This window comes from Miscanthus floridulus, chromosome 4 (genome assembly GCF_019320115.1).
Source record: "Miscanthus floridulus cultivar M001 chromosome 4, ASM1932011v1, whole genome shotgun sequence".
NCBI lineage: Eukaryota > Viridiplantae > Streptophyta > Magnoliopsida > Poales > Poaceae > Miscanthus > Miscanthus floridulus.
Window position 1 is genome coordinate 86,016,182 of NC_089583.1, and position 72,089 is coordinate 86,088,270.

The 72,089-nt window shown below is 45.3% G+C and overlaps 3 protein-coding genes and 1 non-coding gene across 5 annotated transcripts; 2 read left to right on the forward strand and 2 right to left on the reverse strand.

Annotated features, from left to right (window-relative positions):
* Nucleotides 1–45: 45 nt before the first annotated feature.
* Nucleotides 46–612, forward strand: LOC136548744 (hyphally-regulated protein-like). Its single transcript, XM_066540162.1, has one exon. It carries the CDS (start codon nucleotides 46–48, stop codon nucleotides 610–612), a length of 567 nt encoding a protein of 188 aa, XP_066396259.1.
* A 12,525-nt stretch (nucleotides 613–13,137) lies between these two features.
* Nucleotides 13,138–22,813, forward strand: LOC136548745 (vegetative cell wall protein gp1-like). Its single transcript, XM_066540163.1, has 3 exons — nucleotides 13,138–13,144; nucleotides 13,521–13,655; nucleotides 22,215–22,813. The coding sequence occupies exons 1-3, from the start codon at nucleotides 13,138–13,140 to the stop codon at nucleotides 22,811–22,813; spliced, it is 741 nt and encodes a 246-aa protein (XP_066396260.1).
* A 19,415-nt stretch (nucleotides 22,814–42,228) lies between these two features.
* Nucleotides 42,229–42,335, reverse strand: LOC136553160 (small nucleolar RNA R71). Its single transcript, XR_010783066.1, has one exon. It is a non-coding gene; the product is annotated as a small nucleolar RNA R71 (small nucleolar RNA).
* An 18,772-nt stretch (nucleotides 42,336–61,107) lies between these two features.
* Nucleotides 61,108–65,229, reverse strand: LOC136549917 (serine/threonine-protein kinase PEPKR2-like). Of its 2 annotated transcripts, none has more exons than XM_066541350.1 (3): nucleotides 64,242–65,227; nucleotides 61,878–62,174; nucleotides 61,108–61,788 (listed from the first exon to the last, which is right to left on the reverse strand). In XM_066541350.1, exons 1-3 carry the CDS (start codon nucleotides 64,996–64,998, stop codon nucleotides 61,481–61,483), a joined length of 1,362 nt encoding a protein of 453 aa, XP_066397447.1. In that variant the 5' UTR covers nucleotides 64,999–65,227; the 3' UTR covers nucleotides 61,108–61,480. The 2 variants fall into 2 exon arrangements, with proteins under 2 accessions (XP_066397447.1, XP_066397448.1); XM_066541351.1 differs by having other exon boundaries at nucleotides 61,599–61,788; nucleotides 61,874–62,174; nucleotides 64,242–65,229.
* Between the last annotated feature and the right edge of the window lie 6,860 nt (nucleotides 65,230–72,089).

Sequence of the window (72,089 nt, forward strand, 5' to 3'; positions counted from 1 at the left end):
TAGGCAGGGCGGTGCCCTCCCTCTTCCCCGTGTGTCACGCTCCCCATGTGGCGCTCCATCTCTTCCCCGTGCAACACTGACCCTCCCTCTCTCTCTCCACATCTTGCAAGTAGGGCGGTGCCTCTCTCTATCCATCTCTTGGCACGGATCCGACGAGGAGGAGTCTGTGGTGGTGGATCCGGCGAGCACGAACCCGCTGGCGGTGGATCCGGCAGGGAGGAGCTCTCTAATGGTGGATCTAGCGAGGTGGAGCTCTCCGGTGGCGGATCCGACGAGGAGTCTGCTGGTGGTGGATCCAGCAAGCATGAGCCCTCCGGTGGGGAGGAGCTCTCTAGTGGCGGATCCAGTGAGAAGGAGTCCGATGGTGGTAGATGCGGCAAGCATGAGCCCGCCGGTGGTGGATCCGGTGGGGAGGAGCTCTCCGGTGGCGGATCCAGCGAGGAGTCCACTGGTGGCGGATCCGGCAAGCATGAACCCATCGCCGATGGATCCGGTGCGGAGCAGCCTATTGGTGGCAGATCTGGTGCGAAGAAGTCCACTGACGGTGGATCCAGCGAGCATGAGCACGCCGACGGATCTGGCGGGGAGGACACGGGCTCAACGTGGCTCTAGTGCGTGAGCGGATGCACGTGACACAGCGGCGCAACCCTAGCATGTGGCGGCGGATCTAGGCCTAGATCTAGGCCCGGTTTGGGCTGCTAGCTTTTTTATTTGATTAACTGAGGCGGGCATTTGGACCGCCTCGGATAAGGCGGTTGGCTTGCCCGCCTCGGTTAAGCTCTTTTGCCTGCCACAGTTAAGTTTCCTGTAGTAGTGCCTGATCCACCGATCCTAAGTCTTCTTCTTTGCTTGGGACGAGCAAAAGACAAGCTTGAGGGAGCTTGTTGATGATCACTAAATGACCAATCTGGCCATCAATATATCAGTAAAGTGAAGGTAAAATCAACTTCATAGTAGTGTTTCGAGTTTCAAATAATGTGGTTCCACTTTGTATTTGGAGATTATGTGTGTGTAGGAGCAATTAAGAAAATATGTTAAGGGAAGACCACTAGAAGCCTATGAAACAATGGTGGAGTACCAGAGGACCAAAGGCCAGTTCACCCAAACCCCCTTTGGTTTGGCCGAATGTAACACCCTCGTTGTTACACCATAAATCATTTACTAAAATATATCATGAGCATCATGTTTATGTATTAATGCATGTGATAGAATGCGTAGATAAATTTCTTATAACTAAAAATGATCAATAAAAATATTAAATGAAAGTTGATTCAATAGCTCATGTATATCAAGTAGGGTTGAAAACCAATTTTTATTAAGCAAAAATACTATAGAACATGTGTGTGATACTTAAATAAAGTTTAAAGTACAAACTTTGTAGATGACAGTAAAATACTTGCTGTTGAAAAATGATATTACTAGCTAGTATTTCTTCTAGCCTAGAAATTGCAAATTAAAATCAAGTTCAGCTCAAAAACTTAGAAAATTTACAAGTTTGTCAACAGCTAGACATTGCTATGTTTAGCAAATTATTTTGAGAGATTGGGTTAAAGGGTGGTGTAGTGTTATAGCTCGATGTGGTAGTCTTATATGCCATCTTGAGCATGGTAAAGATGGTTTGGCTCATGAAGCAACCGTTTAGTTGTTTTGCGCGCTTTAAAATTCATGCACGACTTGGTCTCGGGCTGGTTGGCTGCGTGGGCGCAGTCACCATGCTTGGGCGCTCGACGTCGCCGCATTGGTCATGCGTGCACGCGCTACCACGCGCGGCCGACCGTGGCTGCCTCTAGCCTAGCTGTGGCCCGGTTGCCGCTGGCCCCGCCGCGCAGAGCTGCTGCCGCCCGCCCCATGCCACGACGAAGCCATTGCCAGCACTATCACCTCGCCGTCGTATCCGCGCACTACTGCCTCGCACCACGATGCTGCCGTTGCCGTCGCATCATTGTCACATCTACGCCTGTCCGCTGTACCCTCTATGCCGCTGTCGGCCTAGTTCGAGCCCAACACTACCGCACGCTCATGGCCGGGCTCATCGTCGCCTTGTCATTTAAGACACTACGGCCACATGCTCCATGCCGGTCGGGGACGCACGCGCTTGTCCATAGCGTCTGCGCGCATGCCTCAACACTCACGCCGACTGCATCCCACCAAGGCGAGCACGAGCCAAGCCCACCTACCACGCCCCATCTCTCTCTTTCTCCCTCTACTATTGTCGCCACGAGCCATGCCATCCAATTTACCCAGCGAACGATCACTTCCATTCAATTCATTGTATCCACAACTTCACCATCAGGTCCTCTCATTGCCTGACCCTACCCAGCCTTGAACCGTGCCCGACCAAGCCCCAATTTGGAGTTTCTTCCATCGCCGTGCCGATAAGGCCACGTCCAGCCGTGGATGTGGGCAGCCCTCCTACCGTCCCTCCCAAGCCAATTCACTTGCACCACTAGCTTCACCTTGCCTCCTTTTCCACCCTGCGCACCTTAGCCAAACCGCTACCGCCTCCCCATCGCCCCTGACACGACCGTGCCATCGCGGTGTGCCATCACACGGCTCAGCCACACATGGCCTGCCCTCCTTTGCCATCCTCCACCCCAACCGTCACCTTGGCTTGGTCCACGGTAGTCTACTGAGGCTCCCTCATAGGCCAGTAAGGTTCTTAGGTGCTCTAGATCGTTGAGGCAGCTATGCCGTCGTAGCGGATGGTCGCACGTCGCTGTAGCTCGCTCTAGCGCATCCCACCACCCCTCGTCGTCGCTTAGCGTAGCCGCTCGGGTCAGAGATGGTGATTGACCCGTTAGGTGGGCCCACATAGGTCCTAGGTGGTCGGCGTAGGTGCTTAGTGTCGCCGCTTGCCGCGCCGCCGTGCACTGGGTTGTCGAGGGTGTGCGCAGGTGAATTAGGGAAAAATTAGGGGGTAAGTGGGAAGGTTTGAGAGAGGGAAAATAGTGTTAGTACTTAGATATAATTTAGGAGAAGTGTGAGGTCTTTTTTCATAAGGAATTAAAAATAGTTCTCTAATTTAATTTTTGAGCTGATCTTTGGTAAATCATATAAAATCATATATGTGTCCAAAAATTGTGAAACAAATTTTGTTAGGTTCCTAAAATTGTGCTTTATCTGTTAGTGTATTTAGTTCATATATATACATGTTGATACCAGGAGCTGTTAAATTATTTGGGAGTGCTTAATATTATTAGGTTAAATATTGTAGGAATTTTTGTGGTAAATTGGTGATAGCTTTACTCCTAAAAATTTTATGGTAGCTTCATTGTATTATTATGTGCTCATTGTAATTTTGGTAGCTTTAGGATGTTAAATGCTCTTTGTTTCAATATACATTAAATCATTAGTAGAAATAAAGATATATCCTTCATTTGTAAAGCTAGGTGTTTGTTAGTTGAACCCAACACTTTGCTTGAAGAAGATGATAGTTAGCTTAGCATCTTAGACATTAGAGCTAGCTTGTAAGGAAAATGACCCTAGGCCCATTTACTTTGGATTTTGGTGTTTGATGACCAACACAACTAAATTGGACTAATGAATTTGCAAGTGATTGTTTTGTAGTTCAATAGAATGCAAGATGTGACTTGGACAAAGGTGACGTGATGATCCGATGATCAACACCTCAAGGAAGACCTTAGGAGCACAAGAGAAGACCTAAGATATCAAGCAAATTCTAAGCACAAAGATAGGAACCAAGCCTCACGCAAGATCATAAAGAAACGAGCTCACAGAGGTGACCTAACGCTGGACCGGACGCTGGAGAAAAGCGACCGAACGCTCCGATCAGGAGGCTCGGCAACGACAGCAGCGACCGGATGCTGGCGGCAAACCGACCGGACGTAGGACAGTAGCATCCAATCAAGTATAGAGAGGTTCTAGAGCGACGGATTTACGACCGGACATGTCCAGTGGCATGTGACCGGACGGTGGCATGTGACCGGACGCTGGCAGCGTCCTATCAGTGGATCATGGCTCCAACGGTTGGGACGACCGGACGCGTCTGGTCAGTAGCAGAAAAGCAGGATTTCGTCCCCAATGGCTACTTTCTCAGTGAGGCTTATAAATAGACCCCCAATCGGCCATTTGAGAGGTGTGGAGTTGAGGAAACATATCTAGGGTGTTGATACACCATTTTAGTGATCTCCACTTGCATAGTGCTTAGTGTTTTATTAGGTGATTAGCGTAGGTGCTTTACGAATTGCTTAGGTTGATTAGACCACCGCTTATGCGCTTGCTTTAGGTTTAGGCCTAGTGTTTAGTGAGGTTTGCATACCTCTTACCACTCGGTGCTTGCGCGCACCATTATTGTACATCGGAGGGGCTTGTAGTCTTGTGAGATCACACCAACCACGGTTGTGGTGTGGTAGCCATCGTGTACCAGAGGGAACAAGGCCCGCGGCGTTTCAGCCAGAAGCTTGATAGTGAAGATGGCGGAGAGCATCCGGGAGAGGCTTGCCAGAAGGCACGTCAGAGACCCACTTGTGCATGGGGAAGGCCCAAGGCTATCCACGGAGTTACCCAATCAGGAGCTTGGCCCTTGCGAGGGATTCCTTGTGAGGGGCTCCAACAAGGACTAGGGAGAAGCTTGCGTGCTTCTCGATACCTCGGTAAAAATACCAGAGTCGTCGATGGGAGTTTGCATATCTCTACCTTGCTCTTTAGCTTTCATATTTACATTGATTGTATTACTCCTTTTGTGGTAGAGATAGCAACACACTAGCAAAATTGTAGTTGCACATTTAGATAATTTATCTTTTGCATAGGTTTTGCTAAGGTTAGAAAAAGAGGCCATAGTTTAGAATTAGAATTTTAAGTTTCCTAATTCACCCCCCTCTTAGGCGTCATGGTCCCCTTCAATTGGTATCAGAGCCAGGTTGGCTCAATTTGGACCTTTGGCTTAACTGTCGTTGAGCCAACGCTATTTAGAGTGGTTGGGATTGATACCTTTAGGCCTCCACACTTTGACGGCACTAACTTCTCTTACTATAAGGCTAGAATGGCTTGCCATCTTGAGGCGGTTGATTTGGGTATATGGAGAGTCACTTGTGACGGGATGAAACCCATCAAGAATCACAAAAAACCCATAACGAGTGATGAAAAAGAAATGTATTTTAATGCTAGAGCTAAAAATTGCTTGTTTGAATCATTTAGCATGGATGTGTTTAACCAAGTGTTTACTTTAAATACGGCACATGAAATTTGGTTAAAACTCCAAGAGCTCCATGATGGCACAAGTAATGTCCGTGAGCAAAAACATTGTCTAGCTAAGCAAAATTATGATTCCTTTACAATGAATGATGATGAGCTTGTTCGTGATATGTATTCTCGTTTGAATCTAATTATCAATGAGCTCAATTCAATAGGATTAATAAAGCTAGATGATGCGGACATTGTGAGGAAGATCATCTTCGTGCTACCACAGAAGAAATATGCAAGTATTATCACCATCCTTCACAATATGGAGGACTTGAGCACTATGACCCCAGGCATAGTCATTGGCAAGATAGTGGCATTTGAAATGTCACGTAAGATGGGTCAAGAAGAAGCTTCTTCATCAAGCAAAGGCAAAGCTCTCGTATGTAGCGAGAAAAAGAAGATGAAGGGCAAGCAAGTTGAGACAAGCTCAAGCTCAAGCTCCTCAAGTGAAGATGAAGAAGAAGATGAGGACGATGATGATGATGATGAAGATTCAAGTGATGATGATCAATCTTTCTCCTCCACCTCTGACCTTGATGAAGAATCAATCAAATTAATCAATAAGGTGGAGAAGATGATCCAAAGGCTTAATGTCAAGGGTGTGCCCATCCAAATTCAAGATCTCATTTGTACCAATCAAAGAAATGAGCAAAGAAAGAAAGGATGCTATGGATGCGGCGAGTTGGGGCACTTTGTGGAAGTTTGTCCAAACAAGCCCACACCCAAGACAAAGAAGAATGCGTACAAGAACCAAGCCCTCATATCAATAAGATCATGGGATGATTCTTCAAGTGAAGAAGAACACTATCACAAGAGGCGAGGTCGCAAGCACTCATCATCAAGCTCTTCTCGTGTGAGGATTATGGCACGAGGTAATGAAAGTTCATCCTCTAGTGAGAGTGATAGTGATGATGATATGCCTTCTTATGATAAAATTGTGCAATAAAATCTTAATTATGCTAAAATTTGCACTAGTCAATAAAAGAAGCTCAAAATTTTAAAAGAAAAGCTAGATAGTTCACAAGAAGCTTATAAAACTTTGTTTGAACAATATGAGAATTTTGCTAATCTCAATGTTAAACTATCTACTAAAATTGAGCAACTTAAGGCTAGTGCAACAACAAATGCATGCACAATCAATGATGAGCAACCTGTAAAGAAAAATGAAAAATTAAAAGAGAAGTTAGCTAGCTCACAAGATGGCTATAAAAGTTTGCTTGCAAAAATGGAAACCATGTGCAAACATTGTGATGAGCTAACTAATAAAGTTGCTAATCTTAAAGCTGTTAATACAACTCCCACCAAGGCATCTAAAAAGAAAAGTTCTATCTTTAACATGTCTAAAAAGGATGCCTCTACTTCTTATAATGATTTATGTTTAGACTCATCTTTGTGCAACCAAGTTTGTGTTGAGAAAGTTATTGTAGATACATGCACACAAGAGGTTGCAAAGAAGAATGAGCAACTCAAGCAAGAAGTAGCTCGCCTCACTAAAGACTTGACTCAAGTGAAAGGCAAGACGAAGCAAGCCCAACTTCATCAAGATAACACTGTCAAGGGAGTGAAGAAGCTTGATGAAGGACAAACCGTGGTTTGCTACATGTGCCACAAGGAAGGTCACAAGTCCTATGAGTGCAAGGTGAAGAATGGGGGAGGAGCAAAGAAGAAAGAGAAGAAACAAGCAAGCAAGCTCTCCAACACCTACACCAACAAGGTGGACAAGAAGGCCTCCACACCATACTTACTAAAGAAGAAGAAAAATGACAAGGTGGTGGCCATCAAGGTAAACAAGCAAGCCAACAATGGGGTCAAACGCTTTTGGGTGCCAAAGGAAATCATCTCCAACATGAAGAGCACCAAAAAAGTTTGGATCCCAAAAGGGAAGTGAGAAGTCCTATGGACTTCGGGGAATTTGGAGACTTGGCAAAGTTTGGATGCATTTCATGGGGTGCATCATGATGAACAAAATCATTGCCAAGTGGGTTAGTGAATACTATGGACCCAAATTCCCCTTCCCATGTTAGGTAACTAGATTCAATTTATTTCAATTGGTATTAGATTTAAATTTTCCTATAATTGGTATCCTTAAGCATCTAGTTACTCTTCAAGCCTAGGTTTGCATTTATATGCTTATATCTTTTGTCATGCATACTCTAGGTATATCTTATGGTAGGCTTGCTCGGCTTCTTTCTTAACCCTTGGAGCAAACCTACATGGTTTAAAATTGTTTAGGAGCACGGCACATAGCTTGTCCTTCAATTGTTCATCTAATATGTGTCAAAGTCTAAATTATAGATAATCTCTCCTGAATATCACCTTTGAAAATGAGTCTCATGTTTATGTGATGTCATCTTTTAAGTGGTATTTTTTATTCTAAAATTAATGTGCATGTTTCCTATAAGTATTCCATACTTGTGTGCACAAATTTAGGGGCAGGTTACTCTACAAGTTGGATGCTTTGAGACTAACACCTTTTCAAGCTTATAATGTGTGTAGTAGTCTCCTTGCAAGGAAAATGGAGTCCCCGAAGTTAAGCATCATACTTCAAATATTCACCACCGATTGCAAGTGGTAGAAATCAAATTGGTTTCCACATGTGGTATTTCTAAACCGATATCATCATGTTGACTTCATTTTGATATTTATATGCTTTCTCCATGCATTATATAGATTAAATTCTCTTATACAACACTTTGCCAATTATGCATATGCTTTGCCTTCTATCATATGTATGCATATATTTAGGGGGGGGCTTAGTCTATATAATGTGAGAGTCAAATTTTGTGATCTACTTCACTCTACACTCAAAGGATCACAAAGTTTGACCCTCCCTTGTGCTACTAATGTCTTCCTTTTTGGTGTTTGATTCTAAAGGGGGAGAATTTAGAGGGCCAAAAGCAAGCATTAATTTGTAGTAATGGTCTGAGAAATGGATGATAGTGGATTATGGATTAGCCTATGTAATGGGGAGAATTTGTTGGAAGCAAGGCTTAAATCCATAATACCGTATGGGGACATTTGCAAGGGCAAGATAAGGTTTATGTAGTCTTACAAGTAGTATCTTTTAGCATCATATAATCTTGCCTCTTGCATTGCAGCCTAGCAAGTAGGTAGTTTTTAAATTTCAAAATTATATTATTTGCTTGCTTTGGTCGCGTTGTCATCAATCACCAAAAAGGGGGAGATTGTAAGGAAAATGGACCCTAGGCCCATTTACTTTGGATTTTGGTGTTTGATGACCAACACAACCAAATTGGACTAATGAATTTGCAAGTGATTGTTTTATAGTTCAATAGGATGCAAGATGTGACTTGGACAAAGGTGACGTGATGATCCAATGATCAAGACCTCAAGGAAGACCTTAGGAGCACAAGAGAAGACCCAAAATATCAAGGAAAGTCCAAGCACAAAGATAGGAACCTAGCCGCACGCAAGATCACGAAGAAACGAGCTCACAGAGGTGACCGGATGTTGGACCGGACGCTGGAGAAAAATGACCAGACGCTCCGATCAGGAGGCTCGGCAACTACAGCAGCGACTGGATGCTGGCAGCAAACTGACCGGATGCAAGACAACAGCGTCCGATCGAGTACAGAGAGGTTCCAGAGCGGTGGATTTGCGACCGGACATGTCCGGTGGCATGTGACCGGACACTGGCAGCGTCCGATCAGTGGATCACGGCTCCAACGGCCGGGACGACCGGACGCGTCTGGTCAGGACGTGATCAGCGTCTGGTCAGTAGCAGAAAAATAGGATTTTGTCCCCAACGGCTACTTTCTCAGTGGGGCTTATAAATAGACCCCCAACCGACCATTTGAGAGGTGTGGAGTTGAGGAAACATATCTAGGGTGTTGATACACCATTTTAGTGATCTCCACTTGCATAGTGCTTAGTGTTTTATTATGTGATTAGCGTAGGTGCTTTGCGAAGTGCTTAGGTTGATTAGACCACCGCTTATGCGCTTGCTCTAGGTTTAGGCCTAGTGTTTAGTGAGATTTGCATACCTCTTATCACTCGGTGCTTGCGCGCACCATTGTTGTACATTGGAGGGGCTTGTAGTCTTGCGAGATCACATCAACCTTGATTGTGGTGTAGCCGCCACCGTATACCGAAGAAAACAAGGCCTGCAGCGTTTTGGCTGGAAGCTTGATAGTGAAGACGGCAGGGAGCATCCGGGAGAGGATTGCCAGAAGGCACGTCGGAGACCCACTTGCATGTGGGGAAGGCCCGAGGCTATCCACGGAGTTACCCAACCGGGAGCTTGGCCCTTGCGAGGGATTCCTTATGAGGGTCTCCAACGAGGACTAAGGAGAAGCTTGCGTGCTTCTCGATACCTCGGTAAAAATACCAGAGTCGTCAATAGGAGTTTGCATATCTCTACCTTGCTCTTTAGCTTTCGCATTTACATTGATTGTATTACTCCTTTTATGGTAGATATAGCAATACACTAGCAAAACCATAGTTGTACATTTAGATAGTTTATCTTTTGCATAGGTTTTGCTAAGGTTAGAAAAAGAGGCCATAGTTTAGAATTAGAATTTTAAGTTGCCTAATTCACCCCTCCTCTTAGGCGTCATGGTCCCCTTCATAGCTTATTAGCTTAGTATGCGTATTCTTATTTTAAGAGTTGTTGTTGCATAAATGTTAGGTGTTGCATCATCATCGCATGCATGTAGAGAACGAGTTGGCGGAGATCGTGACCACCGGTGATCATGCGTTCGAGGAGATCATCGAGAAGTACGAGGAGGAGATTCTCGTGCAGGAGGAGGTCTCGGAGCCACCACTGACTGACTCAACTAACACCGCACTTGCCCAAGACAAGCCCCAGTGCATAACCCTTATTTTTGATAATCACTAAATATATATATGTGATGTGCATTTATGTTACAGGAATTTTATGAAAACCACATGCATAGATATAACTGTCGTATGAGTCCTACTAGTACAGGTTTGAGTAGCTGCTATGCTTAGGCTTTTGGTAGTGTGAGTAACCTGCCGTTATTCACAATAGGTGATTATAATTACTCTCATGATAAAATAATAAAAGGAAAATGGAGACATAGCAGGGATATGGTATGGGTATTGGTGGGTGTAACAGGTTGTGTCCCACGGCCATCAGGGCTTAGCTTTGTTACACTGTTTTCCCTGTTCATGTTGATTAAGGACCATCCGTTGCTATGGATGGTAGTCAAGTCACAGACTTATTATCTTGAGCACATACTTGCTTATGGGAGCAGGAAGGCTCATTACGCTCTTATTGTGGGTTCTGGCTCTTTTTAGACCGACTGATTAGAGGCGGGGATATGTGGAGGTCTAAGCACCATACTGAGACTGGGTCTCAAGTGTGGGAGCTTGGAGTCCAAGTTTGGACGACGACCTGGACCCCCTGTCATGAGTGGAATGGGTTGGTCTTGTTTGTGCCTAGGGTACAAACGGGGTATGTGCTTTGGGGTACCCAGCTGGGATACATTGGTTTGCAAATCACTGTTTCTATGAGATGGTACGACTTGGCTATGGTCTAGCACCGTAGTAAGAACTGAAAGATGAAAGATGGTAGATTGGTTCTAATTGCTTAACCCTTGCTTGAAACTAGAACAGGTGCTTACCTAGAATGGTTAGCTAATAAAGTAATCATGACTGCTAATAAAACTTGACTGTAAGGACGAACTATTAGTAATGCTTTTCACAAACAAAAAGAAAACAACAAACCCATATTGCCTATCACACTCCTTGGAGTTGGGAAACTATTCACACTAGTCGGGTAAGTTTTGCGAGTGCATTGTGTACTCAGGGTTTATTTTACCCCTGTTGTAGGTGCAGCTTGAGGAATAGCTCTTGTGTGGAGGATTCTTGTGGTGGGCATAGACGGATCCTTGTATCATTTCTGTTAGATGTTTATTTCCATTCCGCTGTTTAGTTACCGCACTTTGAACTCTGGTATTGTAATAAATAATTTTCAAGAACTCTTGTTGTATGAAATAGACTAAGTGTTGTAAGCTCATACTCATTATTGGATCCTGGTGGTAAAATGTGGATTGTTTCGAGTTCTCCCTTGGGGTGGGCTCAACGGAACTGTTCAATGTAGCTAACTTTCAGGGTGCTTAGTGTCTAGTGGATGACGAGTGCCTCCAAAAGCATGTTATTTCAGACGGTTCTACCATAGGCAGTATTAGAGTCAATAACGAGTCTACTAGTTTTGAAAACTCTTTTCAAAATCTAAAATTTGACCAACAAAAGCTTTGCGAAAAGTACGATACGATAAATTACGTAAATAAGTATAAGCCCTAGTAATATGGTCTATCTAGGATAGTGGCACTGGTTTTATCTAATCAATCTTCTATAGGTACACTAACTTACGCTGCGTAAGAATCGTTTAGCTTACGGAAAGTGAGTGTGCGCTGTGCCAAAAAATATATATGAATGTTGCTATGTTTTGGCCTGAGCAAACGAATAGTTTGATCCATGCATCATGAAAAGAGAATCTTGCTTAAATTAAACTCCCCCACACATATAATTTTTGGGTAGTGAATTGATAGGATAATAAATAAAGAGAAATGCTTAAACTCTTAAGAAAAAGTCTCGTTAGTAACCATTTATTGGGCCTTATCATCTCTCTTTAGTCTTTTGTTTCTAAATAGGGAGGCCTTGTCCCTAATGGTTGGTTCATATCTGTTTATAGATGAACCTGAGGTCTGGTCGTGGGAGCACCAGTGCTGGGATGGGTCGTGGTCTTAGTGAAGACTAGGGCAAAAATGGTCGTGGCGATGATCATGGCAATGCCAATGGGGAGAGCCACAAGGCCCCATTCCTTGTTCCTCCTCCTCCGCCACCACCACTGCCTCCAATGACCCATGCCAAGATGGTGGCTGCTCATCGCGAGTCAGCCTATGCCCTGGAGATGCTGGCATAGGCTATTGGTGGCTTTGCCCGTGGAGGCCCCGGTGGCAATGGCGGGAATGGGGTGGTGCTCGTGGTCCTAAGAGGCCCTATTCCTATCAAGACTTTTTGGGGACACACCCATCCACGTTCACACTGACTGCTGAGCCTCTGGACGCGGAGCATTGGCTTTGTATTATGGAGCAGAAGTTTCAGCTGCTCAATGTGACTGACGAGCAGAAGGTGCGCTTTGCCGCACAACAGCTTCTAGGATCTGCCAGTGCTTGGTGGGGCACTTTCAATGACATGTAGCTTATGGACCACCATGTGACTTAGCGGGAGTTTACCACTATTTTCTATCAGTACTATATTCCTGTTAGTTTGCTAAACAGGAAGCTATCCGAGTTTCTAGAGCTGAAGCATGGAAATATGACTGTGATGGAGTATGTGAACAAGTTCAACCATCTTGCACAGTATGCTAGGACTCATGTGGATACTGATGAGATGAAGATGGACCATTTCAATTATGGTCTCTCTTGCATCTTGCAAGAGAAGCTATATACAGGGGGCTATCAGACCTTTGGTGCTTTGATGAATGCTGCCATTGCTATGGAGGGACTTCAGCATGACTCTCATGCTGAGTGGAAGCGCAAGAGGGTGATCACTGGGTCTTCTAGTCACCCATAGTCTCAGAAGGTACATGTTGTGAGGAGGGTGTCCTATCACTCTCTGGGTGGACAGTCATCTCACCAGACTCAGTAGACTCACTAGGCATCTCCCACTCAGTATCGTGCACCCACTCAGCAGGTGCAGCAGCCTCAGGGACAGTAGGTCCTACCTCATTAGGGATAGGGGAACAAGCTAGGTGCTTGTTTCAAGTGTGGCAAGGAAGGCCACTATGCTTGTGACTGTCCCTAGAACCAGCTTACTCAGTCTTCTCAGCCTTTAGTCAACTCTTATTTGGTTAAGAGGACTATCATCAGAAAGAAGGCGCCCGTGAGCCACTCGAGGCAGGTTAACTTCACCGAGGCTGAGGAGATTCCATAGGGAGAGCCCGTGATGGCTGGTATGTTCACCATTGATTCTCACCCAGCATATGTATTATTTGATTCTGGTGCATCATATTCATTCATGAGTATGGGGTTTACACAAAGGCATAATATATCTACTATGGCTTTTCCTATTGCCTATAGAATTAGAACTCTGGGTGCGTAGTTGTGCGTTAACACTAGGACAGACACAGTAAGACTTGTGCTAGCAACTCACTCTTATCATCTCCAGTTCATGGTGCTACCTGGGTAAGGCATAGATGCAATTCTAGGAATAAACTGGTTGAGAACTTATGGGGTAGTCCTAAACCTTAGGCAGAGAGTTATCGAGTTGAAGCTTCCTTCTTCTGAGGATAGAATGTCTCCTTATATCTTTAGTTTCCACCCTACCAGTTATTGCTCATACTGAAGCCTCTCCTGATATTGCCTCTATTCCTATGGTTTATGAGTTTTTGGATGTCTTCCCCAAGGATTTACCTAGGTTACCACCAGATCAGGAGGTTGAGTTTGCAATTGAGTTAGAACCTGGTACTGCTCCTATTTCATGGCGTCCTTACCACATGGCTCTAAAGGAACTAGCAGAAATGAAGAAACAGTTAGAAGAATTGTTGGAGAAGGGATTCATCCATCTTAGTTCTTCACCATGGGGTTGTCCAGCTATTTTTGTGAAGAAGAAGGACGACACTCTTTGGATGTGTGTGGATTATTGTCCTCTCAATGCGGTAACCTTTAAGGACAAGTATCCTTTACCTCGTATTGATACTTTGTTCCATTAGTTGGCTGGTGCCAAGGTATTTTCAAAGATTGATCTTCGTTATGGGTATCACCAAATTAAGATTCGGCCACAAGATATACCAAAGACAACTTTCTCTACTAGGTATAGGGTTTATGAGTACATAGTCATGTCTTTTGGTCTCACTAATGCTCTTGTATTCTTCATGTACCTCATGAACTCAGTCTTTATGCCAGAGTTGGATAAGTTTGTAGTGGTGTTCATTGATGATATTTTGATATACTCCAAGAACAATGAAGAGCATGCACAACATCTTTGGATAGTATTGACTCGATTAAGGGAACACAAGGTGTATGCCAAATTCAGCAAGTGTGAGTTTTGGTTGGATCGAGTGCAGTTTTTGGGACATGTCCTGACACCTAAAGGCATCTCTATGGATCCTAGCAAGGTTCAGGACATGTTAAATTAGAAATCTCCAAAGTCAGTGCATTAGATTCATTAGTTCCTTGGTCTTGCTGGGTATTATCGGCGCTTCATCCCTGATTTTTCCAAAATAGCTCAACCAATGACCAAGTTGCTCTAGAAGGATATCAAGTTTGTATGGTGTCTGGCTTGTGAAGAAGCTTTCCTAGCCCTAAAGAAGTTTCTTACCTCTGCTCTTGTTCTTGCCCAACCAGATATTGATAGGTCGTTTGATGTATATTGTGATGCCTCTAGGACTAGACTGGGATGTGTGCTTATGCAAGGCGGACGTGTGATCGCTTATGCTTCACGTCAGCTGAAAAAGCATGAGTTGAATTATACCACTCATTATTTAGAGCTGGCTGCAGTGGTGCAGGCTCTAAAAATTTAGAGACATTATCTGTTGGGAAATAAAGTGCATATCTACATGGATCACAAGAGTCTCAAATATATTTTCACTCAATTAGAATTGAATATGAGGCAACGGAGGTGGCTTGAGTTAATCAAAGATTATAACTTAGAAGTTCACTATCACCCTATAAAAGCTATTGTGGTGGCTGATGCCTTAAGTTGGAAGTCGTATCAAGTGAAGAAGAATCTTTGTCTCAACCATTCTAAGGTGTTAGCCCATATTGCTCTAGTCTCAGATCTACTTGAGCAAATTATTATAGAGCAAAGGCAAGATGCTTTGGAAATTCCGCATATCAAGAAGTTAATTGCCAAAGGGCATGGTCCTCATTTCAGTGTTGATGATCAAGGTGTGGTGAAGTTCAAGAACTAATTGGTGGTTCCCTCAAGTGATGAGCTTAGGAGAAAATTTTTGGATGAAGCTCACAACTCCAAATTATCCATTCATCTGGGAAGTAACAAGATGTATCATAATTTGCGTCACTTGTATTGGTGGTCAAATATGAAACATGATATTACCAAATATGTCTCAGAATGTGACATTTATGGAAGGGTTAAGGCAGACCATATGTGTACGCCTGGATTTCTACAACCCTCGCCTATCCCTATTTGGAAATAGGAGGATATTTCCATGGACATTGTTGTGGGTTTGCCCCACACGACAAAGGGGTATGACTCTATTTGGGTCATTATGGATCGCCTTACCAAGTCCACTCATTTCCTTTTGGTGGATACAAGGTATTCAACCAAGAAGTATGCTAAGCTGTATTTTGATCGGATTGTAACCTTACATGGAGTTCATCTTACCATTATTTCTGATATAGGGTCAGTCTTTGTCTCTCGCTTCTAGGAGCAACTCCAGAAATGTCTTGGTACTCGTCTCCTCAGAAGTTCAGCTTATCATTCATAAACTGATGGTCAGACAGAAAGAGTCAATCAGGTACTTGAAGTCATGTTGAGAGCTTGTGCCATTTCTTTTCTAGAAAGGTGGGACAAATACTTGACTTTAGCTGAGTTTTCCTATAACAATATCTATCAAGAAAGCATTCATATGGCACCTTTTGAGGCCCTGTATGGCAAGAAATATAGAACACCTCTTAACTAGGTTGAAGTGGGTGATCATGGTTACTTTGGACCTGATTTTATCAAGGAAGCTTGAGAGCAAGTTAGTGTTATTCAGAGTCATTTGAAAGCGGCTCAGAACCGTTAGAAGGCTTATGCGAACAAGAGGAGAAGGCCCCTGTAGTTTGAAGTTGGTGACCATGTGTACCTAAAGGTATCCCCGATGAGAGGTGTGCATCGGTTTAGAGTCTGTGGAAAGTTAGCTCCTCATTATGTTGGACCTTATAAAATTTTGGAACGGTGTGGTTCGGTTGCTTATCGTCTCCAACTTCTGGATATTTTGTCAGCAGTATATACTATCTTTCATGTTTCCCAATTAAAAAAGTGTTTACGAGTTCCTGAGGAAGTGGTGGAAATTGATGGACTCCCTCTCCAACCTGATCTTTCTTATACTGAGCATCCTATCAAAATCTTGTATGAAAAAGAGAGAGTTACTAGAAATAAAGTGGTGAAATTTTATAAAGTCTAGTGGCAAAATCATTCGAAGGACGAAGCAACTTGGGAGCAGGAGTTATATTCTAGAGCAATATCCCCATCTTCTCCCTGGTGTGCTGAGGTAATAGTTATGTTAAAAGCTCACTCTTACCCTTTTTCCTACACTAGGCACTCATATGAAATTTTGGGACGAGATTTTATTTAAGGGGGGAGAGTTGTAACACCCTCGGTGTTACACTTTAAATCATTTACTAAAATATGTTATGAGTATCATGTTTATATGTTAATGCATGTGATAGAATGTGTAGATAAATTTCTTGTAACTGAAAATGATCAATAAAAATGTTAAATGAAAGTTGATTCAATAGCTCATGTATATCAAGTAGGGTTGAAAACCAATTTTTATTAAGCAAAAATACTATAGAACATGTTTGTGATACTTAAATAAAGTTTGAAGTACAAACTTTGTAGATGATAGTGAAATACTTACTGTTGAAAATGATATTACTAGCTAGTATTTCTTCTAGCCTAGAAATTGCAAATTGAAATCAAGTTCAGCTCAAAAACTTAGAAAATTTCCAAGTTTGTCAACAGCTAGACATTGCTATGTTTAGCAAATTATTATGAGAGATTGGGTTAAAGGGTGGTGTAGTGTTATAGCTCAATGTGGTAGTCGCATATGCCATCTTGAGCATGGTGAAGATGGTTTGGCTCATGAAGCAACCGTTTAGTTGTTTTGCGCGCTTTAAAATTCGTGCACGACTCGATCTCGGGCTGGTTGGCCACGTGGGTGCAGTCACCACGCTCGGGCGCTCGACGTCGCCGCACTGGTCATGCGTGCATGCGCTGCCGTGCTCGGCCGACTGTGGCTGCCTCTGGCCAAGCTGGGGCCCGGTTGCCGCTAGCGCGCCGTGTAGAGCTGTTGCCGCCCACCCCATGCCACGACGAAGCCACTGCCGGCACTATCACCTCGCCATCACATCCGCGCACTGCTGCCTCGCACTGCGATGTTGCCGCTGCCATCGCAATGTCATCGTGTCTGCTCCTATCCGCTGTACCCTCTGCACCACTGTTGGCCCAGTTTGAGGCCGCCACTACCGCGCGTACTTGGCCGGGCTCGCCATCGAATTGTCATTAAGACACTACGGACGCGTGGGCCATGCTGGTCGGGGACGCGTGCGCTTGTCCATAGTGTCTGCACGCGTGCCTCCACGTTCACGCCGATCGCATCCCGCCAAGGCGAGGATGAGCCAAGCCCACCAGCCACGTCCTGTCTCGCTCTTTCTCTCTTTCTCCCTCTGTTGCCGTCGCCACGAGCCATGCCATCCAATTTACCCAGCGAACAATCACCTCCATTCAGTTCATCATATCCACCGCTTCACCATCAGGTCCTCTCGTAGCCTGACCCTACCTAGCCTTGAACCGTGCCCGGCCAAGCCCCAATTTGGAGTTTCTTTCGCCGCCGTGTTGATAAGGCCATGTCCGGTCGTGGATGTGGGCAGCCCTCCTACCGTCCCTCACAAGCCAATTCACTTCCACCACTAGCTTCACCTTGCCTCCCTCTCCACCCTACGTGCCTTAGCTAAACCGCAATAGCCTCCCTGTTGTCACTGACATGACCGTGCCACCGTGGTGCGTCGACGCATGGCTCGGCCGCACATGGCTAGCCCTCCTCCACCATCCTCCACCCCAACAGTCACCTCGGCTAGGTCCATGGTAGTCTACTGATGCTCCCTCGCTAGCCAGTAAGGTTCTTAGTTGCTCTAAATCGCCGGGATAGCTGCGCCGCCGTAGCGGATGGTCGCGCGTCGCTTCAGCTCGTCCCGCTAGCCCTCGTCGCCGCTTAGCATAGCCACTCAGGTTAGCGATGGTGATCGACCTGTTAGGTGGGCCCGTGCAAGTCCCAGGTGTCCGACGTAGGTGCTCAGTGCCGTCGCTCGCCGCGCCGCCGTGCATTGGGTTGTCGGGGGTGTGCAAGGGTGAATTAGGGAAAAATTAGGGGGTTAAGTGGGAATGTTTAAGAGAGGGAAAATAGTGTAGTACTTAGTTATAATTCGGGAGAAGTGCGAGGTCTATTTTAGAATAACGTCAGCGTGCGCGGGATTTCCCCACCATGGGCCGTCTCCGCGTGGGCCGACGTCGCGTGGGCCACACCATGGGATGCCGTGCGCTCGTGCACGCAAGTGCTGTGTCACGTGGGCCACGTAGGAGAATTCATTTTTCTTTTTCATAAGGAATTAGAAATAGTTCTCTAATTTAATTTTTGAACTGATCTTTGGTAAATCATATAAAATTATGTAGGTGTCCAAAAATTATGAAACAAATTTTGTCAGGTTTCTAAAATTGTGCTCTATCTGTTAGTGTATTTAGTTCATATATATATACATGTTGATACCAGGAGCTATTAAATCATTTGAGAGTGCTTAATATTATTAGGTTAAATATTGTAGGAATTTTTGTGGTAAATTGGTGATAGCTTTAGTCCTAAAATTTTTATGGTAGCTTTATTGTATTATTATGTGCTCACTGTAATTTTTGTAGCTTTAGAATAGACTAAGCATTAGGGTAGTTAAATGCTCTTTGTTTCAATATACATTAAATCATTAGTAGAAATAAAGATATATCCTTCATTTGTAAAGCTAGGTGTTTGTTAGTTGAACCCAACACTTTGCTTGATGAAAATGATAGTTAGCTTAGTATCTTAGTCATTAGAGCTAGCTTAGTAGCGTATACTTATTTTAAGAGTTGTTGTTGCATAAATGCTAAGTGTTACATCATCATCGCATGCATGTAGAGAATGAGTTGGCGGAGATCATGACCACCGGTGATCACGAGTTCGAGGAGATCGTCGAGGAGTACGAGGAGGAGATTCTCATACAGGAGGTCTCGGAGCCGCCACTGACTGACTCAGCTGACACCGCGCCTGCCCAAGGTAAGCCCTGGTGCATAACCCTTATTTTTGATAATCACTAAATATACATATGTGATGTGCATTTACGTTATAGGAATTTTATGAAAACCACATGCATATATATAACTGTCCTATGAATCCTACTAGTACATGTTTGAGTAGCTGCTATGCTTAGGCTTTCGATAGCATGAGTAACCTACCGTTACTCATAATAGGTGATTATAATTACTCTCATGATAAAATAATGAAAGGAAAAATGAGACAGGGCATGGATATGGTATGGGTATTGGTGGGTGCAACAGGTTGTGTGCCATGGCCATCGGGGCTTAGCTTTGTTACACTGTTTTTCCTATTCATGTCGATTAAGGACCATCTGTTGCTGTGGATGGTAGTTAGGTCACAGACTTATTATCCTGAGCACATACTTGCTTATGGGAGCGAGAAGGCTCGTTACGCTCTTGTCGTGGGTTCCAGATCTTTCCAGACCGACTGATTGGAGGCGGGGACAAGTGGAGGTCTAAGCACCATACTGAGACCGGGTCTCAAGTGTGGGGGCTTGGAGTCCAAGTTTGGACGGGGACCTGGACCCCGTGACAGGAGTGGAATGGGTTGGTCTTGTTTGTGCCTGGGGTACAAATAGGGCGTGTGTTTCGGGGTACCCAGCTGTGATACATTGGTTCACGAATCGCCATTTTCGTGAGATGGTATGACTTGGCTATGGTCTAGCACCATAGTAAGAACTAGAAGATGAAAGATGGTGACATGGTTCTGATTGCTTAACTCTTGCTTGAAAATAGAACAGGTGCTTACCTAGAATGGTTAGCTAATGAAGTAATCATGACTGCTAATAAAACTTGATTGTAAAGACGAACTATTAGTAATGCTTTTCGTAAACAAAAATAAAACAACAGACCCATATTGCCTATCACACTCCTTGGAGTCAGAAAACTATTCCCACTAGTCGGGTAAGTCTTGCGAGTACATTGTGTACTCAGGGTTTATTTTACCCCTGTTGCAGGTGCAGCTTGAGGAGTAGCTCTTGTGTGGAGAATTCTTCTGGTGGGCACAGATGGATCCTTGTATCGTTTTTGTTAGATGTTTATTTCCATCTCGCTGTTTAATTACCGCACTCTGAAGTCTGGTATTGTAATAAATAATTTTCAAGAACTCTTGTTGTATGAAATGGACTAAGTGTTGTAAGTTCGTACTCATTATTGGATCCTAGCGGTAAAATGTGGATTGTTTTGAATTCTCTCTTAGGGTGGGCTCGACGGAACTATCTGATGTAGCTAACTTTCGGGGTGCTTAGTGTCTAGTGGACGACGAGCGCATCTGAAAACGTGTAATTTCAGCCGGTTCTGCCACACCGAACTGGGCTAGAGACTACTCTGGTTCAATCTGTGGCCTTGGAGAAGCAACTAGAGGTGTTGGATCAAAGGCAGTGGAAATCAAGGTTTGGTAGCATGTTAGGCAAAACGCCTCATGGAGCTACTTCCGACTTTAGAAGTACATCTACGCTGTTGATGGATTAAGGCAATGAGATCTGCGGTTACCCAAACTCATAGTAGGTTGGCCAACCTAGCCCCACTCCCAACCGCCTGCTTCCAACTTCCCCTACAAATACCCGCTTGTCTCCTCTACACTATAAATAGGTGGCTCGACTCATTTGTACAACACACACCACAAGAAAGCAATCTTCAATACACTCTCAAGTTGTAGAAGTAGAATAACTTAGTTGGGAGTTAGGGCGGGTCAAGACATGTTCAGGTTCCGAAGAAGTCCTAAAGGTCTTGTATACTATTGTATCTTTCCTTTGTAAGACTTGAGTATTAATATAGTTCTCTTCTCTATTGTCACGTGTCTGAGTTTGTTTTGTCTACATTCTAGTAACTAAGTACAGACTTGTATGTAACTTACATGGAAAGCTAATAGAGAGAAGCAAGCTTGCAAACTAAGGCCACGTTTGTCAGGCTCCGGCTCCGGCTCCGTGCTACAATACCGGAAGAGCTTGCCTTCAAAAAAAAACAAGAAGAGCTGAAGTCAAAAGAGCTACAAAATGTGGCTTCTTCAGACTTGCAGTTCATTTTATGAGGAAAGCAAAAATAGCTCCTATAAATGGTGCTGTTCTGGAGCCCCAAGAAGCTGTGCCAGCTATTCTGGAGCCCCAAGAGGCTGTGCCAAACAGGCCTTAACATGTGGAGATGTCTGGATTTTAGACATCCGATGTCACAACTTGCTCGAAACCTTCTCAAATTTTTACCACAGCCTACACATGCGATAACATGACACCTCGACAAGTTTCATGATTTTCGATCTTCGTATGGATTTTATATAATTTAAAAACATTTTTCTGACAAGTTCCTCGTCATGTTACGTGAAGAAGATGCCTGAAATTTGATGCGAGTTCGTGGATATTGACTCAACATACACCAAATACCATGAATAACATTTTTCGAATCACTAAATTGCATTATTCCATCCACCTGCAGTTCAAATTTGAAATATTTGAAAAAAAATCAACGAAAAGAAATAAATTAGGGAAATATATCAAAAAAGTCAAATTTGGCCCAAATTTTAAAATTGAGATTTAAATAATGTATTATAGCACCACAAAAAAAACTAGGTTCCAAAAACCAAAAAAATACTCTTTGCCGAGGGTCTAGCCTGGCCCTCGGCAAAGGGGGGTCTTTGCCGAGGGCTTAGACAATGGCCCTCGGCAAAGAATATTTTAAAAAAATAAAAAATCTTTGCCGAGGGCCCTAGATCCGGGCCCTCGGCAAAGGGCCAACCCTAAATCGGCCAGCGGCCCAAATTCCCCGCCCACAGACAAAAAAAGTCTTTGCCGAGGGCCTAGCCTAGCCCACGGCAAAGGGGGTCTTTGCCGAGGGCCTGGCCAATGGCCCTCGGCAAAGAATATTTAAAAAAAATAAAAAACTTTGCCGAGGGCCCTGGATCTAGGCCCTCGGCAAAGGGCCCAACCGTAAATCGGCCAGCGGCCTAAATTCCCCACCCACAGAACACCGGCTGCTTGATGCCCAGCCGCCCCGCGAGCCCCACCACCCCACCACTGCCCCGCCCCGCGCGGCCCACCACCGCTGCGCGCCCCGCCGCCCCGCGCGGCCCACCGCAGCGCGCCCGGCCGCCACCGCCACCGCCACCCCACGCGCCCCCGGCCCCCAGCCGCCAGAGGAGGAGGGAGGAGGAGCAGGCCACCAGAGGAGCCCCACCCCGCCGCTTGCCTCAACCCGCCGGAGGTGCCCCGCCCCGGCCACGCCGCCCGCCCACGCCCGCCGGCCGGCCCGCCCCGAGGAGGAGGAGAACCTCCGTGCCATCCGCCGGCCACCGGAGAAGGAGGAGGACCCCGTGCCACCCGCCAACCCCGTCCACGCTGTCCGCCGTGCCCGCCCCCGTTCCGAGCAGAAGGTGGGAGAAAGGGAGGAAGAGGAGAAGGGGAACAGGAGAAGAGAGGAGGCCGAGAACAGAGGAGGAGGAGGTGCCCCGCCTTGGCCCCTTGACGCCGCCCCGTCCGCGACCCTCGCCCCGTCCGTGGCCTCCGACGTCCCTCCGACATCTAGGTATGCCCTTCCCTCGCTTCATGGTGTACAATGCTGGTGAAGGAGGAGGTCTAGGTGGAGGTCGAGGTGGTGGTGGCGTGCAATGGTGGAGGTGTAGGTGGAGGTGGAGGTGGAGAAGGAGGGTAGTGTGTTCGTTGAGGTGGTGGTGTGGTCGTTGTGGTGGATGTGGTCGTTGTGGTGGATGTGGTGGTGTGGTCATGGTCGTTGTGGTGGATGTCGTGGTGTGGTCGTGGTGGTGGTGGTGGTGGTAGTGTGGTGATTGTGGTGGTGGTGGTGGAGGTGGTAGTGTGTTGGTGGTGGATTAATATATATCTGGCTCTTGTCCATCGTGCCGTATTTGTTCCTTTGATATGTGGTTGTCGGCCATCGTGCCAGTTTTTTCTTGCAGGTTTTGGAAACCTCCCCGTACACTCATCGACGCTATCCGAGCACGGAGCACGAGCTTCAGCCAGCCCATACGCTCACGGCCTTCTCCAGCACTGCAGCAGGTCCAGGCACTCCAGGTAATTCCTGTTTTACTCGTCGTACGTTGATATTTACACACCTAAATTAGATTTGCATTACTGATACATTGGAGTGAAATATTGTAGGCCAAGCTGCAAGAAACAAAAAGGCAAAGTCAAGAGCAGAACACGGAACTGACCGCGCAGCTGTAGGCCCAGCAGGTCGCGTTCGAGGCCGCGCAGAAGTAGATGGCGGAGATGATGGTGATCATGCAAAGTCTTGAGCAAGTATCGGGTGTACCTGTGCAGTTTTCAGCTCCTCCACCTCCTACTCCTGCAGCTACTCCTGTAAGTATGAAAGTTCACTTTTCACTTGTGCTTTGCATGTATGTCGGCCTTCGTGCCGTTGTGGATGTCGGCGTTCGTGCCGTTGTGGATGTCGGCGTTCGTGCCGTTGTTTCTTACAGGTTTTGGAAACCTCCCCGTGTAGGGGAGGTGCTGCCGAAATTTTCAATTGAGTCTAATCTTTTTGTATTCCTAGATTACTAGATGCAATATCTAAGTTCCAAAACTGTTTTCCCGGATTACTCACACATGCAATCTCTGCTCCTTTGTGCAGCCTCCGTCCGCGGGTTTCAATCAATTTGGTAGTGCGTCACCGGGTGATCCCGTCTTTCCTTCACCACCGTCTCATAGGCTACCTTGATGAGGACTAGTGCTAGGTGATGTGGTTGGACTTTATTGTAATATTTGTGGTTTATGGTTCTGACTTGTGCTTGGATTTCATGAACTTGTCGTAATAAACATGTGAATGATGATGAACATGTGACTTGTCGTTGTAATATATTGTGATTTGTGGTTCACAATTATGGTTGTGATATATTATGAGAAAATGGGTTCTGTGTGAGATATATATGTGATGGTTGATATATATATGTATATATATGAAATGCTTGTGTCGATGGAATGCAAAAAACAAAACAAAAATTAAATTTCTGCCTCTTTGCCGAGGGCAATGACCAAGGCCCTCGGCAAAGAAGGGTCCTTTGCCGAGGGCCGTTCCATTGCCCTCGACAAAGATTTTTTTTTAAAAAAAAATTCTGCAATATTTCTTTGCCGAGGGCCATGGTTGGAGGCCCTCGGCAAAGACTTTTTTTTAAAAAATAAAATTTCTTTGCCGAGGGCCTGCGTGGAAGCCCACGGCAAAGATTTTTCAAAAAAAAAGAATAATTCTTTGCCGATGTCCGTCCCATTGCCCTCGGCAAAGATTTTTTGGAAAAATTCTGCACATTTCTTTGCCGAGGGCCATGGTTAGAGGCCGTCGGCAAAGATTTTTCAAAAAAAAAGAATAATTCTTTGCCGAGGGCCCCCGGAGACGGCCCTCAGCAAAGACTCCGTCCCAGGCGCCGACGCCGTGACGGCTATTTTTCATTGCCGAGTGCCGCTCCAGCCCTCGGCAAAGGCTTTGCCGAATGCCCGATAAAGGGCCATTGGCAAAGACCCTCTTCGCCGACTCAAAATTCCCCGAAAGTTCTTTGCCGAGGGCCGCCCTCGGCAAAGCCTTTGCCGAGGGTTAATGGGGCCCTCGGCAAAGAGGCCGTCTCCAGTAGTGCGGCCGCGGGAGGCTCGAGCTCGAATTATCTGAAACTGAAAGATGGACGGGAAAAGGGAGGTAGTATACCACGTACAAGTCTACCGGCTGACCGGCAGCTACTACCATGGCGATGTCCTTTTGGAACCGGTGGATAAGATGGGATTGGGCTCGACTTTGAGGCTTTGAGGGGGGCTGCCCTTTCCTTGTGTTGTCGAAATCTGGCCATCTTTCATCCAAGCAATCGAATGCGTGCATATTCTCCAACACAAAAGCAGTACTAGTACAAACATGTCGAATGCGATGGATCAAACATCAAAGCCAGCGAGGCAACCTCGTCGGTCCAGCGGGCAATTAAGCCAGAACAGCCGGCGAATCGCAACGCTTTCAGTCTGGGTGCATCTTGGAGCCCCAGTTGGCTCCTTCTGCCATGGCACGATCGCTGGCTGGAAACGTAGGCACGGGAGGGAGCACGACGACAGACAAGGGCGCATGCGCCCTGCCCCTCTCGTCGCCGTCGTCCCGCCTGAATGGTTGGTGACAACTGATAAGAGCTGACAAGCGCGCAAGGGATGTGATGAGTCCTAAACATGCATGCAATTGACTAACCATGAGTTCACCAGAGGATGCGGCCAAACAAACAAAGAGCGCCACAATCGAGGGGCATGTCACTCTCGCATCCACTGGTAGCTCCCGTCTTGCTCCCATTCACAAAAACCAGCTAGCTTGCTGCTACCAGTTTGTCAATAATTCATTCCAGCAGGTTAATTTTTTCTTTTTTGAAACGAAGAACCGAGCAAGGAGATTCCAGCAGGTTAAGATACAAGCAGCCAGTACGTTATATATTTCATAGCAAAAATGCAAGTGCTCAAACGGATTGTAAATGCATGCAGTTTGTGCAAGGTCACTACTCCAGGCCGTCAGGTTAGACGATGTGTCAGGCAATGGCGAGACCAGGACCTGAGGAAGTGAGGAGGATCATGGATGCATATGGTACAGGATACACTTGCGTAGCATAGGCTGGATAGCTAGTCGTACACAGGCAGGGAGAAATTATGGCAATGATGAGGATTGAGCGAATGGAGACAAGGCAGGATGTCTTTATGCCATGCATCGAGAATAGAGCGAGTGGGGGCACTGAGATCAGAAACGCTTCTGTTTGTGCACAAGTAATGACCGGTCGACGTAGCACTCTAGTACTTCTGCTCCACTTTCGTACCGTGACAAAAGAGACATTGATATGTTTTGTTTATAGGTTACTCCCTCATAAAAAAACAAAATTCTAAAATATTCCTAACCCAAATGATTTAAAATGTAACTAAATTTATATAAAAAGATATCAATATTTATCATACCAAATAAGTATCTTTCGGTACGTTATGAAATACTTCCTCGATCTGTTCCAAATTATAAGAGGTTTGGTATTTCTAGATACATAATTTTTATTTCGTATCTAGACATAATTGTATATCTAGATGCGTAGCAAAAACTATGAATCTAGAAAAGCCAAAACGTTTTATAATTTAGAACAGATGGAGTATATTTTTATATTATATTTATTTAGAGTTACATATAAAAAATTTCCTATAAATTTAGTTAAAGTAAGGTAGTTTGACTTTGATCAAACCTGAATTTGCATCTTTTTTAAGACGAAGGTAGTAGAACACTGTTGAAATTTCACGGACGCCGCCCCACCAAAAAAGAATGCAATTTTAGTTCTATTCCTAGCCAAACTACTTAAAGTTTAACTGAATTTACAAAAAAAGTAGTATTACTCTCCCATTCTAAATTATGAGATGTTTTCGCTTTTCAAGATATATAACTTTTATTATGCACTTAGATATAAACTATATCTAGATACATAGTAAAAGCAAATATCTAGAAAAAGTCGAAACATCTTATGATTTAGAATGGAGGGAGTATTATTTATTGTACAGAATATGTATACTATGATAATACATTCCATGATGAACCCATTGATATTTTTCGTATAAACTTAGCCAAACTCTAGATGGTTTGACTAAGTACTACTATACTAGAATTGCAATCTTTTCACAATAGGGGAGTAATTTGCAGCACCCACTTAAGGTTGGGTAAAATCGTAGAAGCTCTAATTAAGTCTCCATATTAATCCTCACGAAGTGTACTAGAAAAATCATAAAAATTATTACAAAAATCATAAACATCCGTACACCAATTTAAAATACCTCATCTGCCCCTAAATAAATAGATTATTAGCACAAAAAAATGTCTACAAATAAATAAATCTCTAGGAGCATGAACGATCCATTAGTCCATTTATTTTCCTCAAAGTCCTCTCATATTTACCGCACCTCCTCCCTTCTCTCTCTTTTACACCATTCCAAGCTTGAGTTCTACAGTCCGATGAGTGTAGAAAATGCTATAATTATTATGCAACTTGAATAATTGTGCAACTACTTCAATTAATGCAGGGTAGCATGGTATTTTCTCTGTCATACTTCTTCTAAACTTGCTATGAATTTATTTATTCAGGGACAGAGGGGGTATGTACTTAATCATTGATCACAATAATAGACATGTGATCTATTTAATTATAGCAACTAATGACGTGCAACTACCATCCGCAGCTAATGAGGAGGCCGAGGGGCTAAAAACAAGGGAAAGGTGCAGTCTGACATGTTACTGTTGATGACACTCGATATGTTGTTCTTGAAGGTGGCAACAATAATTTGATTTGTGACCGTTCATTCGGGACTTGTTTGTTTACACTGGGAGCAACCAGCCGGTCGCATAATGATGCTTGAGGTTGCTACAGTGGCGCCACTTTGTTATAGACAAAACGTACGACCCTGCTTTTTATCTTCCTCTGTGATCTTGAGGCACGCACGGAGACATTTCGTCAGTGCAACTGTTCTGCATTTGTGAAGAAACGAGTCAGACCACATGCCCGTTTTCTCTTGTAGTTGTAGAGTTGCCGGAACAAAAAAAAAACTGGTGTTACTCTCCTTCCTTTTATTACTAGAGAAGATGAATGAAACCAGCAATGCTCTAACCTCGAAGTTTTACTGTTAGACAACAAACTGAAGTAATTTGTGATGTTATAGCCAGCTCAACAATTACTGTAGAAGGAACTTCTAGATAGAGAGGAGGTAGTGAGAGCACAAGGCATTCTTACTGTAAATTTTATCGTTATATGGTTATTATATTTTGGTTTGCAATCCCCAAATAATGGTTGTCATAAGTTCGGCTAGCTTTGCATGACATGGCTAGTCTAGTGATGGACAACGTCTATAAGCGGCGCAAGCGGATCTGTTGACGCGGTGACTAGCGGACTGTGACGGCCAGCCCTACATGGCAGCAGTTGGATCGACGATGTGGGACTACGTCGGTGTGATGATGACGCTAACAAGGGCAATGGTATGTTGGTTTGATGGTTTTGTCTTCCTGGGTGATGTTTTTGCAGCATGATAATCAGTTGGGCGATGGTATGGTGCTTGTGGAGCGATTGTGGTTGTATAGTAATTTAGATCTCAATTGTAGAGTGGTGTTGCGGTTTAGAATTATGGTGAGGTCGCTGTCTATAGTTATTTTTGTTACTAGCTTGTTGTTTTTTACTCATTTGTCGCTGCGAGGTCCTTTTTTTTGGGGGGGGGGGGGGGGGGGGGGGGGCTTTATTGCTCTATGTAGTGACTGTTTTCTTCTTTTTAATACAAGCCGTAGCTCTTATGTCTGATTCTTTCAAAAAAATGTCTGTCGTCAGTTCCTGACTTTGCCCATGTCAAAAAATCTACTCGTAGCTGACTGGAACTGCTGAAGATGCCACCATCTTCTTCCATGTTCATGCATAGCATGTCGTTACCTCCTCTATGACTGTCGTCCTAGGCCCTCCTGCACCATCATCGTCGCCCCCCCCCCCCCCCTTCTTCCTGGGCATCGGTCCCACCATCATTCTCTAGAAGCGAGGACCTTCCATCTTTCAATCTAGTCATAGTAGTTCCGATGTGAATGTCTTAGCGTTCTTCACGTCGTTTTGGTTATTGCAGGGTTGATGCGAGTAGTGGGGATGATCGTGTTCCTTGTTTGCATCTCAGTGTCATCGGCTCGCTGGATTCTGATCTTTCGATGTTCAGGACGTTATTCCGACTTCCAGTTTCAACATAGTTGGTACTGGTGGTACCATATTGTGGTCTCTTGATCATCTTCAACGAGAAGACGGTTGATGCTCTTTCAACTTGAGAAGTTTCTGTGACGTTAGATCCCGCTTTGTTTCCAATGTTCAGAACCTGTTATTGTGGTTAATGGGTGATGCTTCGACGGAGGTTGTCGGCATCGATAAGTTCTAAAACATATATTGCAACTCGCTGCATCACTGGATTTGAGTTGAAGAATATCACTAGATGAGTCCAGATTTACTCTCTTATTATCCAAATTAATAAATATATGAAAGAACCAAAATTTCATCCCATTTTTTAATCCACCTCCACCTAATCGACAGTGGAGAGTTTCTTCCGTCTGAACTTAACTTATATGACCCGTGCACCGTGCTCATACGAGTTAGAATAGATCCCGTCTAGTGATGATCGACACGAAGTCCAATTTCAAGACGTATTAGGTCATACCCTCCATATCTCATATGTGACACGAACTCATGGGCGTGCTTATACGAGTTAGAATAACTTACATCTAGCGATGATACGGAGTCTGATTCTAATATGTATTGAGTTTCTTGCAACATACATACACGTTTGCTACATCTTCTTCTATCTATCTACACCTAAAATATACCAGAAAGGCTAGCGCTCGGACACTAGTATCCGAACACTCATGCCACACGCTTGCTTCACATGGGGTCCTGTGCCCGCTCCGTATCCCGCGCCGCTTTGTGTCCGACACCTGCTACGTCTCGATCTACGCCCGCACGGTTTCCCACGCCATCCGCTCGCACCCCCTCCACACCCACGCGCATGTAGGCGGGTCCAACAACTGTAGTAGGCAGCTGCTACAGATGAGGTCCACTGCAACATATGCAACACCAAATCTACTTTTACAACATCTAGAGGAAACATTTATAACATACGTCCGGAACAATTAAAACACTTACAACATACGTCTGAAACATAAGGGAAACACAAGTGTAGCTATTGCAAAACATATGCAACATCTAGATGAAGCACTTGCAATATATGTGTGAAAACATATGCAACAACGGATCCGAATGAAATACTTGCAATATAAGTGTGAAATATATGCAACATATAGATAAAACACATGCAACATACGTTTGAAGCAGCTGAAATATTTGGAACAGACACTTGCAACATACCTGTATAGCCATTGCAACATACGTAATATCCCGATCTACTTTTGCAACATCCACAAGAAACACTTGCAACATGCATATGAAACGCCTGAAACCTTGAAACATACGCTTGCAACACGCGCTTGCAATATCCGAGGAAGGAAGGGAGCGCGAGCTGCAGCCGGAGAAGCCTGCTCCAGGTCTGGCCACTTCGGATCTTGTGATGTCGCGAGCTGAGATCGAGCGTCATGGTGGCGCCAACGTCGACAGCGGGCACAACCTCCTGGTGGGGAACGATGGCGTGGACAGCACCTTGACACGGCGAGGGAAGGGCACGACGCGCAGGGGCGGGGGTCGGGCACGACGTGACGAGGTGGAGTGGGCACGGCGGGGGATGGAGCACGGCGCGGCGTCAAACGTGTCGTGACTCGACACGGGATGGGGGTGTGGCCGTGAGGCGGCTTATGGCGGGCGGACGGCGCGGTGAGCCGCAACGAGTGAAGCGAGGAGTTGGCGATTTCTGGGACTTGTTTGAGTGTAGATGGAGGAGAGAGCGTAGTGGGCCTATTGAGCCGGCCGCTTTGTTGAAGCGAGCGCAGAGCAGAGTGTTTGGTTTTTTTAAGATTCTGTATATATGTTCTGGAGCATTATTATTATTTTTTTATTTATTATCGAAAATATACTTAACGTCGTATGCAGCTTAATCGACCCGCTCCCCTCTGCCATGTAGAGTCCACGTTTGATGCCGTCTCAACAAGTGCTCCCTACCTCGGTATTATTCCTATCCTGCGTCTGGGCGTGGTGGAGCCGCGGACTCGCTAGTCGCTAGGTACGGGCAGACGGCCTTCGACCGCTGTGCTCCGCTTCCCCACGGTCGCTACGAGCCCCAGGCCAAACTGCCGTTCGCCTGCTGCGGACGGTCTTCGTGGCCGCGTACGCCTATGTGAATGGAGCGGAGGCCCGCGCGTCGCCGCTTCGCCGACCTCCGTCAGAGGTACGGCTTCCCGTCCCGGCGTCCCACCGCTTCGAGCATCGAGCCTGCACCCTCGAGGAGGCCTGTCCGGTCCGTAACAATGACTAATAATGAATAGAGCCTTCATCTAGCATTCTAGCCTCCCCGGACGCCACCAGCCTCGTGCTCCCAGCGGCCACTCAAAATCCTGCCAATCGAAGTTCCAGCTGCTGTGTAGAATCAGCAATCAGAGTCCTTTCTGGTCTAATCCACAGCAGCACAGCACTTGGTTGCTGATTTTGGCTCATGCTCGTGCGAAATCTTGCCGGTGTGCAGTCTTGGGCAACACTAGATCAGCCAGGTTGGCTTTGAGATGGTAGATGGCCTTCTCCATTCGAATGTGACATGCTGCGGTCATGGAATGACTCAGGTTCAACTCGCTAAAGGCCAATCCATGAGTATTAGGGCCCGTTTGGTTCCAGAGACGGGTGACGAGGACTAAAAGAGGGACTAAATAACTTGTTTGGTTTCAGAGACTAAAAAAGATTAAATGGTTGAACAAAGGCTAAAATACCCTTCTTCTTCCTTTGGAGAGAGGCCACGGAGACGGCACAGAACCGAGCTCGTCCTTCACGCCATGGGTGCGAGCTCCACCGCGCATGCCCCACGCTGCCGCGCTACGGCCGTGCCCGCCCCGCTAGCGGCCACCACACCCTACGTGCCCCTTCCTCGTCGGTTGTCTGTCCGCACCCCTCCCCGCCGGCCCCGCGAGATCCGACGAGTCCTTGGCTGCGCGTGCCATGGCCATGGCGAGCTCCGACGAGCCCCCCCCCCTGCCGCGCGAGCCCCGCCGGTGGAGGAGCGCGGCTCCGCAGGTGGGAGAGCGCGGCTCCGCCGATGGGGGAGCGCCCGTGGGAGAGCGCACCGCCACCGGTCTAGATCTCAACGAGGAGAGAGAGAAACGAGTGAGAGAGAAAGAAGGGGTGGGGACCAGCAACAAATGTGGGGAATGAGGTGTCAATGTGGCCCTATAAGTCCCAATAAGCTTCACCCAAGAGACTTCTACCCACTAGTCTCTAGTCCCTGTTTTAGTCCCCCTGTTTGATTAAAAGAGACTAAAATTTAGTCTCTAGTTCCTATCCCCATGGAAACAAACAAGCTCTTAGTTACTGAATCACTAGGAAATAAATACAAATACGGCAAGCATCTTGTAAAATGTCCACATCTCATGTGTTTTGTATACGGAAAGAAAAAAATTCTGAATAAAATCAATGTGTTAGTTTTGAAAGTGGAAATTCGAAACAATTTGGCACATGGGCACCCACTACTTCAATCCAGCCTATGACAAGAACCACGCAATCGTGGTACTATACCAACGTAAATGATTATACAATGCACCCCTCCTTCGTTGTCATCAAATCCTAACGCAGAAATACGCACCGGTCCACCGCAGTGGACAGAGCATCGACGTGTTCATCAACCTTGATTTTGGTTGCCATTCAGGCATTCAGCCAATGCTGAGCTTGTCAAATGTTGTTTCGTTTCCGTTGCACAATGCACAGATACGATCCTAGTAATCCAGGATAAAAATTCACCTATGGCGAACTTTTGAACTACTAACTTGTGTGATGAAGTGATTGTATAGAAGATAAGAGATAATAACGTGGAAAATAACAAAATATTATCCATAAATCATGTCACAATCTCAAAAATAATGTTCTAATTATTTTAAAGATGGACTTTTCGTTAACAATTGATCATAGACATAACGAAGACTTTAAAATGAATGATGTATTTCAAATTTTCAATTGAATGTATCAGACTTGACTCTAATTGCCGGACGGACTACACTACAAGAAGAATCAACACTTAGTAACTTACCTTTCTTTTTTTCCCTGCTGTCCTACAGCAGTGTCGGCATCATCCATGGTGGTGCCGTGATGGCCTGTGGGTTGGTGACTGGTCAGCGAGGAAGTCATGGCGATGGCCGACGACACTGATGACGGATGTCTCTGCGGACTACGCCAATGCGCCGGCGAAACCTGGAACTGAATGGACAATAAGGCAGGCAAAGGGATGGGCGGTGCCGCGGTGGAATGGAACCGCTGATTGCCGAAGTGGCCAGACTATTCGACTTCCACTAATCTAATTCGACTTGGGCTTCTCTATTGCTATAAAGCCCAAACGTGGCCCAAACCAGAGGCAGGAAAACGTTTCGCTTCCTGTCATGGTCTACCTTCCGACCTCACACCTTTCCGTCAAACAGAACAAAGCGCTGCACAGGAAGAGGCGGAGGGCAGAGTCAGTCGCAGGGGGTAGGGGAGTCTCACCGGCGGGAAGCTCTAGCCACATTGGTGGGTCCGCCCCTGTTCTAGTATGCATTAATAAAGAACTAAAATTTCTTTTCCATTTTTTGTCCGGCTCTCTCCGTTTTTTCATCCTTTTCGTGGGTGGTTTTAGTCCGACTTTTTTTTTGTTTTTAGCCTTTTTTAAAAGATTTTTACGAATATGTCCCTGACGATATCCTTTCAAAAAAAAAAATAGACCCTGACTACGGGCGCTGTGACAATTGATGCCAGCGGCCAATTGCTTTGGCGTCGAGGTCCGGAGTCATTTTCTGCGTGTCGTTGACGTGGCTAACTGCGTGGCGCGGATGTGTCCTGAGCTCGGCGTCGTGGATTTTGACGCCAATTACTACGGCGGCGTCGTGGATTTTGACGCCAATTACTACGGCGCCAACTGCTATGGCGCCGAGTTTTGGAAATTGACAAATTTGGATATTGAGAAATGTGGCTAACTCTAGAGTTTTTATAGTGACCAGTTGAGATGCACATGCGGCACGCATGTGTCTAAAAAAATCTTTCATAAAATAGAAGAATAATAATCAAAATTATAAATCCAATTATTTGTTGGATGGGCGCTTGTTGCACTGCCGGGTTCGATGAAGGTCCTGTAGCTGCTTCTTGTTCTACCTATTGTTCCTCGTTCTAGTTCTCATATTTGTGCCACCTTGTGAGAACCTATTAGCTCTCACATCCTTGTCGCATGGTGAAGGTGATGAGGTCGAATTCTTTCTTGCCTCAGCTTCAATGGGAAATAAGAGCTGAATGGTGTTCCGGAGTACAGTGTTGATGGTGCACTATCTTCCAGTTGTTGCAGATCGGCAATCATTTAGTCAAAGCCTTTAGAGTTTATACTGATCAAACACATGTGTTGTCAAGATTGCACAGCTTTGAAGAAAGACTTACCTGATTAATTGCCTACATTTTGGACACTGTTTTCCGCACTTGGCTGCAGCATGTCTTAAGCATTTATGCAGAAGCTGTTTAAAAGAGTAGCAGTAATATGAGTTTTAGAAAAGTTTGCACAGCAATGATGAAACCGATTTAAAATATTCAATTACATAATTACATCAAAGAATGTTCAATTAAAAAAAGTTACAGGTAACACCATAATGAGCAAAACTTTAGGTTGGTGGACCATGACCACCACTTGGTTGAGATTGAGAAAAGAATAATTTGAAATAATAAACCTCAGGATTAAAAAACCCTCTTTAGTACAATAATAATTTATTTCCACTCTAGCCTAACAATATTTGTGAACTAAACACCATATTTGCCGTGGAACTGACAGACTAATCTTTGTTTAAAGCAAGAATGTACACTTCAAATAGTTGGAGCAATCGTCTATTGGCATTCCTTAGCAGAATAGCAGGCAGCAACCAAAATGAACTAAATATGTTGAGAAAGCAACTGCATTGTATGATTAAAGCAACTAAACTGGACTATACAGTGATTCTTGCTATGTTCCCTGCCGGATGCAAGCTTTCTGAATTCAAGTAACCTTTTTTACTTGAAGCACAGTCAAAGTAGTGATGAAAATCATAGTACTCCAGTCTTGTATATATAAACAAAATCATGAAAGAAAAAGGAATTGGAAATGCACTTGAACTGCACAAGTATATTGCAGACAAGCTTTTGTGGTCCATTTGTCTAGTAGCAGGTTTCTCTGACACTAACCAACAAAATTTTACCAAAATCCATGATCATTAAACTGCACTTTCGCTAGAAGTGCACAAGTACATTGCAAACAAGTTTTTGTGGCCCATTTGCCTGAGGATAATTAGCAGCCTTCTCCGACACTAACCAACAAAATTTTACCAAAATCCAGCATCATTCATTAAACTGCACTTTCGATAGGAAGTCAGCATAGAAAATGAATTATGCAGGTCACCGGAAGCAACTGACATCGCGGTTGCACACGGTACTAACAAAATGAGCCATGGAAACTTTTCAATTTCTTCTCTTTTGCATACAGATTTTCAGAGTACAAGCAACTACTTCTCCAAGAACATAGTTAGAAATTACCTGTGCCCACAGTGCGTGGTGCTCGGCTCAAAGCAGATGTCTAGGCAAAACTGCAGAATATGTAACTCCCAAATCAATCGCCAATACCATCTACTATGAAATCACAAATGTAACTCGTATACAAAGGAAGCACCTTTACCGCTCAAGACATTTCCTCTCGGAGGCGTTCCGTACACCTCCTTGTCTCCACAACGACAACCATCTCTTCCTCCTTGGCGTCCTTAGCTTCCGATTTGCCATCTAGGGGATTTCCAAATCAACACCAGATAGAGAACGACCAAGAAGATTGTACTCCTACTACGAATTTAACCAAGAAAATCAAATCAATCTGAGGAACGTACTGTCGCGGAGTCAAAACCGCGGCAAGCATATTGTTCGAGTCGGTGTCAGAGTATGTGGTCTCTGGTGGCTTGGGTGGACTCAGGAACACAAGAACCACGCAGAAAAGACGCAACGGTTTTTCCTGGTTCAGGCCAATTCGGTCCCTACATCCGGTAGCTGATGATCCTTATACTCAAGAGCACCCAAAATCCGAGGGGTTACAACAGAGTGTAAAGAAAGAAAATTTAGTAGGGGGTTAGCTCGGTGCTAATCTTAAGGCTGCCTCGCCGCCGGTGGAGTCTCCCCCTCGTCGGAGAGGAAGGAGACGGCAGGATGTGGTGGAAGAGGGGCTCTTGGTGCCCCTCTCCGGGTTGCCTCACTCTCGGAGCAGAGCGGAGACGGATAGAATGAAATGGAGTGTCTGATGATCAAACTGGGATCCTTCCCCCTCTAGGTCTGACCTTATCCCTTATATAACGAGATAGGTCAGGTACAAGATGGTTTAAGGGTTCTAGTCTATGGTCTACGTGCACCGGAATCTAGGAGAGGCTTGCAGCGGTGCGCCGTGGACCGTCGAGGTGTCTTGGAGCCGAAGAAGCTTGGGCGTCGTCCGGTTGCTCTGTTATGACACTCTGTGTGTCAGACGATGTCGGTTTGGACCGGCCTCCCCCGGGCGAGACCTTCTGGGGTCTTCTTGGTGGCGAAGGAGGTCGGCCCCGGGGGCTGACACGCGGGCCCGGAAGCCCCCGAGCCCCTAGAGGTCGTGGGGAGCTTGGTCGTGCCGTAGATCAGGATCTCAAGGCTCGAGGAAGCCCCCGAGCCCTAGGCGAAGGCTACGGTCGAGTCAGGCTTGGCCGGGTCTCTTTGCTAGAGGGTGCGCGCGAGCGTGCCTGAGGAGCATAGCCCCCGAGCCCCTAGGTGATCCTGAAGGGGTCGGTCGGGGGGTCTTCTTCATTCGGGAACCATTGGACCCGAGGCTTAATGTAACTGTATGTTAGGATCTTGTCCGGAGCCCCCGAGCCCTTCGTGGCCTCACTTGGCGTGATGGCGATGAAGGGCTGAATTCGATCTTCTAGTGATCGAACCCTCCTTGGAGGGGACGACTTCTGCTGGCGAGAGTGTTGTGCCCGGCTTAGGGCCTTCTTCTCCAGTGGGATGGATGGTACTCGGCTATCGAGGCTGAGCAAAGATGATGTCGATCCCTTCGTGAGTCCATGTCGCATGGGTCTTTGACTTGAGCGAGAGCTCGGTGGACTTGTCTGGGAGTCATCGACTGTAGGCCCAGGGGCGCCTTTCTTTTTTATCGGAGCCTGCCGTGGGCCAGGTGATCAAGAGCATTGGGCTATGGCTCGAGGTCATCTGATCATCCGGAGCTCCACGCCCTTGTGAGGGCTGTGATAACAGGTCCTGATCCTCTCAAACTGGCCTTCGGGGGCCGACCCTATGTAGCCATAGATCGGGGAAGTGGGAGCGCACCGAGGCTCAGATGAAGGCCCTCACTGGGCCCACTACTCAGCGACTCCTAACCCAACTCCGGGGAGTTGTTGGTTTTTGGGGGATGCGCCACCTGAACGCCCATTGATCGGGGGGTCGGGCTGCTCCATCTAGGGAGCCAGCGCAGCCCTCGAGACCATTGCTAGTGAAGTGGGCGACGCGCATAGGGGAGAGTGGAGAGGGGACTTAACTCATTGCCAGCGGTTCCCTGACTCTGCCTTTACTGCGCGGCCATCATCACGCAACCACCTAGAGGCATGCTGCGAGGATTGAAGGGACACCTAGCCAGTTCCCCAGGGTCCTTTATAGCCGCTGATGGCTGATCGGATGGCCTAGAGCCGCTCATAGTGCACCGTCTTTGGCTATATAGGGAGGCCCCTAGGGGATGTGGTATCTTCAATCCTTTCCTCCGACCCCCTCTCTTCTTCTTCCTTTGATCCATCTTCTTTGGCGGTGATGGCAGTGGCGATGAAGTGTGGCGCTTCCCTCCGAGTGAGCTTGGTGTTGTCCACTGAGCGACTGTGTCTTTGAGGGTGGAAGGACTCCAACAAACCATGAGGCACAGGCTAAGGCGCTCAGGCTTGTGATCTGGCGGCTCTCTATTGGTGCAGCATTGTTCCTGTGTTGGCGCAGGGCAGCGGGTTGCTAGGCCTACGGTCCTGCGTCGCCTCCATAGCTTTGTCACCGAAGGCGGCGGCATCGAGGGTGAGGTGGCACCACACAGACATCGACGGGCTCCTAGCCACCTGCAGGGCTCAGGAATGCCCAAGCTTCTTGCTGTGACACTCTGGTCCTATGGTCAGACCAGGCATGGTGCTCTCCAGAAGGCTCGGGCTACTGTTGATGGCACCAATCTCCAAGCAGCAGCTTGGAGATCTCTGCTTCTTCTCAGTGCGGTCTGCCCCTCCTGTGAGCAGTTTGTCGAGCTTCTAGGCTCGGGGCCCTGACCTCCCCCTTTAATCTCAATGAAGACCGACCTTCAGGGGAGGTAGTGTCACTTGCATGGCCGGTCGCTGGCGGGCTTTCCTCGGTGCCCAGCCGCAACGTCGGTACTTTGCATCCGGTAGTGGTTTTTGCCACCATATATTGTAAATGGGTCGTTCCCAATTGATGAAATGAAATTACTTTCATGTGTAATCCCATTTTGCTCTTGAGTCATGCTTAGAGACATGATCCCTCATTGGGCTGGGCTGTTACGACGATGGCCTCGTTGGCCAAGATCGCCGCGCCCGTGCTGCTCGCGGGTAAGTCCGTTAGAACCCTAGATTTACGGTCGTTCCGTGCCCCGGTCATGTCCCCTAGAGGGGAGATGCTTGGCTTCCTGACTGAACCACTTGTATAATTCCCAAGCCTGTCTATCAGTACTCGGGGGCTCACTGCCTCCCTTATTAGGTCAACGTGAGCGACTCAAGTCAGTACTCGGACATCACTCGTTCGACGGCTGTGTGGACTCGTCTCCCAAGCATCCCTCGCACTTTTAGTTGCTTTGGGTGACTTTGAAGCCCAATGGGCCGGCCTTGAATCCTCGGCAATGCCCCTTCTAGGGGGCCCTCAAACCAGCATGCAGTGGGGTGGAATGATCCGATGAAGGATCAGGAGATAGGCAAAAATCAACAAAGAAAAACGGAATGGACACAAGAGAGGGGAAAGAGAACATAGCTAATAACGCGATGGCCGAGGCTGCTCCATTAATGCCTTGTTGATCTCTCGCCTGCTCCTCCTGCTCTGTCCACCCGTGCTTGCCTTGCTCGGGGGCCTTCTATAGCGGTCCTTGTTCTGAAAAGGTCAGCAAGTGGTTAGCTCGGTCGAGCCTCCGGTGCATCTGAGCCATTGTTGGGATGGCTCGAGTAGGAAGACAACGAATAGAGTAGACAGAGGTAAGCAAAGCAAGAGGGTCGTGGTTGGGACTTATCTTGGTTTTTATTGTTGGAGAGGTAGGTCGGCGAAGGAGGTCAGCAGGTGGACCATGGCTCGAGAGGCATTAGTTCTAGGCAGATGGCTCGGCGATGGCCTTCCCTCATGGGGAAAGGTTGGAACTCACCTCGATCGGGTCAGCCCCTTCTAGGGAGTCAAGCACCTGGATGAAGGGGCCAGTCGAGCCACCGCTGCCACCAGAGGTTTTGATCGCCTTACCGATGCTCGATCGGTCGAGCACCGCCGCCGTCTTGGACACTTCCTCTGTCGATGCCCTCCCTACGTTGCGGCCAGGGCCGTCGGGAGCACAGGGGGTGACGAGCATGGCCGCTTGGGCAACGTAGTCTTGCTTGCAGTAATAGGCTTGCTCAAAGCTGCCCTCGATGGTGATGACCCCCTTTAGGCCAGGCATCTTGAGCTTGAGGTTGGTGTAGTTAGGGATGGCCATGAACTTGGCAAAGCACGGTCGACCAAGAAGGGCATGGTAGACACCGGGAAAGTCGACGACCTCGATGGTGAGTGGCTCCTTGCGTAAGTTGTCCGGCTAGCCAAAGGTGACGTTGAGCCGGATGTGCCCAAGGGACATGGCTTCCTTCCCTAGCACAATCCCATAGAACGGTGCTTTGCTAGGGCACAGGCTTCTCTAAGGGATACCTATCCTATTGAGGGTGCTGGCATAGAGTATGTTGAGGCCGCTATCCCCATCCATTAGCACCTTGGTGAGGTGTGTGGTGCCCATGATCAGGCTGACCACGAGCTGGTAGCACCCTGGATGGGGAACGTGATCAGGATGGTCTTCTTGGTCAAAGGTGATGGTTGTCTAGGACCACCAGAGCTACATCAGGGTGATGAGGGTGTGGATGGCGTTTACCTCCTACTCGGTGATGCAGCGCTGCCTATAGAATTCATACGGGTGGGAGCCCCCAAAGATGATGAGGTAGTGCTCGACCTCGGGGAACTCGTTGTCTTCCTCCTAGGCACCATCTGTTGGGTTATCGGCCTTCAAGGCAGGCTTCTAGGCCTTGCCCTATTGGCCGAGGGTATGTTGATGGTAGTTATCATTCATTATAAACTTCAATATAACTTGAAATAATATCTAAAAATGATTACTAACATAGATTTAGAGGTTTAAACTAACAATTTCCATGAGTTTTGGTGAATTTGTGTTTTCAGCAGGGTAATTTCAAAAAACGTCAAGGGGGACCAAAACGTCAAATTAAATGGCGCTTATCCATGGAGAAAACTACTACAGAAGGTTCTAGAGGATTCTAGAAGCCATGTCATCCAAGCAGAGGGTAGGAGGCTGCCAGGTGGGGCCACCTAGCCCCACCAACAGGCCGTTGTCCCCTATCAGTCTTTGTTTCAACGTCGGTTTCTCCATCATCTCCAAGGTTGCATCTACGCCATCCTTTAAGTCGGTTTGATCCAAGGGCTTAGGATTAATGTTCCGGCCTATATAATCAGCCCCTGCCCCCCTCCAGAGCATGCTGCCATAAGTCAAGATCAGACCAGAAATTAGGGTTTCTAGATAGAAGAGAATAGAGCTCTAGTTCTTTAAGTTTCTAGTATAGGCTAGCTAGCAAGGTTCAAGTAGAGTGTGTGTTATTACTTAGGATTCTAGATCTGCCATCTGGAAACTGGTATAGCCATTGTATCTCTATATTTAAGACTTTGTGCAACTTCAATATTATATTGCTATTTATTATGTTCCTAGTTTACTCTAGTTATATGCTTGATATAGTTATGATTGATGATGAATTTATGCATATGTTCGCAAAGCTCTGAGCTCAGTACTCGAGTGAGTTAAGTGGTCGATATTATGTAAGCATGGTGCTTAGATATTGTTTTCCTATAGATGCATTCTGCACTCTGGGTCATGTGGTAGATCACGGATGTGACACTCCTGTTGAGTCCTTTGTAGTCCACTCCCTGTTGTAGAGCAAGTAGAACATGGTTGCGAAGGGAGACAAACTCTATTCTAGATCTTCCATAGTAATGTTCCTTATGCATAGATCCAAAGTTAGTTATACTATAGATGAGAGTGTATATACTTGGGTGTATAAAAAACTTAGTAAATAAGGAATGACTTAGGAATCTTTTGCTCTTAATGAATCTCCTATTTAGCCGTACTATATTTTATGAGTCTCTATTTCTATCTCTGGAATACCATTATTATCTTACACTTATCATTTATTTATCCCTTGACTTAGCCCTGCCATAGCATGAGAGTGATTTTATCATAAGTATATATATATTTGTCAATATCTCTATGCCAACACAACTCCATAGCTCCTCCATGTGGATAAAATATAAATAACGATACCTGGTATACTCCTGGGTGAGATGCTACAATGGTATATTATCTGTGTGCTTGCGGATACTTTAATATATATATAATTTTCCTCTAAGTTTTTTAGTGTCGTTTATAGTTACCAACAACGCATTTCTGGCATCATGTTAGGGATGACAACTTAGTGAAGAGTGATGCTAAGAAATATCAACAAACATTTCTGGCGCCGTTGCCAGAGAGGGGCACATGGCTAAGAGAATTGGCTAAATAAATACTAATTGATGAAATCATAACCTCTGCTTTAGCTGGCTTACCCTTGTTTGTCTTAGTTCATATATTATACAGGGTATTGTAGACTTGTTTGTGATTTACCAATAATTTCCATCAATCTAAATCAACCAAAACAAGAGGAAGCCCAACACCAGTTTCTGAAGCTAGGGCTGACAAGACCCTACATGAGTTCTTTGCTCTAAGCATTGAGAACATTCGCACTGGACCAACATTTGGAACTACCAACCTTGAGTTTAAGCTCAAGCCAAGCCTCATCAACATGGTGCAAGCTACCCCATTCAGCGGAAAAGCACATGAAGATGCTAGTGCTCATCTTTAGAATTTTTTGGAGATTAGTAGCACGGTCATCATCAAGGATGTTGCTCAAGACATCGTTCTACTTCACTTATTTCCATTCACACTAGTGGGAAAGGCGAAGCAATGGTTCTACACCAACAAAAATCACATCAACATGTGGGCAAAGTGTTCAAAGGCCTTTTTAGAAAAGTTCTTCCCTATAGGCAAGACAAATGCCTTAAGAGGAAAGAGTTCCAATTTCCAATAGCAGAAGAGAGAAACCATTCCAGAAGCATGGGAACATTTCCAAGAATACATTTCATATTGTCCTCATCATGGGATGGAAGATTGGTTGCTCATGCAAGTCTTTTACCATGGATTAACTCAGAAAGCTCACGAACAACTAGATGCAACTACTGGAGATCATTTATGTCACTCACCCTTGGAAAAGTTAAAACTATTATGGAAAATATAGCCTCTAATCAAGGTTGGTCATCATGCAACATTCAATTATGCAATAAGAGCGAAGAAGTAATAGAAGAGGTGTGTACACTGTCAACCAAGATGGACGTCTTGTTGAATTGGCTTGAATAGCAAGCCAATTACAAGAAAGATCATCAGGGTATTCAAGATGCATTCAATGCTAAAAACACCTGTGGAGAATATTTGGGGGTTGAATTCCCTGAATATCAGGAGGATGCAAACATCATCATCAACAATTCTGCTCCACAACAACAAAGACAAGGGTGGAATCAACAACAATGGTTGACTTATCAAGGTAAGTACCCAGGTAATTATTATAATACTCCTAACCAACCATCATTAAGAGACTTGATCTTAGAACAAGTTAGGATTAATGAGAATAATTCTAAGAAGCTTGCTTTTTAATGATAAGATCATAGAAAACATAAATACTAAAATGGATAATTTTTCTTCTGCCATAAAATACTAAAATGAAAAGGAGAAGAGAACCAATGAAGTTGAGCCACAAGAGCAAGAGTTACAACAAGATTTTCATGACACAACCCTCCTACCGTTTCCACACAGAAATCAAAAAGCCAAAATGGATGAGGAGTTTGGTAAGTTCATAGAGGTAATTCAAAAGTTATATATCAATATTCCATTGCTAGATGCCATACAGGTACCTACCTACACAAAGTATCTTAGAGACATCCTCAACAAGAAATGACCACTACCTTCCACTAAGGTAATCAAGTTAATAGAGGAGTGTAGTGCGGCCATCTTAAACACTTCACCTATCAAGAAGAAGGATCTAGGATGTACCACTATCGATTGTTCGATCGGGAGCCAAAACTTTGAGAATGCATTATATGATCTTGGAGCAAGTGTTAGCATCATGCCCAAAAGGGTTTTTGACAAGCTCAAATATTCAACACTCATGCCAATCAGTCTGCTACCCTGCAGGAATCGCTAAAACCATTTTGGTAAAATTATGAAAGTTTTTTGTTCCCATAGATTTTGTAGTACTTGACATGCAGGAAGATATGAAGACACCGCTCATTCTTGGGAGACCCTTCCTGAGCACTACAAATGCTCACATTGATGTCAGAGCCAAAGAAATTAAATTCCATATCAATGGGAAGGAAGAGTGATTCGCCTTCAAGCCAAGACCAGAACAATGCTCTAATTTGGAGTGGCATGAAAAGCAAGTGCAACCGTTAAGGTCTTCATCTCTGGGACCAACTGATACAACCAAAGAATAAACCCGAACAGAGAAGTCTGGTTTGGTGGACTTAAAATTCTGAACCCTCGCCGGGAGGAAACTTGGTAGTTATCCATATTTACTTTTTGATACCGCATTAATCATGAGAGTTAAGTGTGGTAGTGTTGTCCAAATCAAGAGAGGGAATTAAAAAGAATTAAGACGGAAGTCATACCAAAATCTTGATTAGAATATTTATTAGGCAATTTTGGATGACTAACCCTCGGACTACTGACTCTGGACGACTAACCACTAACATTTTCATCTCCTAATCTCATTCCACGAGTTGTGTTGTTTTTGTCTATTTTGTAGGAAAATGAGCAAGATCGCCGGCAAACTCAAGCGGGCGATGTCGTTCCGTTCAACAAGAAGTTCTTTATCCCGAGAAAGCACCGACATGGTGGTTGATCCTTCATCTCCCGCTGTTGGAGAGCCATCCTGATCAACCCCCATAGAAAGGAACGTTCTTCTGCAAGAGAAGTAGCTCAAGCTCCAGGGAGATAGGGAGAAGAACATCTACAAGAAGCTAAAGACTCGGGATTTTGTCCTCAGTCTTGTCTATGATCCAGCCCTACTTCAAGCCACAGGTATGATTGTTGAATTCAACCTTACTTTTAGGACCATAGGATGGGAGGATACTCGGGAAATTGATGAGCCAGGGTGTAAGCTTTTGACTATTGAATTCTTGTGCACTCTGCAACCCACCGATTCAGAAGTTTTATTTAGACTTTTTAGGAAAGAATTTTCTATTCCCTAGAAAAAATTTGGTGAACTTCTTGGATTTCACTCTCAGTGCATAATTGACGTAGACTCTGCTATACAAGACTTTGATAGGAATAAGTTTTGGAGGGAGATTTCAAAAGAAATTGTTTGCTACCGTCCTCGCACCAATGAAATTCAGCACCATACTTTGCGCTTCATGCATAAATGGTTAGGCTTTTCCTTATTTCCTAGAAGTGATTTCTATACCGTTAGGAATGATGAACTAAAACTGCTTTATGCCATGATTAAAAGGAAAAAGGTCTCACCCGTAAAATTCATGATGAATCATTGGACAGAAATTCATGGTATTAAGGGAGATGTTGGATGCACTTCTTTGGCCACGCGCATAGCTAAAAATTTGGGCCTACTAGAAAATGCTTCTGTTACTTACATTGACGTTCCCCGTTGGCTTATTGATTATGACTATTTTAACCATGCACATGTGTTAAAAAGGGAAGAGATGGAAAACTTGTCATGATGTATGTGGATTATACAACCGAGTTCCCGTTACTAGACTAGAACCTCGTTCTGTATGTAGTAGATTCATTTGTCTTTGATTTATAGAGAAAGGAGGAAGCACCTCGCAGGAGTGCCTCTACGAGGCAACCTGCAGCCTTGGTACCATGGAGACGACCAAATTCAAGAAGGCCCTGCCTTCACCGGCTACATGTTAGGTGGGAGCAGCCTTCTTCGCATCATTTAGAGAGTTCTTGGCAATAGGGTCCAAGTGGGCATTGGTAGGACGACAATTTTGACTACTACCAGCAACAATATTATGAGGAGGTCTCGAGCGGCTACTAGGGAGGACGCATGTCCTTCTCTGCTCGTGGCTTTCATGACCATCCCATGGGCTATCATGATCTACACATGGGCCATCATCCACTACCCATGGTTTACCATGAGTAGCAGATGGATAACGTGTGGCAGAACCGCTCGAAATGGCACACTTTTGGAGGCGCTCGTCTTCCACCAGACACTAAGCACCCTAAAAGCTAGCTACATCGGACGGTTCCATCAAGCACACCCCTAGAGAGAACTCGAACAATCCATTTTTTCATCTAGGATCCAATAATGATAATGAGTTTACCATACTAGTCCATTTCATACAAGAGTTCTCGAAAATACATTATTACAATACCAACTTTAGAGTGCGAAATTTAAACAATGGAATTGAAATAACATCTAACGATAAGATACAAGGATCCATCTATGCCCACTAGAAGAATCCTCCACACAACCATTCCTCAAGCTGTACCTACAACAGGGGTAAATAAACCCTGAGTACACAATGTACTCGCAAGACTTACCTGACTAGTGGGAATAATTTCCTGACTCCAAAGGATATGATAAGCTTTATGGTTTACTGGGTTTCCTTTTTATGTAAAGCATTACTAATAGTGAATCCTTATGTATGTTTTTGTTAGCAGTCATGATTAGTTCATTAGCTAACCATTCCATGTAAGCACATGTTCTACTTTCAAGCAAGAGTTGAGCAGTTAGGTCCATTCATTCCCTTTTATCTTCCAGTTCTTACTATGGTGCTAGATCGTAGCCAAGCCATACCGTATCACATGGCGATTCATAAACCAATGTATCGCAGTTGGGTACCCCAAAGCACACGCCCCGCTTGTACCCCCATGCACAAGCAAGACCAACCCACCACTCTCTTATCAAGGGGTCTAGGTCCCCATCCAAACTTGGACTCTAAGCCCCCACTCCTGAGTCCCAGACTCAGTGTAGTGCTTAGACCTCCACCATCCTTGCCTCCAATCAGTTGGTCCAGAAAGAGCTAGAACCCATGACAATAGAGCAACGAGCCTTCCCGCTCCCATAAGCAAGAATGTGCTCAGGATAATAAATCTATGACATGACTAGAATCCACAGCAATGGATGGTCCTTAACCAACATGGATAGGGAAAACAGTGTAACCAAGCTATGCCCCATTGACCATGGGACACAACCTATTACACCTACCAATACCCGTACCATATCCCTGCCCGGTCTCCATTTCCTTTTTACCATTTTTTCATGTGAGTAATAATAATCAGTTATTGTGAGTAACGGTAGGTTACTCATGCTACCGATAGCCTAAGCATAGCAACTACTCAACCTATGCTAGTAGGACTCATAGATAGATTTATCTATGCATGTAGTTTCAATATAGATCCTATAACGTAAATGCACATCACACACATATATATCCAGTGATCATTCAAAATAAAGGTTATGCACTGGGGCTTGCCTTGGGCAGGTGGGGTGTTAGCAAAGTTAGTCACTGGTGGCTTTAGGACCTCCTCCTGCACAAGGACCTCCTACTCATACTCCTCGATCACCTCCTCGTATTCCTGCTCTCCGGCGGTCATGAACTCCTCCAACGTGTTCTCTACATGCATGCAATGATGATGTAACACTTAGTATTTTTGCAACAATAGCTCTTAAATTAAGAATATATTCACTAAGCTTCTAAACTAACTCTAATGACTAAGGTGCTAAGCTACCCATCTTTTTCATTAAACATGCATGAAACATTCAAGTATTATCTTAGCAACAAAAATGCATTTCTTACTTTGTTTACGATTTCATATATACTAAAACAAGGAGTACTTAGCTACCATATTTGTCAACCTATTATAAGGCTACAAAAATTACAGTGAGCACATAACAATATAATGAATCTACTGTAAAAATATCATGGCTAAAGCTATTACCAATTTGCCACAAAAATTCCTACAATTATTAATCTAAATAACATTAAACACTTTCAAATAATTTAATAAACCTTAGCATCAACACAAACATGTATAAACTAACCATATTATCAGATAGACAACATTTTTAGGAACTCAATAAAATTTATTTCATAATTTTTGGACACTTATATGAATTGATATTAATTATCAAAGATCAACCCAGAAATAAAATGATATAACTATTTCTAATTTCTCAGGAAAAAGAAAAAGCAAATTCGGCCTCGTGACCCAATGAGACGTGGCCCACGACGGCATGGCCCGCACGTGGGGGAGCCCACGTAGGCTGACACATTTGCACAAAAGTCCCTGCACTTAAACGAAATTGTGTGTCCACTATGCGTGCTATTCACGGAGTCAGCAATCATGCACTAATGACCCTATAATAATTCACCTTCGCATCGGGGAGGTCCCAGGTGCCCACACGCTCATCGACATGGTGGTATAGCACTAGCTGGCCATGTTGGCCACCTAAGTTTCTCATTGACCCAGCTAGCGGGCCGACCTCCATCTACGGTCCTAGCACCTACGCTAAGCGGGGGGTATAGGAGCAGTGGAGCTCTCAGAAGTGGTGGCCACAGCGAGCGATCACTCATGATGGTGGTGCGGCTGTACCAGCCACCCTAGACCATCGCACAACTATCTAGCTATTGTGAGGGCATCCTTAGCTTACCCTAGACTTGGCCATAGCGTTCGTTGGAGCCAAGGAGTGGCGGAGAAGGTTGGCCGCGTACGACTAGAGGGGTGCGGTGGTGCTCCACGATGGCATGGCCATGTCAGCTATAGCATGAAGGTAGTAGAGGTTAGGTAGTGGTGCACAGGGTGAAGTGGAGAGGGAGGCAAAGCTTGTGATGTGATTGGTTGAACGTGAGAGGCTCTAGGTGGATGAATGCTCTTGGCATTTGCCAATGCTGCCTTAGAGGCCCAACGGCGAGCGACTCCAAAATTGGAGTCTGTCGTGATGCAAGTTAAGGCAGGGTAGGGTTAGGTGGCTAAATGACTCACAGGCAGAGGCGGAGAGGTAGTGAATCGACATGAGGTGACCTATATGTGCCGAATTTAAGGAAGCGGCTTCATCGGCCATGGCGATAGGGGAGAAAAAGCCAAGGAGGGGGAAGAGATAGGTTTGGCTCTGTCCGTCCTCGCCTTGGTGGGGTGCGATCGACGCTACCAGGGCAACACATGCTCAGGAACCAAAGCCAAAACATGCGCATGCAGGCGGTGGGGTAGCGTGGCATGCGTGGCCGCAGCACCGTTAATGGCAAGGCAACGGCGTGAGACAGCAATGGGCAAACCCACGTGCTCAAAGACGCGATGGGCAGCAGCGTCACAACGTGAGACCACAAGGGCACTAGCATCAGCAGAAGTAGCACGGTGATGTGATGATAGCGCAGCAGCTGCGCTATGACATAGCATCAAGGCGGCAATGTGAGGCAGGACAATTGGCACAGGATAGGGTTAGTGGCCTGCTATGACCGGCCTCGGCCAAGCCAAGGCGGCACGACTGACCCAACACAACGACGCGGCGTGCGAGACGCGACCAAGTGCACGGTGTGGGGTGGCCATGCGGTGACCGCGCCCATGGCACCAGACCACTCGAACTGTGACATGCACGAATTTTAAAGCTTCAACCACGACCCATCTAGCTCGGTTATGACCCAACCAACTCGGCCAAGTTGAAGATGGTACCTAAGGCTACTAGATGGAGCAAAATACTCGGACTAAGGTAGACTAGAGAACAAAATATGGGCATGCCAAGTTGGTGCTGCCAACCGGCGCCCAAGACCCTAGACTAGCTGTCCAAACATCATTTTCTAACTTTTTGTATCAATTAATTGATGATCAAAACACATACCAACTAAACCAACCCCTATACCATTGAAAAGTACTCACTTTGATGCAACCCACTAAGGAAAACATAATACCAATGTTTAATCCAATTTTTAGAATTAAATTGCTAGAGTAACATTGACACTACCAACTTTTAGACTTAGAAGAATTTAAAGCTAAGGCTGACTTGAATTTCCAATTCAAATTCTAAGCTCCTAAAAGTACTAATTAACAACCCATATTCTTGAAAGGCAAAGTTGCATTGTCATCTATAAAGTTTGTACTTCAACTTTATTTAGACGTCACATATATGTTTTATAGCGTTTTTGTTCAATAAAAATTAGTTAACATCTCTACTTGCTAACTTTATAAATTAGGAATTAACTTTTCGTTTTACGTTTTTATGACTCATTTAAGTTATAATGCTTTACCTATCCAAGACACCACATGCAATAGCACTTAAGTATGATGCTCATGACATGTTTTATCAAGTGATTCACTGTGTAACAATGAGGGGTTACAACTCTACCCCCTTAAACAAAATCTCGTCCTAAGATTTCATGTGCCTAGTGTGGGAAAAGAGATAAGAAATAAATTTTGATTTAAACAATTACCTCAGTGAACTAGAAAGAAGGTGGGGATAATGCTTCAAGATATAGCTTTTTTGCTCCCACGTCGCTTCGTCCTCTGAGTGATTTTGCCACTGAACTTTATAAAACTTCACCACATTGTTTCTAGTCACTCTTTCTTTTTCATCTAAGATCTTGACAGGATGCTCAATATAAGACAAGTCAGGCTAGAGGGGAAATCCTTCAATTCCTATAGCTTCATCAGGGACCCACAAACATTTCTTCAACTCAGAAACAAGGAAGACATTATCCACTGCTGACAAAATATTTGGGAGCAGGATACGGTAGGCAGTAGAACTACACCGGGCCAAAATCTTGTAAGGTCCAACATAGAGAGGGGCTAGCTTTCCTTGGACACCAAAGTGATGCACCCCCTCATGGGTGACACTTTGAGATACACATGATCACCAACTTCAAATTGCAAGGGCCTTCTTCGCTTGTTCGCATAAGTTTTCTGATGACTTTGAGCTGCCTTCAAATGGCTCTGAATAATACTAACTTGCTCTCGAGCTTCTTTGATAAAATCAAGCCCAAAATATCCAAGATCACCCACCTCAACCTAGTTAAGAGGTGTTCTACATTTCTTGCCATACAGGGCCTCATAAGCTGCCATACGAATGCTTTCTTGATAACTATTGTTATAAGAAAACTCATCTAGAGTCAAGCATTCGTCTCACTTTTTAGGAAAATAAATGGCATAAGCCCTCAACATATCCTCAAGTACCTAATTAACTCTTTCTGTCTGATCGTCAGTTTATGGATGATGAGCTGAACTTCTAAGGAGACTAGTACCAAGACATTTTTAGAGTTGCTCCTGGAAATAAGAGACAAAGACTGACCCTCTATCAGAGACGATAGTAAGGGGTACTCCATGTAGGGTCATAATCTGGTCAAAATACAACTTGGCATACTTCTTGGCTGAATATCTAGTATCCACCAGAAGGAAATGATCGGACTTGGTAAGGTGATCCACAATGACCCAAATAGAGTCATACCCTTTTGTCATGCGGGGCAAACCCACAACAAAGTCCATGGAAATATCCTCCCATTTCCAAATAGGGATAGGCAAGGGTTGTAGAAATATAGGCGTATGCATATGGTCTGCCTTAACCCTTCCACAAATGTCACATTCAGAGATATATTTGGTATTATCCTATTTCATATTTGGCCACCAATACGAGTGACGCAAATCATGATACATCTTGTTACTTCCTGCATGAATGGATAACTTGGAGTTATGAGCTTCGTCCAAAAATTTTCTCCTAATCTCATCACTTGAGGGAACAACCAATTTGTTCTTGAACCTCACTACACCTTGGTCATCAACACAAAAATGAGGACCACGCCCTTCGGAAATTAACTTCTTGATACTCGAAATTTCTGAAACATCTTGCCTTTGCTCTATAATAATTTGCTCAAGTAAATCCGAGACTAGAGAAATATGAGCTAGCATCTCAACATGGTTGAGGGACAAAGGTGCTTCTTCAACTTGATACAACTTCTGGCTCAAAGCATCATCTACCACATTAGCTTTTCTAGGATGGTAATGAACCTCTAAATTATAATCCTTGATTAGCTCCAGCCATCTTCGTTGCCTCATGTTCAGCTTGGACTAAGTGAAAATATATTTGAGGCTCTTGTGATCCGTATAAATATGCACTTTATTTCCCAACAAATAATGCCTCTAAATTTTTAGAGCGTGCACCACAGCAGCTAGCTCTAAATCATGGGTGGGATAATTCACCTTGTGCTTTTTCAGTTGACATGAAGCATAAGCTATCACACATCTATCCTACATAAGCACGCATCCTAATCTCATCCTTAAGGTATCACAATACACATCAAATGGCTTGTCAATATCTGATTGGGCGAGAACAGGAGCAGAGGTAAGAAACTTCTTCAGAGCTAGAAAGCTTCTTCACAAGCCGGACTCCATACAAACTTAACATCTTTCTGGAGCAACTTGGTCATTGGTTGGGCTATTTTGGAGAAGTCAGGGATGAAGCACCGATAATAACTAACAAGACCAAGGAACTTACGAATCTGATACACTAACTTAGGAGATTTCCAATTTAGAACATCTTGCACCTTGCTTGGATCTATCGAGATGCCTTCAGGTGTCAGGACATGCCCTAAAAACTACACTCGATCTAACCAAAACTCACACTTGCTAAATTTGGCATACAACTTGTGTTCTCTCAATCGAGTCAGTACTATTTGGAGATGTTGGGCATGCTCTTTCTTGTTCGTAGAGTATATCAAAATATTATCAATAAACACCACTACAAACTTATCCAACTCTGACATGAAGACTGAATTCATGAGATACATGAAGAATGCAGGAGCATGGGTGAGACTAAAGGACATGACTAGGTACTAATACAGCCTATACCTAGTAGAGAAAGCTATCTTTGGTATATCTTGTGGCTGGATCTTAATTTGGTGATACCCAGAACGAAGATCAATCTTAGAAAACACTTTGGTACCAGCCAACTGATAGAACAAAGTATCAATACGAGGTAAAGGATACTTGTTCTTAATGGTTACTACATTGAGAGGGTGGTAATCCACACACATCCATAGAGTACCGTCCTTCTTCTTCACAAAAATAGCTAGGCAACCCCATGATGAAGAGCTAGGACGGATAAATCCCTTCTCCAATAATTCCTCTAACTGCTTCTTCATTTCTGCTAGTTCTTTAGGAGCCATGCAGTAGGGACACCATGAGATAGGAGCAGTGCTAGGTTCTAACTCAATAGTAAATTACACATTCCTATCCGGTGGTAACCTAGGTAGATCTTCAGGAAAGACATCCGGAAACTCATAGACCATAGGAATAGAGGCAAGATCAGGAGAAGCTTCAACATGAGCAACAAATGGTAAGGCTAGATCTGAGGGCATAAGGAGAGACATCCTATCCTCGAAAGAAGGAAGCCATAACTCAACAACTCTCTTCTTAAGGTTTAAGACTACCCCATAAACTCACAACCAGTTCATTCCTAGAATTGCATCTATGCCTTGCCTAGGCAGCACCATGAACTAGAGGCGGTAAGTGTGAGTGGCTAGCACTAATCTGACTATGTCCGTCTGAGTATGAACACACAACTATGCACCCGGAGTACTGATTCTATAGGCAATAGGAATAGCAATAAGAAATATATTGTGCCTCTATGCAAACCCTATGCTCATAAATGAATGTGATGCACTAGAATCAAACAACACATATGCTGGGTGGGAATCAATGGTAAACATACCAGCCATCATAGGTTCATTCTACAAAATCTCCTCAACCTTAGTGAAGTTGACTTGTCTAGAGCGGTTTATGGGCACCTTCTTCTTGATAATCGTCCTCTTGACCAGATGGGAGTTGGCTGATGGCTAGGAAAACTACGCAGGCTGGTTCTGATGACACTCACGAGCATAGTGCCCTCCTTGCCACACTTGAAACAAGCACTCGGCTTGTTCCCCTATCTCTAATGAGGCAGAACTTGTTGTCCCTAATGTTGCTATTACACCTGTAGAGTAGGTGTATGTTACTAAGTGGGAGGTGCCTAGTAATCCTACTGAGACTAATGGGATGGCTGTCCACCCAGAGAGTGATAGGACATCCTCCTGACAACCTATACTTTCTGAGCCTAGGGGTGACTAGAAGACCCAATAATCACCGTTTTACGCTTCCACTCAGCCTGAGAGTCACGCTGAAGTCCCTCCATAGCAATAGTTGCATTCATCAAAGCACCAAAAGTCTGATGGTTCCTTGTGTACAGCTCCTTCTATAGACTGCAAGAGAGGCCATGATAGAAATGATCCCTCTTCTTCTCATCAGTATCGACGTGGATCCTAGCATACTATGCCAGATGGTTGAACTTGTTCACATAATCCATCACAGTCATACTCCCTTGCTTTAGATCTAGGAACTCTGTCAACTTCCTGTTTAGCACACCAGCAGAAATGTAGTACTATCTAAAAGCAGTGGTAAACTCCTTTCAAGTCATACGGTGGTCCATCGACTGCATGGCATTGAACGTGTCCCACCATGCACTACAGAACCCAACAACTGTTGTGCTGCAAAGCGCATCTTCTGTTCTTCAGTCACAATGAGCAACTAGAACTTCTGCTCTAGAATACGAAGCCAATGCTCCATATCCAGAGGCTCAGCCGTTGGTGTGAACGTAGGCCGGTGCGTCTTTAGAAAATCCTGGTAAGAATAGGGCCCCTCGGGACCATAGGCACCACCCCCGTTCTCACCATTGCCTCCGTGGCCCCCACGGGTCAAGCCACCAATCGCCTGGGCTAGCATCTCCAAGGCATGGGCTGACTCGCGCCAAGCAACCAACATCTCTACCATCATCTCCACATGGGTCATCAGAGGTGGTGGCGGCGGAGTAGGTGGAGCCAGAAGTGGGGCCTCGTGGTTGTCCCCATTGGTGTGGCCATTTTCCTCACTATGACCGTTATCACCCTAGTTTGCCCCAGCACTGGTACTCCCCGGCCAGACCTCAGGTTCATCTATAAATAGATAAGAACCAACCATTAGGGACAACCCTCCAGATTAGGAGCAAGAGACTTAGAGAAATGATAGGACTTTTATTAAAGCATTCTTTTCGGTTATCTTATCAATTCACTAATCCAAATTATACGTGTGGGAGAGTTTAGTTTAAGCAAGATTCTCTTTTCATGATGCATGCATCAGCCTACCCATTCACTCAAGCCAAAATATAGTGGCATTCACAAACTTTTTTAGCACATCGCACACTCACTTTCCGCTTGCTAAATGATTCTTACGCAGCGTAAGTTAGTGTACCTATAGAAAATTGATTAGATAAAACCAATGTCACTATCCTAGATAGACCATATTACTAGGGCTTATACTTATTTATATAATTTTATCGCATCTTACTTTTTGCAAAGCTTTTGTTGGTCAACTTTTAGGTTTTGAAAAGAGTTTTTAAACTCGTAGACCGATTATTGGCTCTGGTACCACATGTGGCAGAACCACCCAAAATGGCACGTTTTTGGAGGCTCTCGTCTTCCATCAGACACTAAGCACCCCGAAAGGTTGCTACATCGGATGGTTCCGTCGAGCACACCCCTAGGGAGAACTCAAACAATCCACGTTTTTCATCCAGGATCCAATAATGATAACGAGTTTACCATACTAGTCCATTTCATACAACAAGAGTTCTTGAAAATACATTATTACAATACCAAGTTCAGAGTGTGGAATTTAAATAGCGGAATTGAAATAACATCTAACGATAAGATACAAGGATCCGTATGTGCCCATCAGAAGAATCCTCCACACAATAGCCATTCCTCAAGCTATACCTACAACAGGGGTAAATAAACCCTGAGTCCACAATGTACTCGCAAGACTTACCCGACTAATGGGAATAATTTCTTGACTCCAAAGGATATGATAAGATTTATGGTTTGTTGGATTTCCTTTTTTGCATAAAGCATTACTAATAGTGAATCCTTATGTATATTTTTGTTAGCAGTCATGATTAGTTCATTAGCTAACCATTCTATGTAAGCACATGTTCTAGTTTCAAGCAAGAGTTGAGCAATCAGGTCCATTCATTCCCTTTCATCTTCTAGTTCTTACTACGGTGCTAGATCGTAGCCAAGCCGTACCATATCCCACGACGATTCATGAACCAATGTATCCCAGCTAGGTACTCTAAAACACATGCCCCGCTTGTACCCAAGGCATAAGCAAGACCAACCCACCACTCTCCTATCAAGGAGCACAGGTCCCCGTCCAAACTTGGACTCCAAGCATCCACTCCTGAGTCCTAGACTTAGTGTGGTGTTTAGACCTCCACTATCATCGCCTTCAATTAGTCGGTCCGGAAAGTGTTGGAACCAACGACAAGAGAGCAACGAGCCTTCCTACTCCCATAAGCAAGTATGTGCTCAGAATAATAAGTCTATGACGTGACTAAAATCCACAGCAATGGACGGTCCTTAACTGACACGGATAGGGGAAACAGTGTAACCAAGCTATACTCAGTTGGCCGTGGGACACAACCTATTACACCCACCAATACCCGTACCATATTTCTGCCCGGTCTCCATTTTCTTTTACCATTTTGTCATGAGAGTAATAATAATCACCTATTGTGAGTAACGGCAGGTTACTCACGCTACCAATAGCCTAAGCATAGCAGCTACTCGACCTATGCTAGTAGGACTCATAGGTAGATTTATTTATGCATGTAGTTTTAATATAGATCATGTAACGTAAATGCACATCACACATATATATCTAGTGATCAATCAAAATAAGGGTTATCCACCGGGGCTTGCCTTAGACAGGCGGGGTGTCAGCAAAGTCAGTCACTGGTGGCTCCAGGACCTCCTCCTACACAAGGAGCTCCTCCTCATACTCCTTGATCACCTCCTCATATTCCTGCTCTTCGGCGGTCACGAACTCCACCAACGTGTTCTCTACACGCATGCAATAATGATGTAACACTTAGCATTTTTACAACAGTAACTCTTAAATTAAGAATATATTCACTAAGCTGCTAAACAAACTCTAATGACTAAGGTGCAAAAATAGGAGGTATCAATGTGAAAAGTACTTAGAGGTACTTAATAGGTGAGGACAGTACCAAAATTTGGTGGGGTAAGTACCAAAATATGTGGGACCAAATTTATTTATTGTTTTTTTAATTTTTTGGTTATGGAATTTTAGCATCTTCGTTGAAGGGTAAGGATGGAATTTTCCATCCCATTCCTGTGTGAACCCATCGCTCACATCTCAGTCCAATTCTTTCTCCCCTTTGCTCGAAGGCAGTTTCGCGGCTGGGGCCACACTAGCCCGCCGCACCTCCATGACTTGCTCCGCTTCGAGGCGCCCTGCGTGCTCACCAATACGCTCTAGTTCACCGACAAGGACAGCAGGGAGGTCGCGGCGACCTCGCACACGAAGAGCTGTTAGCGGGCTGTTGCCTGTTGGAGCCGCCACTTGACGCCGTGGCCCTGCAACCGCCAACTACAGGTTGGCCGCGTCGACTTGAGGATCCTCACGACGTGGATGCGAGCACCCTGTCCCCGATGTGGAGTTGGACGTCGTCGCCACTGGCAGACCGGGAGCGTATGTGGGGAGCAAGGCGGCGTCTCGCAGCTTGGCAGCGCGGTGGGACCGGATCGGCTGCAGGCTAAAGTGCATCGAGCGCGCCTTCCGTGTTGACCTCTCGCCCTCTTGCCAGATCCTGACGGCGGCGTTGACCACGAGCATGAGGAAGATGACAAGCTGCTCCATAAGATGGCGGCACCGCGGCAGGATGCTACCGAACGGCGAGCGCACCCACGTGTTGCTGCCTCCCCCTCGCCGTCGGAACCGTCAGCGGGACGCGATGCGGCGGGATGCTACGCCTCGTCGTCCTTGCATGGCGAAGTGGACGTCAAAGTTACAAAAATACCCTCAACATCACAAATTATATGTAATAAATAATGTTTATCAATTAGTTTAGCTCAAAATAGAAAAAATGAAAGCACCTAGAGGTACCAAGGTACTTTCCCAACCATTGTAAAAGATCTCGTATACAGATCTTTGAAAAAATTAGAAGCCATTCTCTGCATTTGTTTTGAGTTTTCACACCATTCACCATTTGAATCTTTGAGCTTCTTTATTCTATTTTTGCGAGCACGCCGTACCGCTTGCCTGTGAAAATAACTTGTATTTCGATCAACTTCCTTAAGCCATGCAATTCTGGACCGCTGCAACCACATCATCTCCTCCCTGTACAGAAGCTCATCCATCCGATCAGAAATCTGTCGCACTACAGCCTTGCTAGAACTCGGATTAGCCTTCACCTAATATAATGTAACTTTAACACTTATATGATTAAATAATATGAGGATAGATAAAAATTTTAAATAAGCAATATAAAATAATCATAATCTAGATTGCAAAATAAACTTTAATATTGATGAACAATAAAAGATCTCTTCCATGCGTCGGTGAACACTAACATGGTTAGAAGAATAAATAAAAGAATACTCACAACTTAATAGAAAAAATAAATAAGAGGATAATCAGTTGTCAAATCACAAACTTTTTCGGACATCACCTATATTTATCCTGTTGCCTGTAGAACAACAGCAAGAGCGGTAGGTCTGCCGTACTGTCTTTTACGATTTTATAGTAAAAAAAATATAAATAAGATGACTAGCTTAGCACTGTAACCAACGTCCAGGCCAGGCAACTGAGAGCTAGGCGCTCGTTTTTTATCGCCTGGGAGCGGACTGGATTGCCTGGGCCAGGAAAGTCACCAGGGTCCAATCCAAACATGTCACAAGCAGCTTCCGGGAACCTCCTTGCCCAGACAAAATCTTCTCAGGCTCCAAACCAAACGAGCCCCAAGTGCGTGCGCCTTTTTGCCTGTGCACGTGTGTGGACCGAGTAGTGGGCTGTGGGCCTGTGGCCCGTGGGTGCCTTCCGGCAATAGTCTGGCCTGTGGGCTTATTTTCCTAGAAGAGTGGCTCGTTAAGCTCTGAGTGGCTCGCGAACTGCTCGAGCTAGCTCATTATACCAAACGAGCTAAAATCTCGGCTTGGCTCGGCTCGTTATCCTGAGCTGAGCCGAGTTAAGCTGAGCCAGCCATGAGTCGAGCGAGATAACGAGCTTTGAGTTTTTCATCCAGTCTTATATGTGATCAACCTCCATCCCAAAATAAGTGTTATTCTTATTTTCCATAAAGTCAAACATTTTTAACTTTAACTAAATATATATAAGAAAATATTAACTATGATTCATGATTAGTATCATTAGATGAATTGTTCAATATATTTTCATAATAAACTTATATTGGAGATATAAATATTGCTAATATTTTTAATAAATCTAGTTAAAGTTGGAAAAGTTTGATCAGCACGTATCCCATAGCGACACTTATTTTGGAACGGAGGGAGTAAATGTGTTAATGTGATCCGGATATGGTACTATATCATGGTTGATATTTACGGTTTCATGATTAAATGCAAGTTGTGTGATAATGAGTTGTGTACAACAATATTTTGGCCTAAGTGTTGTCAAAATTTTGCTAATTTGACAAAGTTGCACATCTCTGAAATGTATGCAACAAATTGTGTTAAATTTTGTTGCCAAAATCCTTGTCAAATCAGAATTTTTTTTTTGTCTAAACCTTTAAATCCAAAACAGGGGTAAAATCATAAAGAACCAACAAAGCAAGGACAAAATTGTTATTTCATCTCAGATCTAACACTGTTATAATGACTTGGCAGAACAAGGACAAAGTTGGCCTTCAATTTGAGATGACGTGCGCAAAAATACAAATTTTAAAAAATAAGGACGAAAGGGGGGTACGAATACCAAAGCCCCTAGCTAAAATTAATAAACCATCTTGTATTTATTCATTCATATTTATTAAATTTATACATGCATAGTCATAGCTAACCATGACCCTCACCCCTGCTTTCACATAGAGTGGGATCAAGTTTTCACAAAAATTATCCTGCTGCTACTAGATTAGTTATGTTGCGTACTGGTTTATTTTTTTTCCCTTCTTTCCCGTATGCAAACTCTTCCCGTCCGTAACCTCTTCCCATCGGCGCCGCCCCGAGGGGTCGCCTCAACGTCGGTGCCACCCCGAGGACAGCCATCGTCCCCACTTGCCCCCTCCCCCCGTCCCTCAGCCCCGATGCGACCCTATCGGCACCACCCTGGCAACAAGCGCGGCCAGCCTCAGCGGCTACCATGTCCCCGGCTCCGATGGCGCACTCGGGCTCTGGCGAGAGGAAGAAGATGGGGGCTGTGAGGCTTACAAGCGCCGTCCGTTCGTAAGTGAGAGGGAGGAACTTGGGTGGGGAGGGCTGTGAATGACATGTTGTGTCCGCATGTAAGTGAGAGAGGTTGACAATAGCTTTTCAGTAAGCCACAACTGTTCAATCAAATGGTCTTCAACATTCTTACAATTCACAATCCGCCGAGCTTTTCACAACTCATAGTAACTTTTTTTTTTAGAAACCATAGCTCAACCAAACACACCCTGAAAATGGTTGGAGATATGCATCAAACGTGCTTATTTTTTTCACTTTAAATACTTATTGATTTGTTAAGTATTTTTTGAAGAAATATCGAAGTATTAGAAACACTCTTAAGTACTAGATATTAGAAATGCTCTAAGTACTGGATATTGACGCACATGCGGCAATAGTGGCTTGCGAAGCCAAGGGCGATACTCATGGGATCATGATGGTCATTCCAAATTATAAATCGCTTTGATATTTTTATATAGATTTTGATTTATATACATAGATACATAGTAAAATTAATGTACCAAAAAGTCAAAGCAACTTGTAGTTTAAAACGGAGGGATAGGTTGATGGCTTGTACTCCCTCAGTATCTCGCTTTCTGAAAAGTCAAACTTTTAAAATTTTGATCCAACATATAAAAAGTACTATTATTTATGATGTATAGTCGGTATCATTAGATTGAGCGTAAAATAGACTTATGATAAACTTGTTTGGAGATAAAAATGTTGATATTGTTTTATATATTTCTAATGAAAGTTTGACTTCTCGAGGAACAAGATATGCGTTTATTTTGGATGGAGAGTACAATTACACGTCACTTCTAGCCCATACTCCCTTTGTCTTCTTTTTACGTGTCGTTCTCATTTCCTGATAAGTCATACAGATTAATTGCAAAAAAAAGAAGTCAAATATATTTAACTTGACTAATTATATAAAATAAAAATATTAATATTCATAATACATAGATAGTATCATTAGATAGATCGTTAAATTTATTTTTATAATAAATTTATTCGAAGATATAGATATTATTAATATTTTATATAAATTTAGTCAAACTCAAGAAAATTTCACTGGCACGATTTCCACATCACTTAAAATAGGGACAGAGAGAGTATGCCACTCATCCTGTCTGAAGCGGAGCTCGTCTGCCACGGCCCGCTACGGAAACGACATCGACGCCCAAGTCTTACCGCTTGGTAAATCGGTGGAAACGCCCCTGTAGCCCATCTGAGCCAGAGAGATGTCCCAAGGCTAAAAATCATCGTAAATCTCATTTAGATCTGATAAAAGAGAAGAAACAAAGTAGGTGGAAACAGAAACTGCCGCAGATTCATTTATAATAAATAAATAAATAAATAACAGAAGAGACAGAAACTGCCGCTAATCCATTTACTAAAGTAAACAAAACAAAAGAGATGGGAGGAGATAGGTGCGTTTGCGAAGCCTTGCTGAAGTCAAGCTTTGTGAAATGTGTTTCGTGAACCATGATTTCAGTTTACATTCGAGCTATTAATCAGAAGAGCTATGTTTACATTTGAATTAGATTTAGATCCATACCATAGAAATTCAATACTACTACACTCATTCAAGATTGTAAATCAGTATTAGTAATTTAGAATAGTACAAAGCTAGCACATGCGCATCGGGGCACCTTCATGATGCGTGTGCCAAATATCATTTTGGAAGACAAGCATGGGCATGGCAAATGAAGACAGGTCTTCCACAATACGTTCATGAATTATGAACATTGCGTGAACCGGTTCTGATGGCATAAATTAGCAACCCATGCACAGCTTGGGTAAGGATCATGCTATTTACAGAATGTACAGCAGCTACAACTGTGGGGTTCATCGAAACTGAAAGAAACACTACATACCAACGGCTTGTTGCTTTGCCGGAAAACCTGAGTTATTATCCTCGGCTCTACAACACCTAAATCAGAACAACCTTCTCAGCGAGAAAAATGGACACCATTCCGATCAGGTGCTATACATTCGGTCAGGTCAGAAAGCCGTGCAAAGATTATTCTTCAAGTTTGACGAGCATTCCTGCTGAATGGTAATTGCAGGGCTACAGAGCCGACTTCTCTTTGGCTCTGATATTCTAATGCGGGTTATTGCTGTTGTCAGTGCGTCAACTAAGCCACATTCATCCTGATCATCTGACCTTTGGCTCGAGTCTGACGACGAGTCACATTCTGACTTGTGTCTGTCCCAGGGAATTTTGGGTGCTATAATCTTGTTAGTGAGACACAAATTAGCAGCTACCACTTTCAGGGGGCATTCTGTGTAAAACATGACCCATGGGTGACCTGCAATAGGTATCGGTAAGTAAAGACATTCTCAAAAATATATATATATAACAATGCTAAATGAGAAACTCTTTGAAGCTTAAACCTACTGAGAACTTCATCAGCAGTCATTCTAGTAGAGACATCTCGATTCAACATTCGGCTAATAAGATCCCGTCCAAGAATTGATATTGATTCCCATGGGCTGCTGCTAAAATCAAGTTCAACAGTCTTTATGGACTCAAAAACGGCATCCAGAGAGCCACCTTGAAATGGAAGTGAACCGAGTAGTAGTACATGTAGTAGCACACCAGCACCCCAAATATCAACTTTCTCAGAATAGCTTCCAGCAAGAACTTCAGGTGCCACATATGCTGGGCTCCCTGCTACACCAAACAATTTCTGACCTGCTCAATGCATGCACCACATGTTAGCTAGTACAAAACATGTACAGAGTTATGTAGTGCAGCAAATACAAACCATAGATTCTATAGCCACAACCACAAGAAACATGCATGTAAAAACCTCTGTAGATGTGGCATTTATGCCAATCACAAGACGAAGCATAAAAATAGAGGTGCTACTGTATAACAGGAAAATGCTCAAATGTCTCTCTTAGGATAGGTTAGTGACGTCAGTGTATGTAAATAATGAATTTGTCGCTCATTGGCAGACAGAACAGTTTAAGTTAATCCAGAGAATCTCATCAAAAATTCTTTTACATTACAATAGATGTAGGTTTGGGCTATTCGCAATCCAGGTATATGAACCACAATACATTGCAGATTTGCACACATTCATTGGTACCGTACGAAATATAAGCAGCTACTTTTAAAAAACTACTGCCCCAGTTCCATACAACTCCAAAATTATATTCCCTCCGTTCTAAAATGTAAGTCGTTTTGTTTTTTCTAAGTACATAGACTTGCTATGCACCTAGATATACACTATGTCCAGATACATAGTTAACATAGTAAGAACCATGTATCTAGAAAAGCCAGAACGACTAGAACAGAGGGAGTAGATTCTAGTTCCATTCAAAAGTAAGTCGCAACATTTTCTAATGCATAAAACTGACCCAACAGCATTCAGAACATGAAACATGACAGCTTATGGCATGCCAAAAAGACCATAACAAGTAAACATTACTTAAGGATAATCCTGTCAACCGGTACAAGTTAAGAACATCAAATCCAATTTCCATGCCAACAACCAGAAGTAGCTCTAGCACACCAAAACAAAAACCCATTAAAGAGTATCAACTTGCACCAGGCTTTAATCCTCTTTCCTCTTGGCATGCCTAGCAAGACAGACGACACAAACACAATGATACCTGCCTGCTCCCAGTTCATGACTCCAAAAACACAGCACAAAACATCAGTATGAAGCAGTGCCTGAACTTAAGCAGGATAGCAAGCAACCTAAACATCAATACCTAGAGAACTAAGAAAGCACTAAACGAATGTTAGACCTGATATCTTTTAGTAAAACTGAGTTATTCTAATAAGTTAGTTACATAGCTAGACCATGAGACCAATGGTAGCAAAGTCCACTTAAGCTCTTACCACATTGGGGGTGTCGTAAATCATTGTTTTGTGCGTCAATGTAAGTTCTTAACTCTGAAATTCAAAGGAACAAAACAAAAACTCAATATGAAGAATTTCCTAGCACCAGGTCTCAAATATCTTATCATACCTAGCAAGAGGGGATGAAATGTGAATGGACACTTGCTATGAACTCATGACTCCAAAAAAACACAGCTTGCACTCATTCCTCTGAGCAAGTATTGAGGGCAGCATTTCTTCTTACAGACTAGTAATGTACACCACACAAAAGATCATATCAATTGTCAGTTCGAACCCAGAAGGGTCACAAAAAAATATGACAAGACAGACATCAACTGTTGCCAACTTAAGGACTCCAGAGATGAGGGAGCTCATGCCTTGAAGAAACGTTAAGTACTTGAGTTAGCCTGATTTGCTTGATTACACAACCAAGGCAGGAATACCAGAGCTACATGGCTCACTTAGGTTATTAGACCATAGACGAATACAAATTAGTTTGACTCCCAACTCATTTACATCACACTAGCTGATACTCAAGTCAAGGCCATATATGGGCAACCTGCAAAAATGCTAATCAGTCATAGTAAAACATAGATGAGTTTGTATGAAGAGGAGTTCCAAGACCATGGCACCGCACATTGAAAAAATAGCTGAAACATTAGATGCAGTGCAGCTAAGTATAGCCATCAATTAGTCTCTGTAACATCACATTGTTATTTAATTATAAAGATGGCAGAACCAATGTTGGACTGCCGGTTGATCTTCTTAACTTCTACTGCCTTTTCAGTTCATATATTCTGCACTAATACGTTAGACTTCACGATGTACTTTCAAGAAATCGATCTTATTCATCCTGATCTTCAGACTGAAAGCAAGTAATATAGCCTATATATAGTAGTAAAAGATTACCATTAGTGACCCGTGCAGCGAGTCCGAAATCAGCAAGCTTCACCTTCCCAGCCTTGGTAAGCAAAATATTCTCCGGCTTAATGTCCCTGTGCACAACACCCATCTCGTGGCAGTACTTGAGCACGGCCATGAGATCCTTGATCACAATGGCAGCGCGCTGCTCAGAGAACTTGCCCTCCCTGGCGATCTCGTCGAGCAGCCTGCCCCCGCCGCAGAGCTCCATGACGAGGTAAAACCTGTCGGCGTCCTCGAATACGGCCCTGAGCGTGACGACGCCCGGGTGGCCCGAGAGGTGCTGCATGATCTCCACCTCGCGGTGCACCGTCTCCTCGCCGTTCTTGGGCAGCGCCTTGCAGGCGAACTCCTCGCCGCCGCCGGCCCTGGCGCGGCAGATCCAGACGGAGCCGAACTTGCCCTGCCCGATCTCGGCGCCCAGCTCGTACTCGCTGTCGAGCCGCTTCTTCCGCCCCATCCGCGTGGCGGAGTCGATGCAGCCCAGCTTGCGCTTCAGCCCGCGCCCGGGGCTGTCGGGCGCCGCCCGCGAGCCGCTCGCGGGCGGCGCCGTCATCACCACGCCCCCGCCCCGGGCGGAGGCGGAGCCCTCGTCGGCGGCGGCGGAGGAGGGCTTCGTCTTCTCGGGCCGCGGCTTGGGCTCGCGGCAGGTGCGCTTGCGGGCGGCAGGCGCGTCGTGGCGGGATCCGGCCAAGGAGCACGCGGCGCGCGCGCCGCCCTTGCGCTTCCGCGGCAGCGAATCCATGCGGAGGGGACCCGAACCCTAGGCGGTGGCGGTGGCGGTGGCGGCGGCGGCGGCGTGCTTGCGCCTCTTGCGTGTCATGAGTGGTGTCCGGAGGCGTGCGGCACTGGATCGGGAAGGTTGGTGGTGGTGCGAGATGGGATTTGGAGCGAGGGGCTCGAGGACGGGAGGGGACAGAGGAAAAGGGATGGAGATGAGGAGGAGGACGGTGGTCCGACGGTGGTGGGGTTTGGCCATTGGCCTGCCTGGCTCTCCTTTTGGTTGGACTCGTGTCGTGGGGCCGTCGTCTGGTCGGCTCGGCTGAGCGGGTCAGCAGCATCGGGCCATCGGGTGGAGAGCACGGGAGAAGCCACGGTTTTTTTTTTTTTTTACCGATACGAGGGGAGGGGCGCCGCGTGCGTTGACAGAGTACGGGCGGAACCAGCCGGCGTGATGGTGTCGGGCTGGACGGCTGGTGCAGCAGCCCTCTGCGGTGCGAGGAACAAGACACACGACTTCACGCGATGCGACGGTTCCCTGCTCCTGGGCCCTGGCGGCTGGAGGCTGGAGTTGCTTGCGGGATATTTAACCTTTTTTTTTCCGTTCGCTGGTCCGAAACTTGGCTGAAAAATACTATTCCGGCTGAATTATTGTGAGAAAAAAACACTGTTTCAGCTGAAAAAAAAGCCGAACAAGCTATTTTTAAGACAAGCGAACGGGGCCTTTACCGTTACAACAGGAATGACACTTAGCATCTTTAGAATTGACACTACAGTTTTACCGACAAAGAGAGAAACTTAATACAAAATTGTCATTTTTACTCACGTGGCACGTCAATATATTACTCTAGCGCGGATCCGAGTCAGCAGCCTCATACGAAATGATGCTCCTACCCCTGGCATGTTTATACTAACAGACAGTCGGACTCCACTTGTCAGCCATATCTCCTCACCTCTCCTCTCGCTGACGGGGGTGGACCCCATCTGTCAGGGTCATCCCCTACCTCTAGCCACTAATCCCCTTCGCTGGCCATGGCCGGGCGACCACGCGACCGCGGCCCCGTCCGCACCCCTCCCGCGTCCTCAGCATCCCACACAGACCCGGCCCCTCCGCCGCATCCACCACACCACCGCAGTCGCGATCCCTCCACCGTGTGCACCGAGTCAAGCCACCATGGGCTGCATACGACCGAGCTTCGCACTGCCAGGGGTGCCCACTGCTCGTTCCTCCCCCACTCCGTCGCCCCTCGGGCCTCTCTCCACGCCGCAGATGTCTCGCCCCTCCCTCTGTCCTCTCTTCTTTTTCCAGCGCCGCCAATCACCACAGCCACCGCCATTGCCGAGCTTTGGTTTGAGCTCCGGATCTCCACACAGACACCACCATTCGCCTCTGCGCTTCCTCCGTTGGCCTAGCAAGGATACACCGCCCCTACTACACCGCTTCTCGGCGTCGAACCGTTTCCGCAGCGCCATCCCGCCGACGAGAAGCTCGTCGTCATGGTCCTCATCGCCTGCAGCGACGGCACCGACGGCACGCGCCGGCTCCGAGCACGACACCGCCGGCGGCGCCACCGGCGTCGGCCCCTCCCGCCAGCTCCACCCCACCCCCGTCGTTGTCACCCGCTCTGCCTAAGGGATCGGTGGCTGGAGGTAGGGGATGACCTTGGCGGCCAAGTCCACCCGTCAGCGGGAGGAGAGGCTGGGAGAGATGGCTGACAAGTGGGGTTCGACTGTCTGTGAGTATAAACACGCCAGGAGCAGGGATGTCATTTCACATGGGCTGCTGACTCGGATCCGTGCTGGAGTGATGTGTTGACGTGCCACGCAAGCAAAAGAGGTAATTTTGTATCAAATTTCTCTCTCTGTCGGTAAAATCATAGTGTCAATTCTAAAGAGACTATCTTAGGAGTTGTCATCTGTTATAATGATAAAAAAGTTAAATATGCCGTTGCTTGCGGTTGCTGGGTGCGGTTAGGGCGGACCGTCTGCGACGGGACGGGTTTGACCGTTCAAGTTTGACGGTCCCTTGCCTTCCAGGCCGCCACTGGATGTCGCTGGCAGTGGGCGCCATTTGTCAGCGACCTGAGTTTCTTGACCGGATGACTCACGGAGTCACGGTCACGGATGAGGGTGGCCCTGGGACAGTTCGGTGCTGATTTTTGTGCTCGAGACCCGTGGAGTCCGAGCAATTTCTGGCACTGGAGGCCAGGGTCGCCTACCTGCTACACGTGCTGCCTCTCACGGGCGGTGCGAGCCTGCGAGGGTACTGGCATGTCAGCGGTCAGGCCTCGTATAGTCCCGTATTGGGAATTTTTTTTATTTTTAACACTTTTCTAAATTAATTTTAATTCTAGCATGTTTTATTTTTTTCTTTCAAAACTAACACTTTTGTCCGCGCCTATCTCCCCGGCGCGACGAAACGCCTGTACCGCGCCATGCATAATAGCGCGCGAGAGGGATGAAGTGGCGACAACCGGGGCGCTGACCGGTGACGTGACATAGTCTGCCGCGCCACCAATCTTGGCGCGGCACTGACGCGCTCTGATCGGTGGCGCGGCAGAACCGGATAAAGGAACGCGGCCCAGTCCCGCCGCGCCACACCCTACCCACCGCACGCAGCCGTCGTGCCCGCCCGCCTGCCCGCCACGCCTGCCGCCGGTAGCGCCTGCCCGCTGCGGCCGCACGCGGCGCCACGAACGCCGGCGCGCCACCCCCTCCGGTCACCCGTCGTGCCCTCCAGCCACGCACATAGGTATCTGTAAAATTCAGCTAGCTTTTGTAAAATTCATATAGGTATTTGTTAGGGTTGGGATGGGATTCCCCCCCTTACAGTTAGAAAAAATTGTATCTTTTAAAGCGGGGCAAATGATTCTTTGTAGGGCAACATGAAATCAATGTTTTTACCCAAGGGTGGTAAGGAGGGGTAGAGGCAATGTTAGTAGGCTCTCCCCAATTATAGATTATGTAAATTATATACTATAAATCAACAGTACAATGAAAAAGAAAGAAAAGCTATATAGCAAATGTAGTTATGGCATCTTCTAGTTGTCTTGTGTCTGAACAGCTATACATAGAAGTTGCTCATTTTTCTAGTGAAATTGTTTAATATGTCTGTTAATGTTACTTTAAATATATACATGTGCTTTCATATTGTGTTCGTATTGTATAACAAGTAGTTCAAATTTTGCAATGCTACATAATGTTAATTTGAATATTGTTAATTTGAATACTCTAACCCTTTGTTTATCAATTTGTAACATGATGGCCTCTCCCACGTAGCACCAGTTGTACTCCCTTCTTAGGTGGAGTACGACGACCCGCACCGAGCACACTTCTGGACTGACACCGACGCAGAGGTGTCCTTGCCTCCTTTGAGGCCCCGCACGCACACCAGGGCGCACCAGTGGGACAAGCGTTACGCGCCGTACATATGGCGTGCCGGCTTTCCCGAGCTTGTCCGTGTTGTCAACTACGGTCTTCCGCCTCTTGACCTAGCACTACTTACTATAGCTATAGACAGGTGCGAGTGCCTTCATTGTACGTAAACATTCTTATAATAAATTTGAGGTAACTAACAGTCGTTCTATTCTTATAACAGGTGGAGGCCTGAATCCCACATGTTCCACCTACCTTATGGTGAGATGACCTTGACCATGTAGGATGCGAAGGCTATCTTTGGCCTTCGGTTGAGGGGACTTCCAGTGATAGGTATAGTTGACAACGATCACTAGAGGGAGCTGGTGGTTCAGTTCACTGGCTTTCTTCCACTTGACGATGAGGTTTTCAAGAAAAATAAGTAAGCAATTCAAGCCTACTTAATACTTGCATTGCTTTCCTGCAGCCATTGAGTCTCATTTTCTTTGGTGAATTTTAGGAAAAGTTCCGGTGCTTCATCGTCGTGGATCACAGAACGCTTTGATTACTTGGACCCACAGGCTGATGATGCTCAGATCGACAGGTTCGCTAGAGTGTGGCTCTGGCACTTCCTTGGTGCTTTTCTATTCCTAGACATCTCGGGCAACACCATCAGCTGGATCTTTCTTGACATACTACGCCAGCCATGGGATAACATAGCGGTGTACAGCTAGGGAAGCGCAGTCCTAGCATGGACGTATCGATAGCTATGCGTTGCCTGCTGTCGCACCTCAGGGTATGCAAACCTTGGGGGTTGCTCCTACCTACTCTAGGTTTGGTGTTGGAAACGATGGCCCGTTGGGAGGCCTCTTGTTACTGGTTTCCCTATAAGTTCTTTGGTTCACTATATTCTTCGAGACAGTTACATATGATGAAATTATTAATGGCTAATTCATTATCGTGTTCAATGCAGCATTGGAACGGGCAGGATACACTGCCTACGGCTCTATATATCTGGATGCAAGAAGAGATAGTTAGAGAGAATGCGAGGCGCAAGTACAGGGAGTACACAGATTGTCTCGACGTCCTGACACAGCACCATGTTATGCTCTCTTTACTATCACACATGTGTCTTGTTTGATGTACACTATGTCACAACCTAACTTAATTACGAAATTTTCAGGTGCATTGGTGTCCTTGGGATGCTCCGGAGCTCCAGGACTATCTGAGTCCTATCACTAGGGATGAGTCAGACAAGTATCGCTATAACGTCCCTCTTATTTTCTTCTATATGGTTGAGATTCACTTGCCCATCAGGGTTGTAGGCAGTTTGGAAGAATGACAGGCTACCCACCACCGCTTTACTCCACCAACCAAGAATTGCACGGGTGCGTTATCGATTAATAGCAAAGCTACAATTCAGAGGTGTGTATGGTACAACTAACAATCGTTTTGTTGTAGGTATGACCGCGGAAAGAGGTACAAGACCAAGAATTTGCGCGTGACACACAACACGTACATCCAGTTGTGGTAGACCAAGGATCGGCAACCGGTCGATGCGGATCCCCCACACGACTAGCACACCTTTGACGAGTACCTACGGTGGCTTTCACAGGTCTACAAGGACACATATTAAGCCCACATACACTGAGGAGGCGATTAACGAGGACGACGAGGAAGATGTGTACGACGTTGCCACTAGGAATGACACACAACTACAGAGAGCTCCGCTTCAAAGATACGTGGTAAGATACTCGAATGGTACAATTTGTTATCCATTTGATATTAAGTATGTGTACTAAAACTGTCCAACCACATTTCTGTACCCAGGCGACACAATTATCAAGGTTATCCAACAAAGCAGCGTTTTGGCTTCACGAGTCTAGAGGGCAGGGGCCAGACGTTATCGAGGCTTTTGTGGAGGTAAACATAAACTTGTCTGTTCCAAAAATATTTCTTTAGTGTATATGCGTTTAGGAAATACACTAACTTTAACGTCTATTCATGCAGAAGGTGAAGCGAAGCTGCAGGAAGCTAGCTCAGAAGTTGAGCTATACGGACACTCCTTGGGTGGAACCTGATTACCCGGCGCGGTCGGGTGCCACGTCTTCTGGCTCTTCTCAGCCGGTTACAGGTGCCACTTCCGTTGTGCGTACACCACCACATTATAGCGCTGGGAAGGACCCTGCAAACGAGGACGATGATGACGATGACGACGACCCCCCAGGCTTCCGCATACAGCACCACCAGTGGGACCCTTGGCAACAGGACGAGATCGATGTGTCTCAACTAGGTGGTGCCCTGCTTGGTACCCAAGGAGCCTCACATGTAGTAACAAATGTAGTGCCTTTAAATACTTAGGCTCTATGAACTAACAATCATAAAGATTATAAGTAATCGTGCATATCATATACTTGTAGGGTACGAGCCGTACCCACTAACAACACGACCACACCGACGTTGGCTACACTCCCAATGTGTTGCCTACAAATCCGAAGAGACAGAGGCGTCCGAGGGATCCTTACACTCCTGGGACTTAGTTGGTTATGTCGAACGAATACGTCGGCAACTTGCAGACTCATGAACCAATAAAAATATTATGTGGCAACTTGTCAACTTACACACGGACTTTATTTATTTGCTTCATATTCGTTTCAATGCGTCGCGGCAGCACTTGTAATTGTTTACAGCACCGACAGTAGCTCCTGTTCAATTGCAATTGAGGCTGGTCGACTTCTGTCTACGTCCAGGTCCTGTCGCGCCGTGGGCCTTGGCGTGTCAGTGCCGCGCCGTGGGCTATGGCGCGACAGACCCTGCCACGTCATCGATCAACGCCTCGGTCGTCGCCACGTCATCTCTCTTGCTGCGTCACCATGCATGTCGCGGCACAGACGTTTCGCCGCGCTAGGAAAATAGGCGCGGAGAAAAGTGTTAGTTTTGGAGAAAAAAAAACAATGTTAAATTTAAAATTAGTTTACAAAAACTGTTAAAAATAAAAAAAATCCGTATTGGCAAATGTTTGGGTGCGTGGCCGTACTGGCACGGCCATTGGCAGTGTACAGAAAAAAGATTAAGGTACAGTAATTATTTAGCAAAGTGTATAAAACACAAATGCTAGTACAGAGTAGTACTCCCTCTGTAGATAACATGGATAGAAGCACAAAATCTACATTTGACCATCACCAATTATTTAGCAAAGTGTATAAAACACAAATGCTAGTTAATTTTATATCAAAATTTGCCATATACAAATTTAAAATATGTTCATCTTCTCTTGGCATTTGTCTTTTTTTTTCCTTTTGGATATATCTTTAGTACAATCACGGTGTAGTTCGTGCTTCATAAATTAATAAATCAAACTAACTATAACTAAGTAGTTTAATTAAGGGAAATTTTGCTAAGAGACATTGCACAAACGTGCAATTTGCTGTTGGACACCACCAACTCGAAAATTGGCCCCGTACCATTATGAAATTGAGATTCTTTGCCGTAACACACTGCGTTCATTATTTTATTCATTCTCCGTTCGCTTGAAGGAATTTTGGAGGAATCTGGATGAATCTGGAGGAATTTGTGAGAGGAAAACACTGTTCCGGATGAAAAAAACGAATCTTAAGCCGAGTTTAAGGGCACGCGAACGGGACCTTCTGGTATTCGCGTAAAGAGGTGGTGAGAGAAGTGACATTTTTGCTCTTCTTCAACCTATAGTTGTTCACTGTGGTCGTCTTCCACCTTCAGATGGCGGCCATGGATGGCCACCTG

Coding starts and splice junctions, on each gene's coding strand:
- LOC136548744 (XM_066540162.1), top strand. CDS start 46: ATGTGGCGCTCCATCTCTTCCCCGTGCAACACTGACCCTCCCTCTCTC.
- LOC136548745 (XM_066540163.1), top strand. Junction 13,656..22,214: donor TGCAATTGAGTTAGAACCTG/GTACTGCTCCTA, acceptor CCCCACCCACAG/AACACCGGCTGCTTGATGCC.
- LOC136549917 (XM_066541350.1), bottom strand. CDS start 64,998: ATGGATTCGCTGCCGCGGAAGCGCAAGGGCGGCGCGCGCGCCGCGTGC. Junction 62,175..64,241: donor CGCTGCACGGGTCACTAATG/GTAATCTTTTAC, acceptor TGCATTGAGCAG/GTCAGAAATTGTTTGGTGTA. Junction 61,789..61,877: donor GACTGCTGATGAAGTTCTCA/GTAGGTTTAAGC, acceptor TACCTATTGCAG/GTCACCCATGGGTCATGTTT.